The sequence below is a fragment of the Rhinatrema bivittatum genome, chromosome 15, assembly GCF_901001135.1.
Source record: "Rhinatrema bivittatum chromosome 15, aRhiBiv1.1, whole genome shotgun sequence".
In the NCBI taxonomy this organism is placed as follows: domain Eukaryota; kingdom Metazoa; phylum Chordata; class Amphibia; order Gymnophiona; family Rhinatrematidae; genus Rhinatrema; species Rhinatrema bivittatum.
Genome location: NC_042629.1, coordinates 37,894,726 through 37,966,814, shown reverse-complemented (window position 1 = coordinate 37,966,814; position 72,089 = coordinate 37,894,726). Strand labels below are relative to the sequence as shown.

The following is a 72,089-nucleotide window of genomic DNA, read 5'->3' as shown; positions in this document are numbered from 1 at the left end:
TGTCAGTTTCTAGCACTTTGACTGGCACCTACTGGGCATGCCCAGCATGGCACTAAACCTGCAGCCAGCAGGGGTCCCCCTTCAGTCTTGTTTAAAGCTACAGGAAGTGCCAAAAAATAAAATAATAAAATGAACCCAACACCGCGGGGTGGCGGGCAGGTTTCGTGAGGACTAACATCCTGCTGTCCTGTGAGAATGCCTGTTACAGGTAAGCAATATTTGCTTTCTCATAGGACAAGCAGGATGGTAGTCCTCACATATGGGTGAGTACCGAGCTGAGGATATCCAAGAAATGCACCAAATGTACCCAAGATGTGCAATAGGCACAAGGACTGGGGTGGAATTTGGTAGAGAGCATCCTGAACCCTAACGGGCAGGCGGAAGGGTGTTGGTACATCAAGTTGTAAAAAGGTTGCGCAAGACAGACTGGCCGAAGATGGAATCTTGTCCAAGCAATAATGGGCTGTAAAGGTATGGAGGGAACTCTAGGTAGCAGCACCAAGCATAGGTGTGCTACTGAAGACGCCATGGCCCTCACAATGTGCTTACACAGTCTTGAAGTAAGTGAATGCCTGCTTGTTGATAATAAAAGGATATGCAGTCCGCTAACCAGGAGGAGAGAGTCTGCTTACCCACAGGCTGCACCAATTTGATGGAATGGAAAGAGACAAACAATTGAGTGCTTTTCCTGTGGGCAGCTGTACGGTCTAGATAGAATGCTAGAGCCCGTTTACAATCAAGGGTATGCAGAGCCTGTTCTCCTGGATTGGAGTGGGGCCTGAGAAAGAAGGTAGGTAGTATAATGGGTTGATTAATGTGAAACTCCGATACTCTCTTAGGTAAGGACTTAAGGTGAGTGCGGAGTACTGCCCGGTCCTGCAGAAGTTTAGTGTAAGGTGAATAGGTAACTAAGACCTGTAACTCACTAACTCTGTGAGCAGATGTGATTGCCAAAAGAAAAATCACTTTCCATGTGAGATAGCGAAGAACACAAGATTGGAGAGGTTCGAATGGTGGTTTCATGAGCCGACCCAAAACCAGATTGAGGTCCCAAGAAGGGGCCGGAGGACACAGTGGAGGCTTGAGGTGAAGCAAGCCTTTCAGAAAACGTGTTACGAGGGGTTGTACCAAAATAGGAACGTCCGACGCCTTTATGGAAGGCAGCCACCGCACTGACATGCATTCTGATGGAGGAAGTTTTTAGACCTGATTCTGACAAGTGCCAGAGATAGTCTAGAAACTTTGTGGTGGAACAGGTAAAGGGATCAAGGGATTGAGAAAAACACCATGACTTAAACCTGTTCCATTTGTAGAGGTAAGTCTCTCTCGTGGAAGGCTTCCGTGAAGCAATCAGGACACGGGAAACTAGCTCCGAAAGGTTAAGTGTTTGAAGAATTAACCTTTCAACATCCAGGCCGCCAGGGACAAAGCTTGAAGAATCAGTGATCAGAAGCAGGTCCGTTCCCAAGGGAATCTGCATGTGAATGGAGAGATCCTGAAGTATTGGAATCCACACTTGGCGAGGCCAGTGAGGTGCTATCAGGATCATGCATCCTTTGTCCTGACATAACTTCACGAGAGTCTTTGATAGAAGTGGAAGTAGAGGGAATGTATATAGGAGATCGGTTGCCCATGAGAGGGAGAACGCATCTCTTGGCTGAGAGTGTTGGCTGCGAGTGAGAGAGCAAAACTTCTCTACTTTGCGGTTTTGAGGTGACGCAAAGAGGTGTATGCGAGGATAACCCCAAAGTTGGAATATTGAGTTCGCTACTGTGGGGTTGAGGGACCACTCGTGGGGATGGAAAGCACGATTTAGCTTGTCCGCCAACACATTGTCTACTCCCAGCAAGTAGGTGGCCCTGAGGTACATCGAATGGGAGAGGGACTCCGCCCATATCTGCGCAGCTTCCTGACATAGTAGGTAGGAGCCCGTCCCTCCCTGTTTGTTGATGTACCACATGGCCACCTGGTTGTCAGTCTGAATCAGGATGACCTGATTGGAAAGGCGATCTTAAAAGACCCCGAGAGCATATCTGATTGCTCGCAGCTCCAGGAAATTGATTTGGAGTTTGGCTTCCTCTGGAGACCAAGTTCCTTGTGTCTGCAAATCGGTGACATGGGCTCTCCAGCCAAGGTTGGAAGCATCGGTGGTGAGAATTATTTGAGAGTCTGGAGCCTGGAAGGGTAGGCCTTGGAGGAGATTGATCTGATTTTGCCACCAGGCTAAAGACTGACAAAGTGAGTCGGTGATGTGGACAGTGGTCGATAGAGGTTGGACGGACTGAGTCCATTGTGACCTCAGAGTCCACTGCATGACTCTCATGGCCAAGCGGGCCATTGGGGTAACCTGTACTGAGGACGTCATGTGTCCCAGCAGGATGAGGAAGTAGCGTGCAGTCGTGCGGTGCTGAGACTGTAGCTGGTGTGCAAGAGAGATGAGAGTGAGAGCTTGCTGTCGAGGCAGAAATGCCTTTGCCTGCAAAGTGTCCAAGTCTGCCCCTATGAATGATAAAGTTTTAGATGGGACTAAGCAGGATTTTTGCATAGTTGACGAGAAATCCTAGCGAAATCAGAGTATGTAAAGTAAGACGTAGGGACGACAGAGCAGCTTGCTGAGTGGGAGCCCTGATCAACCAATTGTCTAGACAGGGGTAGACATGAACACCTTGAGTCCTGAGGAAGGCTGCTACTAATTTTAAGAATCTGCAACTGGACAATTACCTTTGAGCTCAAAAACTTACTTTATTTCATATATATATTTGGCATTGCTTATATTTATTGATACGTTAAACAGTTAAACTGCTTATATAAAATATTATATTTCTTTATTTATTGCCAGTTAAACAATTATTACTTTATTTAGCACTATGTTAAATTGTCAACCAGTTAAATTGTCAACCAGTTATACTTTTTCATATGTTCCTCGGTTCCATGTAAAGCTCCGCCCTCTGTTGAGCAGTTCTTCGTTTTATGTAAACCGGATTGATTTGTAGTCCCTACAAGAACTTCGGAATATAAAAATTAAAAATAAATAAATAAATAAATACTACTACTAGGCACTTGGTGAAGACTCATGGTGCAGATGCCAGGCTGAATGGTAGCACTCGGTACTGATAGTGCTTGGGGCCTACCAGAAATCTCAGGAACCTGCAATGAGATGGAGTTATTGCAATGTGTGTGTACGCGTCTTGGAGATCGAGAGAGCAGAGCCAGTCTCCTTTTTGCTGAAGAGGAAGGAGGGAACCCAAGGTTACCATCTTGAAATGTTCTCGGTGGATGTACTTGTTGAGGGCACGTAGGTCCAGAATTGGATGAACGCCGCCTGATTTTTTGGGGATTAGAAAGAACCGGGAATAGAATCCTAGGCCTTGTTGGGAGTAGGGCACTGGCTCTATTGCTCTGGACTGGAGGAGGAGGGAGACCTCCTGATCCAGGAGTAGTGAGTGGTCGGATGTTCTCCACGTTGGCAGAGGTGGGGAGTCCGGTGGTATGGAGAGAAAGTTCAGGTGATAACTCTGAGAAATTTTGGCAAAGACCCATTGGTCTGAGGTGATTGTATGCCACCTGTTGTTGAAATGGCACAATCAACCTCCCACTGGTATCTGAGGCAGTGGAAACTGGCTGCTGCTCTCTATGCAGGAGCCAAAAGCCGGAAGCAGGGCCCGGCTGAGGAGCTGCTTGTGGCTTTTGTTTACGAGGTTGACGAGACTGGGCCTTTTGGAAAGGTCTCGTGGAATGAGTTCTAGTCAGTGGTGGATAGGACTTCTTTGGACGGTAGAATGACTTTTTAGTATCCTTCCTGAAAGGCTGTTTGGAGGAATACTCAGAGGGCATCAGAGAGAGCTGGCGAAGGGTTTCATGATGGTCCTTGAGTTCCACCACCGTCCGCTGAATCTGTTCGCCAAACAGATTGTCTCCTATGCAGGGCAGATCAGAAATAGCAGTTGCAGATAGCCTGGAAGCGGTATCGAAGATATCATAAGAGGATCTTATTTCATGCTTCCCTGCCTCGAAACCCTTGTGTACCAGAGTTTGAAGCTGTTCCTGGAATTACTGAGGCAGGGACTCTGCAAAGTCCTGTATCTGCTTGAATAAGACCCTGTTGTACTGGGTCATATACAGCTGGTAGGAGGCGATCTGAGAGATAAGCATTGATCCCTGGAAGACACGCCGGCCAATGGCATCCAGGAATTTCTGTTCCTTACCTGGGGGAAAGAAGAGTGGGGTTTTGATCTTTTTGCCCTCTTTTGGGCAGATTCTACAACCACAGACTGGTGATCCAGCTGAGGTTTCTGGAATCCTGGGGTTAACTGGACCAAAAAAGTGGTATCAGCTTTTCTGTTGACTGGAGCAACAGAACCAGGGTGTTCCCAGTTCTTTTTGAGGAGATCCAAAAGAACCTGGTGAATAGGGATGGAGGTTATTTCCTTGGGAGCATCCAGGAATTGTAACAGCTCCATCATTTGATGCCTATCATCTTGCTCAGTCTGTAATTGGAAGGGAACCAATTCAGACATTTCCTTCACAAAATTTATGAAGGACAAGTCCTCTGGAGGAGAACGCTTCCTACTTTCAGTAGGAGAAAGTGGCGATGGTAAATCATCGGTGTCTTGAGATGAATCGTCAGCCCAGGTGTCATAGGGATCAGCACCTGTCCCTGTAGGAACCTGAGAAGGACGGGACGATGGTATTCCTGAAGGTCCTGGTCTAGGATCTGAAGGCAGAGGGAAGTACTGGAGGCACCGGTGCAGGCATTGATGGATGGATCGGTGGCACCGATGGGCGCATCGGCATCAATGGTTGAGGCATCGGAAGGACTCCTGATGGAGGAATGCGGAATGGTGTTTCCCCTCCCGATGACAGGGTAAGCGGGGAAGGCACCGGAGCCATCGGTGACCCAGGATCCATCGGTGGAAAAGCAGCTATGAGCGCTTCCATCTTCGAGAGCAGCGGTGCCAATGCTGCCAGAATGGGATCGATGATCGGTTCCGCGACCGGCACCGATGGACCTTGGAGTCTGTGCATCGCCTTATCAATGGCCTCCTGAACCATCCGGTCCAGTTCTTCACGGAGACCTGGAGCAAGCAACCCCAGCTCTGGAAGGGAAGAAGGAGGCAGAGGCAAAGCCGGAGGGACCACCGTTAAAAGCGGAGTCGTGGCTCCCGATACCAGTCCGGGTGAGGGTTGCCTCAGTGACCCGGTCGCAGAAAGGGTCAGTGCCTTTTCTGGACGGAGTTTCTTCGATGGCAGCTCGGACAATGGCGAGGTCGAAGAGTTTCCTTCCTCGATGGTCCGAGACTTGCGGTATCGATGCCGATGTTTTTCTCTACGATCCCCTCAGTCCTGAGGGGGAGTAGAGGTAGTCGAAGGCCAAGAAGTCAACGCCAGATGGTCACCAGCCGGTGGCCGATACAGGCATGAAGGGGACGTGCCGGTTCAGATGACGTTGATGCAATAGACGGCATCGGAGTTTGAGAACGGAAGAGAAGTTCCATTTTCTCCATTCTGGCCTTGCGACCTTTTGGTGTCATTAAGGCACATTTGGTGCAAGTCAGGACATCATGCTCGCACCCGAGACACATTACACAGACTTTATGCGGATCTGTTATGGACATAGTGAGAGTATAGTCTGGGCACCAATGGAACCCAGACGCCATGGCCTTTGAAAAATTTAGCCATGGTACGCGAGGGCCAAACTCGACGGGAATCGACCGAAAAAAGTAAAAACTTATCGGAGTACCGCAGAGTCAAAAAATTCGAAGGAGGGACCCCTGTGGGGGAAATGTTTTTAGTAATTCTGTGAGGAAAATTCCTGTCAGGAATCTCTGTGGAGCTCCTTAACCTGTGTGGCTACTGCTGCACGGAAAAAAGAAGACTGAAGGGGGGACCCCTGCTGGCTGCAGGTTTAGTGCCATGCTGGGCATGCCCAGTAGGTACCAGTCAAAGTTCTAGAAACTTTGACAAAAGTGTTCCGTGACTGGGCTCCATCCTATGATGTCACCCATATGTGAGGACTACCATCCTGCTTGTCCTGTGAGAAACATTTACAATTAATAAAAGAAAAATTTTTTTTTCTCAATGCATAATTAAGCTCTGGAATTGTTGCCAGAGAATGTGGTGAAAGCTATTAGTGTAGTGGTGTTTAAAAAAGGTTTGGACAAGTTCCAGGAGGAAAAGTCCATTAACCGTTATTAAGGTGGAATTGCAGAAATCCACTGCTTATTCTTGGGATAAGCAGCTTGGAATCTATCTACCCCTTGGGAGCCTGCCAGGCACTTGTGATCTGTATTGGTCACTGTTGGAAACAGGATACTGGGCTTGATGGACTTTTGGTCTGACCTAGTATGGCAACTCTTATGTTCCTGCTCCATGTAAAGATCATGCCACACCAATATGACATCAATACTATCCTATCCGATCCATGCCGGTTTCATCAAATAAAGTATTCAGCCCATGCCAGCTTCATACAAATTGCATAATATAATATACATGCTATCTCAAACTAACATCATGCAAATATCCACAAAAAATGGTTCTCCATGCAATCCTCGAGGACTACCTCAGGATATTAGCAATGAAATTGCATAAGGTACATTTGCCTGCCCTGTCGTTACTGTGTGCAAATCTTATCTCATACACAATCATTGTGCATATTCTGGTTGGGTTATCCTCATGAATCAATTTGAGAATAGCCACAGTATATCAATGTCATGAAACTGTACCTACAGGTCAAGTCACTAAGGTACCCACTAAAACATTTTTTGGTGTGCATGCTAAAATTGTCCTTAGCAGACTTACTCAATAAGATAAAGAGATACAAAGCATGCACACAATGAAAGTACTATGCTAAAAGTTGTGTGAGGCTATTAACAAGTGTACACTGTACATTCTTTGATCCCTCTTGTTAATTGGTGCAGCAGCAGGAAAGGATCCTGTAGCAAGGACCTGCTCTCCAGATGATGCATTGTCCTTTTGCACTGAGGATATCTCCCGAAGGCCTACTGCCCAGGAGGGAAGGGTTAGGTCGGCTGTCATAGTTAGTGATTCGATTATTAGGAATGTAGATAGCTGGGTGGCTGGTGGGCGTGAGGATCGCCTGGTAACATGCCTACCTGGTGCGAAGGTGGCGGACCTCACGTGTCACCTAGATAGGATTTTAGACAGTGCTGGGGAGGAGCCAGCTGTCGTGGTACATGTGGGCACCAATGACATAGGAAAATGTGGGAGGGAGGTTCTGGAAGCCAAATTTAGGTTCTTAGGTAGAAAGCTTAAATCCAGAACCTCCAGGGTAGGCAGAGCTCCGGAGTCTCAATGCGTGGATGAGATGCTGGTGCAAGGAAGAGGGATTCAGTTTTGTTAGGAACTGGGGAACCTTTTGGGGAAGGGGGGGAGTCTCTTCCGAAGGGATGGGCTCCACCTTAACCAGGGTGGAACCAGACTGCTGGCGCTAACCTTTAAAAAGGAGATAGAGCAGCTTTTAAACTAGAACAAAGGGGAAAGCCAACAGTTGCTCAGCAGCGCATGGTTCGGAGAGAGGTATCTTCAAAGGATACTAATGATGCATTAGAATTAGGGCATCCCGACAGTGAGGTTCCAATAATTTGAAAAATAGTCCAAGTGCCTGTAACTAAAAACTCACCTGAGCTAAAAAATTCAAACTTATCCCTATCAATTAAAAAGCAGAATGAAAATACAAACAAAAAACAAACTTTGAAATGTTTGTATGCTAATGCCAGAAGTCTAAGTAGTAAGATAGGAGAATTAGAATGTATAGCAGTGAATGATGACAGACTTAATTGGCATCTCAGAGACATAGTGGAAAGAGGATAACCAATGGGACCAGTGCTATACCAGGGTACAAATTATATCGCAATGGCAGAGAGGAGCACCCGGGAGGAGGTGTGGCGCTTTATGTCCGGGATGGCATAGAGTCCAACAGGATAAACATCCTGCATGAGACTAAATACAAAATTGAATCTTTATGGGTAGAAATCCCTTGTGTGTCGGGGAAGACTATAGTGATAGGGGTATACTACCATCCACCTGGTCAAGATGGTGAGACGGACAGTGAAATGCTAAGAGAAATTAGGGAAGCTAACCAAATTGGTAGTGCAGTAATAATGGGAGACTTCAATTACCCCAGTATTGACTGGGTAAATGTATCATCGGGACACACTAGAGAGATAACGTTCCTGGATGGAATAAATGATAGCTTTATGGAGCAATTGGTTCTGGAACAGACGAGAGAGGGAGCAATTTTAGATCTAATTCTCAGTGGAGCACAGGACTTAGTGAGAGAGGTAATGGTGGTGGGGCCGCTTGGCAATAGTGATCATAATATGATCAAATTTGATTTAATGACTGGAAGAGGAACAGTGTGCAAATCCAAGGCTCTCGTGCTAAACTTTCAGAAGGGAAACTTTGATAAAATGAGAAAAGTTGTTAGAAAAAAAAACTGAAAAGAGTAGCTACAAAAGTAAAAAAATGTCCAAGAGGCGTGGTCATTGTTAAAAAATACCATTCTAGAAGCACAGTCTAGATGTATTCCACACATTAAGAAAGGTGGAAAGAAGGCAAAACGATTACCGGCATGGTTAAAAGGGGAGGTGAAAGAAGCTATTTTAGCCAAAAGATCTTCATTCAAAAACTGGAAGAAAATAGGATAAAGCATAAACGTTGGCAAGTTAAATGTAAGACATTGATAAGACAGGCTAAGAGAGAATTTGAAAAGTTGGCTGTAGAGGCAAAAACTCACAGTAAAAACTTTTTAAAATATATCCGAAGCAGAAAGCCTGTGAGGGAGTCAGTTGGACCGTTAGATGATCGAGGGGTTAAAGGGGCACTTAGAGAAGATAAGGCCATTGCAGAAAGATTAAATGATTTCTTTGCTTCGGTGTTTACGGAAGAGGATGTTGGGGAGGTACCCGTAATGGAGAAGGTTTTCATGGGTAATGATTCAGATGGACTGAATCAAATCACGGTGAACCTAGAAGATGTGGTAGGCCTGACTGACAAACTGAAGAGTAGTAAATCACCTGGACCGGATGGTATACACCCCAGAGTTCTGAAGGAACTAAAAAATGAAATTTCAGACCTATTAGTAAAAATTTGTAACCTATCATTAAAATCATCCATTGTACCTGAAGACTGGAGGATAGCAAATGTAACCCCAATATTTAAAAAGGGCTCCAGGGGCGATCCGGGAAACTACAGACCGGTTAGCCTGACTTCAGTGCCAGGAAAAATAGTGGAAAGTGTTCTAAACATCAAAATCACAGAACATATAGAAAGACATGGTTTAATGGAACAAAGTCAGCATGGCTTTACCCAGGGCAAGTCTTGCCTCACAAATCTGCTTCACTTTTTTGAAGGAGTTAATAAACATATGGATAAAGGTGAACCGGTAGATGTAGTATACTTGGATTTTCAGAAGGCGTTTGACAAAGTTCCTCATGAGAGGCTTCTAGGAAAAGTAAAAAGTCATGGGATAGGTGGCCATGTCCTTTCGTGGACTGCAAACTGGCTAAAAGACAGGAAACAGAGAGTAGGATTAAATGGACAATTTTCTCAGTGGAAGAGAGTGGACAGTGGAGTGCCTCAGTGATCTGTATTGGCACCCTTACTTTTCAATATATTTATAAATGATCTGGAAAGAAATACAACGAGTGAGAATCAAATTTGCAGATGACACAAAATTGTTCAGAGTAGTTAAATCACAAGCAGATTGTGATAAATTGCAGGAAGACCTTGTGAGCCTGGAAAATTGGGCATCCAAATGGCAGATGAAATTTAATGTGGATAAGTGCAAGGTGATGCATATAGGGAAAAACAACCCATGCTATAATTACACAATGTTGAGTTCCACATTAGGTGCTACAACCCAAGAAAGAGATCTAGGTGTCATAGTGGAGTGGATAACACATTGAAATCGTCGGTACAGTGTGCTGCGGCAGTCAAAAAAGCAAACAGAATGTTGGGAATTATTAGAAAGGGAATGGTGAATAAAATGGAAAATGTCATAATGCCTCTGTATCGCTCCATGGTGAGACTGCACCTTGAATACTGTGTACAATTCTGGTCGCCGCATCTCAAAAAAGATATAATTGCGATGGAGAAGGTACAGAGAAGGGCTACCAAAATGATAAGGGGAATGGAACAGCTCCCCTATGAGGAAAGACTAAAGAGGTTAAGACTTTTCAGCTTGGAGAAGAGACGGCTGAGGGGGGATATGATAGAGATGTTTAAAATTATGAGAGGTCTAGAACGGGTAGATGTGAATCTGTTATTTACTCTTTCGGATAGTAGAAAGACTAGGGGGCACTCCATGAAGTTAGCATGGGGCACATTTAAAACTAATCGGAGAAAGTTCTTTTTTACTCAAGGCACAATTAAACTCTGGAATTTGTTGCCAGAGGATGTGGTTAGTGCAGTTAGTATAGCGGTGTTTAAAAAAAGGATTGGATAAGTTCTTGGAGGAGAAGTCCATTACCTGCTATTAAGTTCACGTAGAGAATAGCCACTGCCATTAGCAATGGTAACATGGAATAGACTTAGTTTTTGGGTACTTGCCAGGTTCTTATGGCCTGGATTGGCCACTGTTGGAAACAGGATGCTGGGCTTGATGGACCCTTGGTCTGACCCAGTATAGCATTTTCTTATGTTCTTAATATGAAGGTTCCCTCCTATCATTCTCCTCTCACTTAAATGACATGAAAAGGTAGATCCTCCTGCTCCCAATCTCCTTGCTTCACAACACCCAAAGAGCTGACCCTCCAATTCTTCTCCCAACATCCAGAGCACTGGCCTTCATGCCCCCCCCCCCCCCCAATCTCTCCCCTAATACCTGGCATTCGAGGAGTAGAGGAAGTGGTGGAAGCCTGTTTTGAGGTATTAAGTGGGAGATTGGCTTCTGCCCTCTCCCAACAGAGCCTCCAGTAACCCTGATTCCCCCCCCCCCCCCAAGTCCAAAAAGTGTGCCTCTGGCATCTTCCTTTCCACCTCAGGGAGAAAATGAAGTTGCTAGAGACCCAACTCTTTTGGATATCAGGGGAAGGGTGGTACTGGAGGCCTTATTTTGGAAGTCGAGGGGTAGGAGGAAGAATCAATCTTTTGGATCTCAGGAGATGGAGGATGCATTTGGATGCCAGAGGGCTACCCTTTTGGACTCAAAATTTGGGGGCAAAACCCTGGGGACACAATCCTTGTATTAAATGTTAATGTGCTGGCTCACTACATTTAACACCTTCTCAGAGCTCATGCTAAATTTACCAGGGCCCAAAGGCCTTAGTAATTTATCATTTTATAATGAATAGAGTCATAATTAAGGAGCTCCTTATTGCCCTGTCTGCATATTTTACTTGTGTGTACTTACTTCATTATAGTGTGATTTCTCACAATAAATAATGAGTGATTAGCCCACTCTTTAGCATGCAAGCTATAGAGAAGACTTTAACATGATAGCTGATTTTATACAAATATGATTCACTGCACATATGCACTATACTATGGAAATGTCCAATGATTCTCTCTTTATATCTATCTGTACAGATAAACCTTGATATAAATAGAACCATACCAACCATATTAATACATGAAAAATATGCCATAGAGGAACATACCATAATGCACATCATACCAGATAAAATACATCAATAAAACAATCTTATTAAATAAATGGTAGACTTTAAAGAACAGAGACCTATAATACATTTCTTTCATGCTTCTGTGAAACCTCAGGATAGCTTATAGTTTTAAGAAATGAGATAGCCAGAGGCTGATTACCAGGTAATCGTAATCACAAGGGACCCAGTGAACTACAAGGTTAATTTGTGAATGGTCTGCAATTGAAAAGTGAAAAGGAAAATTCTGATTGGAATGGAAACTTGTAATTACTTGGATGCGGGCAGCAGGCAACTGCTGCTGTTTACCTGCAGTCCTAGGGGAAAGCTACCGATGGGAGAAAGGCAGCAAAATGCAAGTGCAGAATAAAACCAGTGGCACTGAATGGTGTAAGGAAGACCGGCAAGCAGGACAGGCCATCTCAATTGTTCCTAAAGCAATAGAGCTCAGCGTAGAATATGAGAAGGTGTATGCTTTAAAATGAAAGGAAAGGATGCATACCGGGCTCACCTAGAATAATTCCAAGTAAAATCAAGAGGAAGCCTGTTTAATGCATATGCTTGTTTCATATCCTATATATTTATTTTGTGGAAAACTTGAAACCACTCCATTCCAGTTACCTGCATTCCAGTGTTGCTCTTGCCATAAAAATATATTTATAATATAATGTAGGCTCTACAGAAAGGTGCATTTTATCCCTCCCTGGCCTTGTGCCTTCCTATTTCTCATCTGAAGATTTGTGTTATCGCATACTACAATCCTAATTAGTTTACATCATTATATGAATTTTCATGCATCACTTCAACTTCTTTTCACTTTCACCTACCTACTAGATGAGTTCAGTGTAGCAGGTTCCAGGGAGAGCTGTGGTCTGAAAAACTTAGAAGCATGGCGAGTGTCAGACTAGTCAATCTAAAATCATTGGTTCTTGATTTTTAACTCTAGTTTTCTCCCTTCACAAACACCTCGCAGAAAGGCCTCCTCGGACTCTCTGAGAGAGCTCAAGACGTCCATGCTACTCGCATAGCATCGCTCCCCCAACAGTCCGAACAAACAAGGAATCTAAGTTTGGGTCTCCAGTAAACCATGCGACATGAAAGCCAACTCCTAGTACAGAGAAGGGTGACCAAAATGATAAAGGGTATGGAACAGTTCCCCTACAAGGAAAGGCTAAAGAGGTTAGGGCTGTTCAGCTTGGAGAAGAGACGACTGAGGGGGAGGGGGGATAGGATAGAGGTGTTTAAAATCATGAGAGGTCTAGAATAGGTAAATGTGAATCAGTTATTTGCTCTTTAGGATAATAGGAGGACTAGGGGGCACTCCATGAAGTTAGCAAGAAGCACATTTAAAATGAATTGGAAATTCTTTCACTCAATGCATAATTAAGCTCTGGAATTTGTTGCCAGAGGATGTGGTTAGTGCAGCTGGGTTAAAAAAGGTTTGGATAAGTTCTTGGAGAAGTCCATTAACTGCTATCAAGTTGACTTAGGGAATGGCCTCTGCTATTACTGCCATCAGTAGCATGGGATCTACTTAGTGTTTGGGTAATTGCCAGGTTCGGTCTCTGTTGGAAACAGGATGCTGGGCTTGATAACCCTTGGTCTGACCCAGCATGGCAATTTCTTATGTTCTTATCAGACAGTTGGATGCACATCACTTGAAACCAAATGTGTGTTAGGTCCCACCACCTGGTTTGAAATGAGGAACGGTATAAGGGTCGTTTTTATTCTGCATGATTTTCACCAGGAAATTAAATGTCAAAAGAGAAGATAGATTCCTTTGCAAGAAGGAAAAGTGGCTGTTGAAGTGTAATTTGCAGCATGCATTGCTAATAGCACAGGCACTCAAGAAAATTACCATAACAAATTATCATTAAGATAATTTAAAAATAAAATGGAAGTGAATGAAATGTGCGCGCGTGTTCTTTGTTCCCTGCAGCACCTCTGATATGTTTATATTTTATTTGCAACAAGGTACGCGAGGAGGGAGGGGACGTCTCCTTCCATATCGTCAATTCCCTTATTTTGGGCCCTGGTTAATGGGACGGGGGGGGGGGGGGTGAGATTTTGGGCATGGATTAAAACAGTCTTCATTGAATGCAGTTCTCAAGTTTCTCAGCCCTTCATGGATTGTGCCTCCTAAGCTGTAGGGACCTATATCTTGCCAATGAGATCCTTACAATGGCAGCATCTCAAAATGGGAAGGGGCTGTTTTACACAGTTACTGATGACCCAGGCACAGTTCTTGTGTCAGTTGTCCTAGGGGCAGATACAGTAAATGTTCCCTTCAACAATGATTCTCTCTCTCTCTCTCATCCTGACTTAGGGGACAGCACACAGAGACTCTTCTCTGTATACAGAGAGATAAAGAATAGAAGAAAGGCATTGATAGCAATAATTAGCAGCACGGTAAAGAAACTTTACCAAAAAAAAAAAAAAAGCAATTGTTTCGGGGGGGGGGGGGGGGGGGCGGGTTATATTCTGTAACAATCTTCAGTCAAAATCTGATTCAAATATTTATGAAAACATGAAACTAGTTTCTTCAGAAAGGATTAACCCATTCAGTGAAACTTTAGCATGTTTTCCAGTTTCCACAAAAATTTTGAAAGTGTCCATACCTCTCTGGTTAGTATGTATATATGCTTCTGACAGACTGGGCATTAGATATAAGCCATATGAAGATCCAATTAATTAATAGTAGCAAAAGCTTTCCTTTTTAGACAAGTGTGAAAAGTGTTAAATAAAACAGTTAAGGTATTTGCTAGAATATTTGTTTTGATTTGGTACAGTTTTAACAAGAATGTGTGATTTGAACTATAGATACCCCATAAAGGCCTCCACTCAACCAGACCTATGCCACAGCTCGCCCTGTAAGGTAGCTGCAGTGGTGGGCTCTCCTGCTTGCTGTAGAGCAGGTAGCACCTGGGATCAGCCCAAGATTTTGTTTTAAAAGCTTGAAGTGAGAGGATTTGTTCTCTTCTGACTGACAGAGGCTGCCTATCATTTCAATACTGTGCAAAGAACTGTTTGGCTGTACTTTTCTATTTTTGTTTTGCCGTACGTGATTTTTACTACAGTAAAGTATTATTTTGTTTTAGAACACAACACTTAATCTGTGGAATTGCTTATTGTAAGAATATATGAGTGTGATCCCCTTGGGATTTACAACTTTGCTGTTCTCCATGGAAGAATCCTGATCCAGAGCTGCAGCCAGGTTTTACTGAACCTCTGTAGGATCTGAAGATGGTCCCTTGACTATTTCTGGGAGAGCCTGAGAAAAAGGTTACATTTTAGTACTTGAACATGGACCTGAAAGAGATCAAAAGGTTTTGTTCCAAATGTTGAATTTTACTGAAAAACTGCTACATTTTGAACTTCTGAGACTCTTAATGGAAACTCACATTTTGCCCTCTCATTGACATGAATGGGCCAAGATGGCCACCACATGTGCCCTAGGAGAAGGCCTAAAGAGAAGAAAACCTCTAGAAACTTGATAGGGGCTGCAGTTGATATCTACTGTAGATGGAGCAGGGAGGTCCTGCTGATTACCTGTCTCTGATGCAATGTGAACACAGCAGCGAGCTGGAAGGAAGCAACATGAACAGCCAGCAATTACAGAGGAAAGAGGTAAGCTGGGGCCCAGAGCTCATGCATGCACAAGTGGGGGATATTCTGAATGCCTTGCCTAGACTGGTGGAAGCTGGTGCTAGTAGTGATACACCTCTAGAAGCTGCAGAGAAGCCTGCCTGTGGAAGTTGCTTGTGAAACTGCTGATGTGACAGAGTTTCCCCTTGGGGAAGATGGTGCCTTTCCAGTGACATACTACCATGGGTACATGCATTTGAGTATGGCAGAAGGAGTTCCCATCATGCAGTGGGACCACAGAGGATGTCAGAACCACGCTTAGGCAGTTGAATTGGAGCCCTGCTGCATTTTCGGCTCGTGCCTTTTGTGCTACTTAAGCTATTCACACATGACTGTAAATGCAGCTTATCATATTTTGTTATATTGTCATGTATTTTCTTTGTGCTCTCTTGAATTTAAGTATTTGTTTGTTGTACCTCTCGGAGGTCTTTCGATCAGCGGGCTATAAATGTTTTTATAAATAAGAGTGTGGAGATTGATTCTTCTTCCACATATGATACTAAAATGACTGGTCATGAGGAGGTTCAGGTATTTACCTGTCCTGAGGCAGACTCTGTGGATTTTGCAGAGCTGTTCCAAGCATGGCATATGCAAACAGATGAGATCACAGCATTATTTATATACAGTCTCTATTCATGCTATGAATTCTTAGTCCTTAGTGTAAAGAGTTGGGGATGAGAAGGAGGCGCTGCCCATAATCGCTGAAACAAAACACTTCAGCCATTCTTGACTGCCTTTTTATTAATAGTTCCAGTTTAAGAAGGAAGAAGAGGCCCATGTCTCTTTCTGTGTTTCTGTTGCCTTGTTTCCAGGCTCCTGTGAGGAGTCCTGTGACCTGAAGTGCTGAAACTGTTTGACTTTTAGAACTGTTGTTGCTAGGGGGAACCAGATCCCTGCTCTTTGAAGTGAGCTTGAAGACCATAATATGAGGACTTAAGTTATTGGTGTTATATTGTGGAGGAGGGAATTTTTTTTTTGTCTGCTCTGAAGTGTGCTTGAAAATTTTGTGGAAAAAAATCCTTTTATAAAAATAAGGGTTTTTTTTGGGGGGGGGGGGGGGGGGGTTCTAAAAAAAACAAACCCGTGAGGTCCATATTCAGAGGCAGCTAGCCAAGATAACGTACAAGTTATCCAGCTAAATGCTGACTTGTGAATATTTTGGGCACTTAGCTGGACATTTCATTATTTGGCTAAAATTTGGCTGTATAACATTGGGGCATTTCTCGGAGGAGGTAGGTTAGCCAAATAAGTTTACCTGATAATTGATATTAGGAGTTAGCCAGATAGCATATCCAGATAACTGTGGTTACACTGTAAATCAGCCCTAAAGTTAAAGTTGTCTGGATATTTTAAAATAGCTGTCTATAGTCAATAGTGAGGATGCACTCCTGGAAATACCTCTAAAATTAAACTTATCTGGCTATCTCATTGATTATTTAAAAAAAAAAAGTATACAATTGCTCCCTCTACACTAATTGGAAACATCTATTCTGCCCCAGTGAGAAAGCTTTTCCTTCACATCTGGTATGTACTTTTCCATATTCTACCTGAACAACAGCCATTAAGCTTATTGTTCTTAAGTACTGGCAAATTGTGGCAGCACATCAAGCCTTTAATGAATTACCCATTTTTATTTTTAAGTAAGGTCGCAATTTGAAACATCATTTGACTGCTACTACATTTCAACATGTCATTAACAAGCACAGAACTCTGGCCAATGTTATGCATATTACTGAGTTTTTTTATTCATCTCTGAATGTACATTATAAACTTCCCCAATATTTTTATTCCAACACATGTCCATTTATATATGCTATTGTATGCCCTGTGGCAAAATCTATATTGGACAGATTAAGCGGATGATTAAGACCCACATACTTGAACACAAAAACTGTATTCATACAACATCAGGCTCAATTAAACACACATTTGATGACCTCAAGTGGTCAGGTGCACGTCAAATGGTCAGATAATATTTCTCAACTGTTCATATAACATGAGCAAAGAATTATTTTTGAATGGCACACTCTACACCCTGTAGCTCTTAATGGTGGGATTAAGTGAAACTCTCTTCTTTAACTATGGATTTATGGATCACCTATTCAACGATGGGGGTGAGAGACTGATGAGCATGGATTATTACCTCTTGGTTTAGGCAACATTATATATATTTCTCTTTATTGTGCTTCTCAAGCAAGTGTGGTATCTCATTCATTTTCCTATTGATTTACAAAAAACTCTTTCTAACAGTGGCTCTAGGCACTTGAGGCATTTCTTTCATTTTCTAAGGGACCCATAAAATCAGCAAATATAGACTTTATAGAAATTGTAGTTAATATCGGAATGGTAAAGTTTTTGCATTCACAGTTTTTACCTGCTACATTTTTGATAGTTTACTGAACTGAGGCTGACATTGAGTGACTACATTTGGTCAGTGGCATTTATACGATACGCTATAAAACTATATGTTATCAAAATGAGTAATTATCATCACAAGCATACATTTTTGGCCTATCATATAATGACCTTTTTTAATGGGTTATTTGTTGACTTACAGCTGCTTTTTCAGAGGAATAGATATCTCAATGATTAACAGAAATGTTTTTTTTTCCCCCTAGAGAATTATATCCACCTGAAGAAACTATTCAATTGGCAAAACAAGGAACCCTTGTATGAGCACCTTTTTATGTGGTTTAAAAGAGATTCTAACAAATGGGGCACTTTTTCAAGTGTGTTGGGGTATTTTTTCAAGCAGTCCATCAGCAGCTGTAATATATAGGGGGCCAGATATTCAAAGCACATTCAGCACTATTTAGCTGGATAAACAGGACTTATGCAGCCAAGTAGCAGCTGCTGAATAGACGCCTACATTCAGCGGCCAGCGCTTAGTTGTATAAGTCCCTTATATGGCTACAAGTAACATGCACAAGAAGTAGGTGTGTCCTTGGAGGATCAGAGGCGGAGCAAGTTAGCTGTATAACTTATATGGCTAACTACCGATATTCGGAGTTAGCCACATAAGTATACGTGTAAGTTTAGCCAGGTAGACTTATCCGGCTAAGTGTGTATATATACGCGTATATTCAGCGGCTTCGCCATACCGCTTGATATATTTCGTTACTTACCCGGATACGTTCCAAACTGCTAAGTTGCTTACATGGCCAGCTTTGAATATCTACCCCAGGGTATCTTTTTAATTGATTTATAAAATAGATGTAGGTATCTGTTTTATGCGACTTAGTTTTCTAACAAGACATTTTATGTTAAGTTTAATAGAGATTAGTTAAAATGTATCACAAAAATGTATTACATTACACATTCATAAAAGCATTCTTCAGAAAATAGTCCAAAAAGTGCAATGATGAGCTAAAAGACACTTAAATGTTTCCTGTCTACTGCAGTACTTAATTTGAACATGCCAATTCTTTCATTCATTTTTTTAATATTCTTTTTTTTTAATTTTCTTATCTGGCTAGAGCACCTTTTACTTTCTTTTATATTTGGACATTTCTGGTTGTTTACCTTCTTTCATTTTCTTCCTGTTAGTTAAGATTCAGTGCCAGAAGTGCAGTCATGCATTTGGAATGCAGAAATCCCAAAGGAATTGTATGTGATGGGAGTGAGAGACTGAGGAGCATGGATCTTGGGGTGATAGCTTCACTATCTTCAGGCACTATGTGACAAGATGATGACTAAGACCAGAGGGATGCTGGGCTGCGTAGAGAGAGAGAGTCATAACTAGCAGGAAACAGGAGGTGATAATGCCCCTGTACAGATCACAGGTGAGGCCTCACCTGCGGAACACTGTTCATTTCTGAAGGCTGTATCTCAAAAAGGATAGAGAGAACATAGAAGTAGCAAGAGCGAGGCAACCAAAATGGAACAGGTTCTGCTCCAAAACCATATGTTACAGGACATGAGACCTAAGTATGTATTACCCTAGAGGGAAGGGTGTGTGTGGGGGGGGGGGGGGGGGGGGGGGGGATAAGAAACCTTTATTAATGCAAAGTAAGCTGTAGAATTAGGTGTCATGATATGAAATTTGAGGGTGCTTAGAAATATCATGGAAATGTTTTCATGGAAAGGGTGGTGGATGCCTAGAATGCCGTCCTGGAGGAGGTGGTGAAAAAAATGGGGGATGGAATTCAAAAGGGTTTGGGTTAAGCACAAAGGATCCCTAGTGGTAAGAGGAAGGAAATAAAGCACTGGGGTAACCTACATGAAATAGCAATTTCAGCCCTGAACAAGAAGACACGCTGGTAACTTGCACAAAGTACCAGTTACAACCCTGAACACCTTGGTGGACAGACTGGATTGGTCATTTTGGTCTTTATCTGCCATCATTTACTATGTTACCATATCATCTGGAAGAGATTTGATTAGCCTTGCTGAACAGGGGGCCCAAAGTGCAAAACATTGTTCTGATCTGGTCTAACACCTTCTTGATCACAGAGAAATAGAAGTGAAGCTATCCAACATCTGATATGGGGGGGGGGGGGGGGGGGTTTCAGAACCCCTTGGACAGCCCTCCTCACTTTGTGACTTTTGAGAGCCCTGTGCTCTCATAGGCAGTCGTCTTTTCCATTAGCCCATTCCGCAAGCCATGATCTTGTCCTGAAAATGATTTGCTAGAGTCTCACTGACAGGGGTGCCCTCTGGACCTTTACTCTCAACCTTTGACTGACCCAGCAAAGCGTTAACTACTTTGAGTAACTCACCGGCATTCATACTTGCATTCTCAATCCGCTTTCTCCCCCCCCCCCCCCCAAACAACTTTTAGTTTTGGTAAAGATTTGCCGGAACCCACCATTGGGTTTTATCTTGAGTGCTCCTGGATTTCTGCCTTCACCTCTCCAACCATCTGATCACTCTTTTATGTTGTGTCTGAAGTAAACCAGAGGGAGCGCCGCCCTCAATCACCTCATTCGGTGAGCCCAGACAGGCCATTATAACTTGGTAACAATAACCTGGGCATATTGATTGGTAGAAACTAAGAATAAGTGCAGCAGCCAAGCAGGAATACCTAAAGGTGGGTAGGTACTAGCACGCATTAGATTAGGAATGGCAGCAGGTGACAAAAGCTTCGTCCTTTCACTGTATATGACCATCATACTAAACTTCCATGAAACTACACATTGTGGTGGCAAATTCATATTTCTAAACATTCATTACTGTTAACATTCCATCATCTTACCTTTCTCTGCATTTTCATCACTTAAACTGGCTTAGAATGTAAGTGGAATAGGCATAAGGGACTCTAAGTTTGTGTGTTATTTCCTGAGTCGGTAACGTGTCTTTTGTTCAATCAGACTTTAATATATTAAGGCCCTTTCTACATTTGTTTGGGACCTGATTATGCAATGTCATGACCTGAATTTTTACAGAGTGACTTGTTTTCCCCAGCTGGATACACACCCCCACAAAGCGCAAAGTTACAGCGATATAAGGAACGGGTGAAGACATGATTTGTTATTGGGTGAGACAGTTGCATAAAATCAAAATAACTTTTGGGACAGCAGTCTGCATTTCAGCAGAAGTTAATTTTCATTGATTTCATAGCACAATTAGCTTTGTGCCATCAGTATTCAGCAACATGCGCGCGACTGCAAGGCCGCAGCTGTGCCAACACTTCATCTCATCTTGGCATTTAGTGAATGCCAAATGCCACAGGAAAAAAAAAAAAAAAAAGTCATTGGACCTCATCATGTAATACCTTAGTTCTACCCCTAGCATCCATTCAGGACTAACCCTGTGGACATTCGAGAGTGTCTACCCAGCAATGCCCAGGCCCGCCTGCACATGTGTGCATGCCCGTAACACTGGCAACCTTCCACCTACCAACTGGGTTCCCACTTGCCTTTGGGCAAGTACTTTGCCCACATGCTAAGTCCTGGTAGTTTTTGGGGACACTGAGATCCCACATAACTTAAGGGTCACACAGTTTTTTAGAAATGAACCTAGAGACCAGATACAAAAGGTGGTGGGATTGTCAATCAATCAATCACAGGACAGAGCTATCTACAAAGTTTAACAACAAATGGTAAGGAAAGCAAAACAGAAAAAAAAAATTGTGATTTGCATGCAGCCCACAGGTAACAAAGATAAAGATTCATATAGTTATCACTAATTAGACAAGTTTCACTGTTCTTAGCCAGTGCTTGGAGATGTTTATTTATTCATTCATACAATTTATATTCCACAATCTCTCAAGTCCGATGTGGAATACATAACAAAATAATCTTACAATTTAGGATACATTCATAAAAACATACATAAAACACAGCATATTCAAAGACGTTTCAGGAAAGGCTCTCCTCAGAAGGATGTGCAGAGCTGGGATAGGGCCTTGACATATATCTAATTCCTCTGTATTCCCAACCAAAATTGCAATTTGTGTGAAATTCTGGGTTAGGTCATGCTGGAGCTGCTATTATACAATCATGTATAGCTCTAGGCACTTACTTCCAAACCAAGTACAATGTTGTAGCATTAGACCCTCTTGTGGAGATTGGGAAGTAGGCAATCCAAGCCTCATTTTGGGGAATATTAAGAAATTACTACTTACCTAATGATTTCCTTTTACTTAAAAAGAACAGGTGGATCCAAAACCAGTGGGTTATGCACCTCTACCAGCAGATGGCGATGGAGTAAAGCTGATGTCATGGTATATATACCCCTACAGTAGCATCAGCCCAACAGTAGTTTCTGCAAAATCCAACAGTGGACAAACTAACAAAAACTTGATGATTAACAGATAACCATTCCAGCACTCATCCAACAGGAAAACACAACTCAGACAAGGAGTGTAACAACAGCCTAGGGACTGGCCTAACACTTACCAGTAATCCGTGGAACATGCAGCTATGCAGGAGGACAAAAAGCACAAGCATCTGGCAGCTAAGGACCAGAAGGTGGATCCACCTGTCCTTAAAGAAAAGGAAATTATTAGGTAAGTAATTTCTCCTCTCTTAGCATTCGGACAGGTGGATCCAAAAACAGTGGGATGTACCAAAGCTACTCCCCAACAGGGCATGAGGCTGCCGCGGTCCAAACACCACCACACTCGCAAAGGTTGTGTCCTCCCGGGCCTGCACATCTAGGTGGTAATGCCTGGGAAAGATATGTAAGCAGGACCACATCACAGCTCAGCAAATGTTGACGGGAGACAGCAATCTAACCTCCGCCCATGACACTGCCTGGACTCTAGTGGAGTGAGCCCCAACATGACTAGGCAACGGCTGCTCGGCATCTACATATACAGCTGTGCCTACCTCCTTAATCCAGCTGTCTATCAAAGCTCACGACACCTGCTTGCCCTGTTTACTCCCCCTGTGGAGAACAGACAGGTGATACATCTTCCTGAGAGGTTTATAAACCTCCAAATATCTCAAGCTATAACAACAACAGGCGATATTCCTCCACATCTCTTTCCCTGTCCAGAGATGGCAGAGAAATTGATGGATTCAAGTGAAAATGAGAGACCAGTTTTGGCAAAAAATTAAGGAACAGTACACGGCTGTATCGCCCCTGGAGTCACCGTAGAAAGGGCTCTTGGCAAGGCAAGACCTGTAGTTTGGAAGCCCTACATGCCAAACAAATCGCCACAAGAAACACCATTTTCAAGGTCAGTAACCTCAAGGAAAGGCTATGCATTGGTCGAAAAGTGGGGCCCGCCAAAGAAGCCAACACTACATTTAGACTCTACAAAAGGTACAGACATCCACAAGGAAGGAAGAAGATGCTTCAATCCTTTTATGAAATGGGCCACATCTGGATGAGCCAACAAAAGGTCCACCATTCACTCGACCTCAAAAACAGGCAAAAGCCACCACCTGTACCTTTAATAAATTAAGGGCCAACCCTTTACTTAATCCATCCTGCAAAAATTCCAAAATGAGTGTGATCTTAGCCAAATGAGGAGGAACCCCTCAATCTTCACACCAAAACTCAAACACTCATTGAACCCACACATAGGCTAAGGAAGTGGAGAACTTTCTCGCTTGTAGCAAGGTGGTAATCACAGCAGCAGAATATCCCCGCTTCAACAACCAAGCCCTCTCGAGGGCCATACCGTAAGACAAAATTAAGTTGGATCTTCATGAAAAACAGGCCCCTACTGAAGCAAATTCCTGTGAGGCGGAAACAGGAGAGGAAAATCCACAAGTAGGTTGAAGAGACTGCCTGTCTCTTCTGCAGAGAGTTGCAAGGAGACATGAAAATGTCCCAAGGAATACTGCGAAACTCTAGCATGTAGCCATCTCTTTATCACCTCCAGTATCTACTGGTCTGACATGATCTTGACCCACCTCGGATTAAAAAAAAAAAAAAAAGAGAAAGAGAAAGAGAGAGAGGTGACCCCCTATCTCCTGATCCTGGGAGTGAGTCGGCACACCTTTATTTAGAGGCTGGGGGGGGGGGCTTCATTACCTGAACCTGTGCACCATCTGGATTGCCTGGGATGAAAGGACTGAGACCTACCCAAAAGGTCAAGACCTCTGAAAAGCCACTCCTCTGTAGGGTTGAAAATGTCTGAACCCCTTAGTACGACCTCTCATGCTGGAGGAGTGTAGCATCTGTTTCTTATCCTCTAGTAATCAAAGAACCTGGGACACACCCCACTTATTGGCCATTTTCTCCAGCTCGCTCCCAAACTAGAGCAAGCCTTTAAAGGGCAGCTTCATAAGGTTAGACTGTGAGATTATATTAGACGACCATTTTCTCAGCCAAATCGCAGCCCACATCTGCCAAAAAGACGGCTGCTGGTTCCATCACTGCCCTAGAATTCACATCAGAATCAACCTCCTGAGAGAGAAGTAAACAAGAGTGAGCCACCAGGAAACAAAAAGAAGCTATTTGCAAATTCGTCGCCATTGCTTCAAAAGCCTGCTTAAGGATAGCTTCAATTTTCCTATCCTGTGCATCCTTCAAAGCCACTCCCCATTCTACAGGGATAGTCGTCTGCTTGGTAACAGCACACACAAGTGCATCCACCTGCAGAAAGTGCAATTTCTCTCTTACAGCTGTATCCAGGGGGTACAGTCCTTCCAAATACCCTTGTAAGTGCGTTAAGTCCTCTACAGAATGCTTTATCTTCTTTTATCCTGAGCAATTAAAATCATTCCTTAATGCCAGAAGGGTAGTTATTACCCCAAGGAAGAATCACTAGTGGATCATTATGAAATGAATGCCTTAATTCACATTAATGCCTGATACTTGCATGCTGTTTTCCTTTTGTATTCTCTTTATTTTTCTGCCCCCTAAGTCATAGGTTTGTTTAAGGGGAATAGCAATAGTTTTGATGCTATGTTAATCTGCAATGATTTGTTTCTTTGTATAAGTTTACTGAATTGCTTTTCTGTGAGATTTATCTTGCTGTAAATTTTAAAATGATAAATATTTTTTTTAATTTATTTTTAACTCAACATAAAAATTACTCTGCAAAAACCTGTGCAAAAATAACAGCTTTAACTTGCTTCCACATTTTCAAAGACTTGTTCTTTACAAATGTCAAAAAGTAAGACATTCCATAAAATAAAACCTTGTATAAAGAAATTTTTTGCCCTACCCTTACATAAATCAGAGTACTATATGAAGATATTTCAAGCAACAATTGATATGATAAACAAAGAACATGCAGGTGTATACCAGGTAACTTTATCCACTAAACAATGATTATTAGAATAGATTACTATATGTATCAAAACTAACCACTTGAATAATGCTCTCTTTTCAGTTGGTAACCAATGAAGCTCCTTCATATAAAGGTTCAACACTAAAACTATTTTAACTGCAGCATTCTGTACTAACTGAAGTGCATGAATCAAATATATAGGCACGCCAACATAATGAATTGTAAAAATCCAGGTGAATAAGTATCAAAGATTGTAAATTCATCACATGGCAAAAAAGATTCCAGGTCTAACTGACTGAAGTTGATAAAAACTTTGTGCTACCTTTTCAACTTGAGCATGCAATGATAATACTTGATTCTACGTTACCTCAAGTTACAATTTTCTTCACATACCATTAAATCTGAATCAACTAATTTAATAGATACATTGAGATCTAAAATAGGTTTCCTGCCTAACCACAAAACAATGCATTTTTTTGTGCAGTTTAAAACCAATCCATTTCCAGAATCAATACCATTTTGAAAGGATGCCACAGGAAATAGCTCCTCTGATTCATTCGGAATATAGAACATCTGCTTAGATTTTGTATATTAATCCTTAAGAATTTAACAACCTTCCTAATGGAAACATAAAAATATTAAATACAGCAGATAATGCTGAGCCCTAAGGTACACAGAAGATTACATGCCAAGATGAACAATTTCCCTGTAAAATAAACTTGTTGCATATGATTCTGTAAATAAGAAAAATCATTCTAGCATCACTGCACATATACCACCACTACGTAGTCTATTCATCGATTTGGTATGGCTAATAGTATCAAAAGCTGAAGTGATATCCAATTGGATCAAAATCCCAGATTTTTTTTTTTTAGGTTTCAGGTTACAATAAACCTTATCAGCAATGTCTCTGTACCTCTTTCTAAAAAAAAAAAATGAAGCTGTAATAAAACTCACTTTTCCTAAAACTTAGATAAAGTACGCAAGTTTGAAATGGAGCAATAATTCATCATCATTCAGGATTTAGCTAAATCTTGTAACATTGGCTGTACAACTGTTCTTTTCAGTAAAATTGGGACAGCACCCTTTTCTAATGATAGATTAACAAACATAAAACATTCAGCAAATTAGGCAAGAGAATTTTTTTATAAATAAAAACGGGCATGGATCCTACATTTAGAAAGCAAGTCAACTAAACCTGTCCCACACCAGCACATCTGAACTTACACCCATATGTTTGCATGTATCACCACATTTTTCTTTAACTCCTCAATCTTCTCACTAAAATATTTAGCAAGGCTTTCACTGCTCGGTTGAACAATTCAACACGTTGGCTTTGTCGTCTTCACTATATTAATAATTCCAAGGGTTTTTTTCATAGAGATATTCATTAACAAAAAAATAATCCCTTCTTGTTTTAACTAACAATGCTTTATAAGATCGCAATATATCAAACTGATTTATTGACAGCATATGATTTTTACAGCATTTTTTCAGCTTTCCTTAGTTCCCTCCTCATTACACTTAAATTTTGATTAAACCAAGATGCGGAGTATTTACATCCTTTTTTTTTTTTTTTTTTTTTTTTTAACAATAACTTCTGGAGCAACACAATCCAAATTCTTGTTAAGAGACAGTTTCCACCATGAACCTGCTAGCTCAGGTATATCAAAACTAAAAAGGTTTCACAATATCAACCCATGCCTGTTTAAACAAATCTTGTGAACAAGCTGTTCCAAAATGTATTAACATGTTTATCAAACTTGTAATTATATAAATCTAATAATAAAAAAAGTGAAGATCAAACCAAAGCATAAAACATTCTGAGTATTAGAAATAACAGTATTAATCAGTAATCCCCTCATCAACCAATATCAGATCTAGAACAGGACCTGATCAATGAGAAGGCTTTGGACTAATTGATGTAACCCTAACACATCCATAGCCACAGAAAGACAATGCATGTTTGAACATCCCATACCATCATAATGTGTTAAAATCTTCAAGCAATATCAGGTTTTGATAATGAAATTGTTACACAGAGATTGCAACAGTAATGTATTTACATCTTCTACAGTTAACCCCACTGGCACACAGCCTAAACAAAACATCCAAAGCAACACCTTAATTGACATATCTTCAAAGCACAAATTATCTGAAGGCAATCTCAAAACTTGAAAATTTTCCTAAAAATCACCAAAAGCCGTACCACTAACTTACCCTCTCTAGATATTCCCTTATAAGTATACCCATAAGAGCATAACTGTTTATTCACAACCATATCAGTTTCCTTTTGCCATGATTCAGAAATGAATGCATCCACCTTAAATTGAAGGAGCAAATTAGAAATCTCCACATCTCTCTTATGTGCTGACCAAGCATTACTACATGCCACTTCAAATAATCATTCTGCAAGGTTACCATATTAGGATTTTTTAAAGATGAATATACTAAACATTTTTGACGAGTAACAGTGAATTTAAGCTTAGATACACCCTGTAGCTCCCCGACCTAGGACAGATATACAATTACTTTTATCAGTAAGCATATTCACATCAGAATTTAAAAATCCAAAACAACAAGCAATGAACTTAAAATAATCCAAATACAAACAAACATATACCAAACTGCAATCTCACTCATTGGCCCACAAAGGAGGAGAGCTCTTCGGGAGTGATCCTCTTGTGGGCCTCTCCTCTTATAATCGTGCAATGACGACCACTGATGACATCTGCTCAGGATCAGGACTTAGAGGAGCTGGCTCAGATCATGAAATCAGAGGTAAACAGCAACAGATAGCAGGCAGAAAGGTTCTGTTTTGATAAAGTGCACAGTGCAGGTGCCAGCTGGGATAGGCTAGTTAAAAAATTTTTTTTTTAAATGCTTGACCTTGATTGATCCTTCTCCTTCCTTGCCCCTTCCTACTCCTGCTCTGTTCTGTCTAGCTTCAATGGCTTGCTTTGAATAGAAAATGAAAACCCTGCAGTTTTGCTTGTCTCATAGACTTGAATGTAATCCAAAAATAAAGACAAACAAAAATGTTCCTAATTTTCAAGGGCATCATCCATTTGTGTAGTTAAAAATGAAGTGAGAATGTCCTATTTCAGATTACCCATTCATTTCAAATGAATGCACATCCCTGATAAACCCCTTCCTTAGGTTTTTACATAAGCTCTCTGCTCATAATCATGTAATTCATTATAAACTTACTTACAATATTCATGACCCTTATTATCTCTTTCCCACTATCCAGATTCATTTTGAATTGAGCAGAATATGTACACTGGGCATGTACTTGCTGTGATGTCAGCTTAATCTGAGGGCAAGAAGCTAAAAATACATGTTCATACTTCAATCACCATACTCATTCATTTAAATATGCTGAAAAACATTTTATGGCTTACCTGTATAGCAAGCAAAGGGCAATAGCATTCTTGAGAACCAGTGACAGAGTTCAAGAAGGCATGGAACAGGCAGAGAAGATTCCTGGATATGAAGAAATGAGAGGAAACCCAGAATCAATTGGAATCTATGACACTGTCAGGAATGGAACTCCGGTTCTTATCTGTCGTTAAATTCATTGTTTCTGTTTAATCACAAGCCAACAGAAAAAGGAAAATCTTTACTTAATAATTGCGCTCAGAGCCATGGGCAATTCAGGCACTCTCAAGCACTAAGAAATAAGGGCAATACAAAGAGAAAATGAGTAGCATATGGCACGGACCAAAACATCCTCAGTACAGGCTTAATTTAGAAATCAGCTGGATTTTATCAAACAAGCATTATCTTTATTAGTTTTGCTTATTAAACATAAGAGCTATCTGCATACACCTTTACCTACTGTAGATTGGATGAGCCAGGTGATTAAAGCTCATGAAAATCAGGATTCCATTTCTAGAGAGCGAGGTCACTCCAGTGGACCTTAGATCTCTGAGGAATGGCCCATTGCATCCAAGAATCAGGACCTCAAGTTAACCTATAGGCTTCATTAACTAATGACAAACAACAAACCATGTGCAGATAGTAGAGTAAGCCCCAGAAGGCAACTTTTCATCTCTGGGAAATGAAGGTCTTGCTTGAGTTTGCTCAATGTTTTCCACAGCTGTATGGGATGCACTCTCAAACACACTGACAATGCAAATCTGGTGTCATGTCCAGACTCCCGTCACTAGCTTTGGTGTAGCAAACAGAGGTACACAAACTCAAATGCAAGTGATAACGTGAGGTTACAAGCCATCCATGAGATAAGCCAGGATTAGGTGCCTTGCCAGAGGCACTTGGGTAGGAGCACCCCTCCAAAAGCCCCTCCCCCCACATGTATTGTGATGGGAGAGTCAAGCAAGAGGAATCACGAGAGAGAAAGCCTGTGTGAAACCTCCAGAGCAGAGAAAGTGTCAGGACAAGAAAGAGAACTCCTGGAGGGGTAATTTGCAAGCACAGGGAGAGTGGGAACTTCCAGACCTTTCATTACCCAGGTGGACCATTAGCCAGAGAGGGAGCCCAGATATATTTTCAGATGAGGAAAGTTTGCTGGAAGAAGGGGAGGGGCAGAAGCAGGATGAACTGCCAGGACCAGAGAAAAGGGCAGAGGAGATGGATGTGGACATTCTGCCAGAAGTGGAGGAAAGTGCAGACGGGGATGGACGTAGAGGACCAGTGGTGGAGTCCTCCCCCCAGAGAAGGTACAAGGATGGGAGCTGGAATGTAGAATTGCTGTGGGTGGATGTAGCTATAGCAGAAGAGCAAGCGGGAAATAGAATCCCAGTTGCGGGTTATGGAGGGTGGTTGCAGTAAGCCTTGGTTTCCGAAAACCAAGCCCACAAAACTTCAAATGGAGAGTGTACCTTTATGAAGGTGAGACTGTGCACTTTATAAAGGAAAAAAAAAAAAGACTACTCTGTTTTGTGAAGGGGTTAGTACTTTTATGAAAGAAGGACTAATGTTGATCATGTAAGAAAGACTGCTCTGATCATAGCACCTGGACTGTTAGGGTTGGGGACCTTTTTCTGGAACTGAATATGGAATTGATGACAATCCCTGAAGTTACTGAACAGTGATTCTGGGAGGAATGGGGTATCATTTGTGTGGTAAAGACCATCAGTTCCCAGAATACTACAGAACCCCATTCCCACAAGTTAAAGAACTCCCTCTTCGGTCCTGAGTTTATCTCAAAGATGTGATACTGTGGAAAGAATAAGGTCAATTTGGGGAAAAAGACTTTGGGAAAAACCAAGGACATGAGAAGACTGTCCCTATAAGGCAAACCAGTGATAGTCTTCATTTCCTGAAGGCCCAAACTTGTAACACTGTTGGAAGGAACAGGGACACTTAAGGCTATGGTGGAAAAATTTGAAGCCAATCCATGGAAAGTGACAAAATATATACACACACACCTGGAGGAGATGCTCATTTAACACAGCTTTGCTGAAGAGATTATCCAGAAACTCTTTCATTCTGGAAAGACACTAATGTTACAAAATCAATGTATAGCTCTGTCATAACAATCATTTAGAGACTCACATTAAAGTTACAGGCAGATCTGCAAGGTGTAGGCCATATGTAATTATTGTGAAACATATGGTAATGTGCAGAGCATCAAAGAAGTCATGTTGTACGTAGATAATCTGACAGGAAAGAACTAAGCTATTATGCATATATGTTCAGTGATCTTGTATTATTCTTCCACCAAAGTAAAATTATTCACAAAAATCAATCAAAACATCATTTTGAAAAATACATTTAAAGACTGCTCATACAAAATAGTACTAAATGATGGGGGGTGCCTCGATGTAATACTCAAAACCACCTCATCATATTAAAGTCAATATCTCCACTTCCTTATATATTTATTTCTTTTTATATTGCACATAAAAAGCTTAACTTGCAGAGCTGCAGCATCCCTACTTTGATGACAGAATTCTCTATTGCGGCTCTGCAAGTTAAGCTTTTCATGTGAAAATATAAAGAAAAAATATGTAAAGAAGTGGACACATTGACTTTTATATGATGAGGGCTTTCAGGATTACATTGAGGCACCGATTCATCTTTTATTCATGAATGGTAGCCAGTTATGAAAAAAATACCCCTCATCATTTAGTACTATTTTGTATGAGCAGTGTTTAAATTCACTTTTCAAAGTGATGTTTTGATTGGTTATATATTCAACTTTGTCATAATCAAGGCTAGCATGTATAGATAGCTAACGGTGCCCTTTTGTCAGTAGAAATACACCTATAGAGCCACCACAACAAAGAAAACCAGTCCCCACTTCCATTGCCCTTATTCTTCTCTAGGGAACAACAGACTGAGCTGTAGGGGAGGTGACCACCATAGAAAGAACAGATCCGCTGTGAAAAATACATATGAAACTGGATAAAGGCACGTTTGATTCATGATTATCCTGTAATTGGAAAAAACCACCTGCATACATAATAAGAGTATTGTGCATTATTAGATATATTCTGGAAAGCTAAGTCATAAGTTGTATCATTACTTTCTAGATCACACTGACGTCCAAGTCAGTGACCCAGTTAAGATTGTTTCACAGTAGTGTGAGGCCACTGAAGCGATAAGTGTGGTTGATTAAAGGATTCCTATGATCTTCCATCACTTTTATTACTCCCTTTCTCTACCTGGGATTTGCTGGAACGCCACTACTTCATCCACAGCCTTCAAAAGCCCTTTGCTCCCTGGGCAAGTAAGGAGGGTGTTTCAGATGCAGATCACTGCACAGCACTATCATGCTGGAAGAGGAGGAGAGAAATGAAGCATCCGTAGGTCACAGGTCAGAGAGGACACCTCCTTTGCTCAAATCAGAATCTTCTCTTTCTGTGTATCTAGAGTCTTGTAATGCATTTAGTCCTTGAGAGTAATGTGAAGCAATTTAGGGACTTTGCGAAAAGGGAATGAGGAACATCACCAGAACCAACAAGGTGAACTTTGCTCTAATCATGAGCCACACCAAGCTACTGTTATTTGAGAGATACATTTGCCCGTCTTAAGGAAAATGCGTGATAAATATTTTTTCCATTGATTAACCATTACACGTAGGGGTGACGTCATCCAGCAGCACTGAACAGACCTTTCTTAGCTAGCAGAGCTTTTGCACTACTGAACACTTGCGACAATTCCTGCTTGGATGTTGCCTCGTGAGCCCCCACAGTCTTTTTTCATCCAAGCACCAGTATGGATGTGAACCTCTTTTTTTTTCAGTGAAAACCTTAACTTTTTTCTTTAAAATTTGCCTTGCTACCTCAGCAGCCCTAAGATAGCACTTTTTAATTTATTTAACTCTTTTCTATACCATCCTTCATGGTTAGAACCATATCATAATGCTACCTGAGGTGGGGGGGGAGGAGATTAAGAACATTTTGTTCCTCATCGTGTCTGGTAAAAAGAAACCCACTGTGAGTGGGTTCATGGACTATTTGTGGTAGAAGAATGCCCATTACAGTGACGACCATGAGGCAGCCTTGCAAATGTCTAGTAATGGCACCCTCCAAAGGTGAGCAATGGAGGTAGCCACTGCTCAGACCTGATGTGCCTTTACCTTGCTAGGAAGTGATGCTGAACGCTTAGAATAGCAGAACTGGATGCACTGGGAAATCCAGCTAGAGATGGTCCTCTTCGCCACTGGCAGTCCAGATGAATTAGGATTAAAGGCGACAAAAAGCTGTGATGACATCTGTTCCACATCCGTTCTCTGTTTGTAATACGCTAATGCTATTTTGCAGTCTACAGCATGCAACAAGTGCTCTCTACCATTTCTATGTGGTTTCGGGAAGAACATTGGTAGAGCTATATAGTCTGGTTGAGGTGGAACGCGAAAACCACCTTGGGCAAGGAGGAGGGGTGGGTTTGAAGGGTCATCTTGTCATGGTTGAACTACAGATAAGGAGGGTAGTATACCAACACCTGCAATTCACTGACTCTCCTGGCAGAAGTCAGGGCAACCAGAAACACCATCTTCCAGGTTAAATATTTTACTTGACAACTGTCCAGTGGTTTGAATGGTAGAAGCATGAGCTGTTCTAATACCAGATTCAGATCCCATGGTACTGGAGGTCTGAGGTGTAGGAGGCCTTTCATGAAACGAGAGACCAGCAGGTGATTTGACACTGGAAGGCTGTTGTGCAGCTGGTGGTAAGCCATAATCACACTGACATGGACTTGTACTGAGGCCGTTGCAATCCCGACTGGTAAAGCGTGTGGAAGTAATCCAGTAGGGTTTCAGGTGAACAGGAGAATGGGTCGACCTGATGGATCCAGCACTAGGTGGACCAGTGTTTCCACTTGAGCTGAATTCTTCCTTGTGGAGGCCTTGCACAAGGATATCAGGACATTTTGGACTGCCGTCAACACCCCTTATTCACTCAGTATTATCTTTTCAACCTCCAGGCTGTAAGATGAAGAGAGAGTTGCATGGGGTGTAGAAGCGAGCCCCCTTCTCCCTAGTGAAATGGGAGGAGATAAGTGTACCAAGGGTGGCGAGGTCATGCTGGAGCTATTAGAATTAGGTCGGCGACATCCTCCACTTCTGGATGGTGCAGCATAGGAGCAGATTTAGATGGTAAGCGTAGAGGAGGCCCTTCATCCAAGGAATGAGGAAGGCATACTGTGCAGAACTCAGTTGATTCAGAAATACGGAGTAGAATCTGCGTACCTTTCTGTTGTACACTGTCACAAACAGGTCCATGGTCGGGATACCCCAATGGCAAAAATGGTGTCCTCCACTCGCTGGTTAAGTGACCACTTGTGTGGATGGAATATCCTGCTGAGACGGTTCACTTTTTTGTTCACTATCCTGGAGAGAGAAGTGGCTTGAAACGTGTCTGAATGTCAGACTGCCCAATCCAGCATGCATAATCGCCTCTTTGCACAGCCTCCATGAACCAGACCCTCCTTCCTTGTTATGTAGAACATGGCCATCTGGTTGCCCATGTGAATCATGACCCTCCTGCCCCAAACCTGGTTGACAAAAGGTTAGAAGAGCATTTCACACCGCTCGCAGCTCCAGGAGGTTTGAGGTTGCTCCATCGCTGACCATAAGCCTTGCATTTGAAGTTGGCCCAGGTGGACTCCCCATCCCTTGCATGAAGTGTCCGTGGTGAGGATTACCTCACGTGTCTGTTTCCAGTCACAGCCACCAGGCTGTATCCCTGCTCATGGTCTGGGTGAGGCGAACCATGTCCAATAAGGACTGACAGTACTGTGTCAGTGCTTTTACCTTGGGGTCCCAGTAAGGAAGCTCTCTTCCATTTTTTGGGGCGCTCCATGTTTGGTCCCGGAGAGGAGTGGGTTTCCAATGGCAGGGCATAGGATTCGTCATGTCCCTCTCTGAGCCTCGCTCTCTTCTAAGCCCGCTGGGCCGGGGGGGGGGGGGGGGAACGGACATGTGACCGCAGTCACAGCATGCTGATTGGTCATGGTCCGGGCCAAGGCAGATGTAACAATAGTTGTGGCAGTCTGTGATAGACATCACCTTATTTGAAGCCAGGTGGTTTCAGCCCCATGGTAGCACTGAAAAGTGCTGGGTTTTTTTTGTTTTTATTAAGAAAGAACTCAGAGAGGCATCAGGAGAAGAAAACTCCACATGTGTTTGGAGACATGAAAAAAAACAGACTGAGGGGGAATAAGGGCACTAGATCGCGCAGGAAGATGTGCGTAACCACACACAGAGCAAAGCTCTGTAACTGCTAGGAGAAGCTCCGCCTAGAGGCTGGAGGAGGACATCCCCAGACAGCATGGCTAATTCAGCCCTGCTATCAATGGGAAACTCAAGTTTCTAACCTGGAAAGTAATATTCCAGGCAGCAGTAACATCAGTCAAAAGAGTCAGCGAGCTTCAGGTTTTAGTTCATTATCCACCTTATATACAATTCTTCCATAATAGGGTGGTGCTCCACACCCACCCAAAGTTTCTACCAAAGGTAGTATCAGCTTTTCATATTAAATCAAGCCATTATGTTACCTATGTTCTTCCCAAGGCCACATGAACATGAAGGTGAGAAAGTCCTTCATACCTTAAACTGTAAAAGGGCCTGGGCTTACTATTTATTTATTTTGTCTTTCTATACCGATATTCGATTTGAGATATCATACCGGTTTATATACAACAGGATGTCTCAAGGCAAGCCTTTTGGTGACATGATACAGTATAACAGATTAACAGAGAAAATTATACAGAGAACTTGCTTTACATAATAACTATCTTAACCGAAAACATGTTCTGAATTTAACTTACTATGTACAAAGGCAGGGGAGGGGACACAAGGAGCAGGGGATTAGTTGTCTGCATACAAGAAATACAAAAGATCCCAAAGGAAGGAGCACAAAGAAGAATATTTGTATCAACTGAGGGAGACAAAGAAATTAATCAAGTTGGCAAAAAGTCAAGCAGAAGAGAGGATTGCCAAGGAGATAAAATATGGTGACAAAACATTTTTCAGATACATCAGCGAAAAGAGAAAGGTCCAAAGTGGTATAGTGAAATTGAAAGGTGGAAATGATCAATGTGTGGAGGGAGACGAAGAAATGGCAGAAATATTAAACGAATACTTCAGCTCTGTGTTCACTAAAGAAGACCCTGGAGAAGGACCATCTCTACACAACAAGAACCTGGAGGGAAGCGGAACAGAGGAAAATCCATTTACAGTAGATAATGTATGGGAAGAGCTAAAGAATCTGAAAGTGGACAAAGCCATGGGGCCTGATGGGATTCATCCAAGGATATTGAGGGAGCTCAGAGATGTGCTGGCGGGACCGCTGTGCGACCTGTTCAATAGATCCCTAGAAACGGGAGTGGTGCCGAGTGATTGGAGAAGAGCGGTGGTGGTCCCGCTTCACAAGAGTGGGAACAGAGAGGAGGCTGGTAACTACAGACCGGTTAGCCTCACTTCAGTGGTGGGAAAAGTAATGGAGTCACTGTTGAAAGAGAGAATAGTGAACTATCTACAGTCCGGAGAATTGATGGACCAGAGGCAGCATGGATTCACCAGAGGAAGATCCTGTCAGACAAATCTGATTGACTTTTTTGACTGGGTAACCAAGGAATTGGATAGAGGAAGAGCGCTCGATATCATATACTTGGATTTCAGCAAAGCTTTTGATACGGTTCCGCACAGGAGACTGGTGAATAAAACGAGAAGCTTGGGAGTGAGTGCCGAGGTGGTGACCTGGATTGCAAATTGGTTGACGGACAGAAGACAATGTGTGATGGTAAATGGAACCTTCTCTGAAGAGAGAGCGGTTTTAAGTGGTGTACCGCAAGGATCGGTGTTGGGACCGGTCCTGTTCAATATCTTTGTGAGCGACATTGCGGACGGGATAGAAGGTAAGGTTTGTCTTTTTGCGGATGACACTAAGATCTGCAACAGAGTGGACACGCCGGAAGGAGTGGAGAGAATGAGACGGGATCTAAGGAAACTGGAAGAGTGGTCGAAGATATGGCAGCTGAGATTCAATGCCAAGAAGTGCAAAGTCATGCATATGGGGAGTGGAAATCCAAATGAACTGTATTCAATGGGGGGGGAAAGGCTGATGTGCACGGAGCAGGAGAGGGACCTTGGGGTGATGGTGTCTAATGATCTGAAGTCGGCGAAACAATGCGACAAGGCGATAGCTAAAGCCAGAAGAATGCTGGGCTGCATAGAGAGAGGAATATCGAGTAAGAAAAGGGAAGTGATTATTCCCTTGTACAGGTCCTTGGTGAGGCCTCACCTGGAGTACTGTGTTCAGTTCTGGAGACCGTACCTTCAAAAAGACAAAGACAAGATGGAGGCGGTACAGAGAAGGGCGACCAGGAAGGTGGAGGATCTTCATCGGATGACGTACGAGGAGAGATTGAAGAATCTAAATATGTACACCCTGGAGGAAAGGAGGAGCAGAGGTGATATGATACAGACTTTCAGATACTTGAAAGGTGTTAATGATCAAAAGACAACGACAAACCTTTTCCTAAGGAAAAAAATCAGCAGAACCAGGGGTCACGATTTGAAGCTCCAGGGAGGAAGATTCAGAACCAATGTCAGGAAGTATTTCTTCACGGAGAGGGTGGTGGATGCCTGGAATGCCCTTCCGGAGGATGTGGTGAAGACCAGAACTGTGAAGGACTTCAAAGGGGCGTGGGATAAACACTGTGGATCCATAAAGTCAAGAGGCTGCCAATGAAGAGTGGGTGACTCGCCAGAATGATGGCTACTGCCTGGAGTCAATACCCTTATTAAATAAACATACACAGGCTTGACTCCAACATCGCTCTAAGCTTCAACAGCAAGAGGAAATGTGGAAAAAAGGATTCACACTCACAAAGAGGGGAGTAGCTGGCTTGTTACGGCGGTTACTACCCCAAATCAAATAAGCCTGATACTTCACTTTCAATGCATATACAGCATAGTTCTCTGATTCAACGGCAGGGGAGAAGAAAAGAGGGTTCGCACTCACAAAGCGGGGAGTAGCTGGCTTGTTACGGCGGTTACTACCCCAAACCAAATGGGCCTGATACTTCACTTTCGATGCACATCCAGCATGGCTCTCTGCTTCAACGGCATGGGAGAAGACTTATACGTCACGCATATCCAGCATAGCTCCCTGCTTCAACGGCAGGGGAGAAGAAAAAACAACCAATAAGGGCTAATAACATAGTCTGGGTAAAACAAATAAGCATGGGTGCAGCTTGCTTATTGCGGCGGCTACTACCCCAAACTAATCAAGCTAGATATTTCACTTGGATGCAGCTCCATCACTGCTCTCTACATTAAAGGTGGGGATGGAAGGGAAATAGAACCAAGAGCTAAGAGAAACAGATAAGTATGAGAGAAAATATGTGTGAAGCTTGCTGGGCAGACTAGATGGGCCATTTGGTCTTCTTCTGCCGTCATTTCTATGTTTCTATGTTTCTATAACACTAGAAGCTCACCATTTGGAATGCGGATGCTGGATGTTAAGTTTGCTGCACACAGGATGGCCCCACACATGGCTGCACTTACCCCAAGGCCAGAAGGCTTTACTACAGCGGGACACCACTGAGCAACATGACGCGGCAAGATGCCACCCGAATTGCCTCCTCTGGACCTTCCCCCCTAGGTGTACGTGTGCCCAAAATCAGTGCTCTTACAGGAGCTGTAGCAGGAAAAGCCTGCGGTGACCTTGGATGACATCAGGACTCTGAGGTAACAAGGGGAACATCAGGAAGGCCCTTTTTTTTTTTTTTTTTTAGGACAAACAGATCCCTTCATCTTGCATTCATCAGCCTTCAGCCTGCTTTAGTCCTCAGCCTCCCTTCATCTTCAGCCACAGCCTGTTTTCAGTTTCATTTTAGCTCAGCCTGCCCTTCGTCTTTATCCATAGTTAGACTTCTGGACCTTCTTTCAGTCTGGCCCATGCAAGGTCTTGTTTGCCCACTTTGCCTTTGAAGTTGTGTCATGGCAAGAGGGGCGCAAGCTTACATCACTCGTACACTCTGGATCAGCATAAACTCTGAGTGATTCAAAGCGAGTTTATTATGATGCAGCTACTGTTTAATAGATAACAGACATATGCCAATTAGCTTGCAGGTGTCTGACCAGGTTGTAAGGACACAATAAATTTGATGTTTGCAAAAATGTATCCATATGTAAGAGTAGCCAACAGTTTGCAAATGGGTGCAAAATAAATATTAAAAAGCATTAATGACAACATGGAGCTCTGAGGTACTCCTGTATGTACAGTCTGCCATGAAGTTTTTTTTTGCCATCAAACCAAATTTGTAGTGATTGGTTGGATAGGTAAAATGTAAACCATTTCAACATAGTGTCAGCTAGGCCAGATTATTTCAAAATGAAACAAGATATTAATGATCTGTGATATCAAAGACTGAGGTGATATCAGTGAAACTCTCTGTTTCAAGGCCTCTTCTTAGTTTGATCAATTTATTCATCTATTAGGATCCTAACAAACTAGGCACAGCAGTAGCCAAACATACATCATCCAACTTGCGAGAAGTCTGCATTTTGCACTGCTATAGACTAGCAAACCGACAAATTACCGACACCATTAAGGCTCATCAAGTTAGAGCCATGGCTGCATCAGTAGCTCATCTATGAACCATCCCACTTGAAGACATCTGCAAAGCTGCAACAGGTCACTAGTACACACATCTTTGTGTCCCATTACTGTATGGGCAATTTTTCAAAAAGTGATAGTAAATTCGTACAAGCTGTTTTGTGTAGCCTGCTCACAGAGAGGTCTACTTTCTACAGTGCAGTTTGGATTGCTTATTCAGTCAATGCTTTGCTGCAACATTCAACTTGGGACTCCCCACATGTAATGGCTAATTCAGCCCTGCTTATTGATAGAAAAAGCAAGTTTGTTTACCATAAATGATGTTTTCTCTAGATATCAGGATGAATTGGCCATACTAAATATGCACCCGCCTCCCTGGAGTGTTGACTACCTAGCTAGAATTAGCTCTAAAATTGACTGAAGGGGGTCAGTAAACAATGCCCAAGTGGGAATTCCCACACATACTCAGTAAAGAAAAAGCTCTAGTAGCTAAGAGAAAGAGGTCCATTTGGTGCTGTCAGATGATGTCACCTCACATGTAATGGCTAATTCATCCTATCATCTATGGAAAGCACCTTTTATGGTAAGCAAACTTACTTTCACTTTAATGGTAAAATTTGGCAGCAACTTTTGACAAAACAAAATAGCAACATGCAGTCTTCCTGCAACCTCAAATTTGCATGCAGTCAGCATCAGAGCGCATCATTCTATTGGACTCTTGTCTAGTCAGGCACAGAGCACCATGATGCAGTAAACCCTGGCTTTGAAATCTGCTGTCTGATGGGGATGGCAGGTGGAGGGTCGTTTGTGGAGGCTGATGTACTAGAGCCCTGGAAGGAGGGGAGAGATGGCTGTCATTAGTGTGACAGCCCCTGCCAGTCATGGAGTTGCTTAAGCATTCCAGTCTGGGAAGGAGAGGCTAGAGTTGTCTAAACAATAAGGGGGAAAAGGCAGGAAAAGAATTCCTATTTGTGTGGGGTAGTTTAAACATTTTTTGTGGCAATCAGTTCTATTAAATGTTTAATGGTAGCTTTTTCCTTTTAATATGCTATTTATATTAGTGCTATACAGAAATATTTAACCCAGTATCCTATAACATGAAACTATATACAATGAATAAAGACCTGTTATATATAGATGAGAATTGAGTGTACCTTCATACGATGCAAACCTGTGAGGTTCTGCTATCGTGTCTATGAGCCTTAACACTGGCTTCTAATCATTAGGTACCTCAATGGTGGTTGAATTATGTTAATGTCCACTGGGTTTGTATGCTCTTCAAACCTTAACTTGAAATATATTGCCAGAAACACTGGCTTTAACGCCACTTATCTCATGTTTGCTCAGGTAGTCAGTCTTGTGCCGCCGACACCGGGGTGTTTCGGAGCAAAGCTCCTTCTTCAAGGGCAGTACTTTGTCAAGAGCGACTGCTAGCACACTGTGGTAATCTACATAACATAAAAACACTCCATTATATTCATCCTTATGTTATTGACAATTGTCACTTAACTTGGTCACAATAGCAATGGGTAATACATACTTGTGAACGCGGCTGTTTCAATTGTGTGGACTTGGCGTTAGTAGTGCTGTCATTGATACTCCGCTGTGGAATGCATGAAAAAACTGCAATTAAAGCTGAAATATTCTTTAAAATTGTTACTTGCCAGTGCAACCCGCTGTCCAGGAGTTGTAGAAACGGCTATGTTGGCGTATGAAGAGACTGGAACTTACTGTATTTTTGACGGCTGTACTGAGCGGCTCCTTTTACTAACGCGGGAGTCGGCTGTAATGTCGCCATATTTAAAGGGATTCCTCCGAATCAGAATGGTGACGTATGGGGCAGTACTGCTGACGTCACTACAATTGTTTCATTATTGCGATGGTTGAGTGAATTTTAAATCATCGTGAGCCACTTCTTGCTAGAACCTCCTTAATGAGAGATAAAGCTTCTACCTGAGGTATATAATGCCTCTATGTCCAGGGTGACTAGAAGACTATCCTTGGTGACGGATTGTAATCGAGCTAATTTTGATAGCATGTCCAAGGTGTCTTGCACGTATGATTTGGCTAGACAATAAAAATAAAAATAAAAAGGACCAAAAAAATCAAGAATCGCGCAAACCAAGGAAAGTAGCATTCTCAGGTACAGAAGATTCCACAAGTGGATCAGAAGAACAAGACCGTGGGGAACAGACCACTTTTTTAGAGAAGGGAAGACAAAAACACAAACCATCCCACACACAGGGCAAGAGAAACAAAGCTCCTCCAGCGCAAGAAGACGACGTACAGTGGCACAAACCCTTCACCAGGTCACAGACGCTACAGAATCAGCAGTAGTCAATTTATCTAGTTATAGTCTTTCCCAAGAGGAGCAATCTGTACTTAACCGCGGTCTATCATTTGTTCCCACATAACTACACGATCCTTTTGAGTGCCGTATATCATTATACAGATTCTTTCGTTCCTTAATGATTAAACACTATTTTCAGGACATACCCATGCAAATTCCAGATGCTTCAATTTTCAAAAACAAATCAAGGTGGATCCCTCCAGGTCCCATCAATGAACAAATAAAAGCATACCAAACACTGGTCCTTCGGGACATAGCCAAGTTAGAAAGGACTAAAACACACACCTTTTATAATATTTCTAGAGGAGAACGCTTAGCAATGACAACCCTGGCCACAAATTCTTCCATCATCATAAAACCTGCCGATAAGGGAGGAGCAATAGTCATACTCAACACCTCTGACTATAAGTCAGAAATATTACGGCAACTGCAAGACAAAAAATTTTATCAACCGTTGGATATTGATCCCACAATGATGTTGCAAGATAGGATACAACAACTCCTTGAGGAAGCCCAACAGAATGGGTATCTAACTACAAGAGAATATAATTTTCTGCGAGTCCAACATCCAAGGACCCCGGTAATATATGGGGGTCCCCAAGATTCACAAAACCCTCACGAAACCACCTCATCGTCCAATTATCTCAGCCAATGGCTCTATACTGGAACCATTGGCAAAATTCATAGATTATTTCCTGAGACCGGAAGTGCCACTAGCCAAATCATACGTGCAAGACACCTCGGACATGCTATCAAAATTAGCTCGATTACAATCCGTCACCGAGGATAGTCTTCTAGTCACCCTGGACATAGAGGCATTATATACCAATATACCTCAGGTAGAAGCTTTATCTCTCATTAAGGAGGTTCTAGCAAGAAGAACACGACCACACAGAATCCCATCACAATTTCTATATAAATTATCAGAAATTATTCTTTTACACAATTATTTTTCATTCGAGCAGAGGTATTTTTTGCAAGTTCACGGGGTGGCAATGGGGTCGCCAGTGGCTCCGGATCTGGCAAATCTATTTGTGGCAAAATTCGAAGAGGCTACAGTCTACCCTTCCAGTCACTTCAGTCATGTAATACAATGGACTAGATATATCGATGACATCTTCTTCGTGTGGACACAAACTGAAGCAACTCTACTTCAGTTTCATCAATGGTTAAACCAAGCACATCCCAATTTAAAATTTACAATTACATACGATAAAAACACTATATCCTATCTGGACATCAAAATCATTAAGAAAGGATCCACTCTGCAAACCACCCTATATAGAAAACCGACAGATAGAAACAAACAATCTACTTCGCTTCGACAGCCACCATCCTAGGAGATTCAAGGAAGGATTGCCTGTAGGACAATTCTTCAGGATACGAAGATTATGTTCTGAAGAAGATGAGTTCCATAAACAGGCACATGTTCTGTCTACACGTTTTTCAACAAGAGGTTACCCCAAACAGGTAATTAAACATGCTTACAAAAGGGCAGTATATTCCAATAGACAAGCACTTCTGCAATACAAGAATAAACCAGACATCACAGACATAATTTGCGTTCTTCCACACACTCAATTGACCACACAGATCAGAAATGTGCTTAAAAAATACTGGCATGTCTTCAGTCCCTACCCAGTGTTTAGCCATGCTCCCATGTTTGCATACTCTAGAGGCCGCAATATACGTCAACATGTTATCAGAGCAGCACTTCCAGAATCAGCCAATCCTGTTACCACAGGGCAAACCACCTGTGGCAAATGCATTTTCTGCCCTCAAGCCCATCAGGGCATTAGTTGGACCCATCCAAATACAGGATATGTAGTCAAACTAAACAGTGATGTCAATTGCAACACAGATCATGTTGTTTACACATTACAGTGCCCCTGTCCTAAAGTCTATATAGGTAGAATGAAAAGAAAAATAAAGATTCGTCTCACAGAGCATAAAAGCAGAATCAATAATCAGGATTTCAAAGCCCCCATGGTGCAACACTGCGTAGACCACGGACACAAATTCAGTGACTTGAAGTGGTCGGTTCTTGAGCAGGTACGCTCATCATGGCGAGGAGGTGATCATGTCAGCATCCTGAATAGAAAGGAGAATGAATGGATTCATCGTCTAAACACTTTGGAACCCGACGGGCTCAATGACAAAATAGAGTGGCTCACGATGATTTAAAATTCACTCAACCATCGCAATAATGAAACAATTGTAGTGACGTCAGCAGTACCGCCCCATACGTCACCATTCTGATTCGGAGGAATCCCTTTAAATATGGAGACATTACAGCCGACTCCCGCGTTAGTAAAAGGAGCCGCTCAGTACAGCCGTCAAAAATACAGTAAGTTCCAGTCTCTTCATACGCCAACATAGCCGTTTCTACAACTCCTGGACAGCGGGTTGCACTGGCAAGTAACAATTTTAAAGAATATTTCAGCTTTAATTGCAGTTTTTTCATGCATTCCACAGCGGAGTATCAATGACAGCACTACTAACGCCAAGTCCACACAATTGAAACAGCCACGTTCACAAGTATGTATTACCCATTGCTATTGTGACCAAGTTAAGTGACAATTGTCAATACCATAAGGATGAATATAATGGAGTGTTTTTATGTTATGTAGATTACCACAGTGTGCTAGCAGTCGCTCTTGACAAAGTACTGCCCTTGAAGAAGGAGCTTTGCTCCGAAACACCCCGGTGTCGGCGGCACAAGACTGACTACCTGAGCAAACATGAGATAAGTGGCGTTAAAGCCAGTGTTTCTGGCAATATATTTCAAGTTAAGGTTTGAAGAGCATGCAAACCCCGTGGTCATTAACATAATTCAACCACCATTGAGGTACCTAATGATTAGAAGCCAGTGTTAAGGCTCATAGACAAGATAGCAGAACCTCACAGGTTTGCATCGTATGAAGGTACACTCAATTCTCATCTATATATAACAGGTCTTTATTCAATTTATATTAGTGCTGCATAATAAGACAAAGAAATCACTGTTCTTAATAAAAGCCATGACTAGGATGACACATTCTAGAATAGAGTCCCGCTGACTATGTTCTCATTATTGATACTGACGAAGAACTTCTTCTTCCTGATGGGTGACACCAGATGTAATTAAGGACACAGATAGCACATGCGGATACATGGGTAACTCCAAAGCAGCCCAAAGCCCACAAAATGTATTTCAATGCATTTGTTTAAACTGTCATATATTTGGTATTATCTGAAATAAATGACTTTGATCTTTTAACCAGTCCTCTGTCATTAAAGGCTTCTTTTATGGGATATACTTCTTAATTATATTTAAGGATGTATAGTTATGCATATAAGGAGGAAGAGTAATGCAAACTTGCTTCCATGAAGCTATTCCTATTATGTTCTTAAATCTACAAATCTAGTTTAACCACAGAAATGTATGTGCAAGAATCTGAAATATAGTGTTCATATAGCTTAACTAAAGTTGAAAGCAAGAGGATGCCCTTCAGTTCTGTTGATACTTATAATAGGGGAAGCCCTGGTGTCCCAAAGACAGTTTTTTGCTCTAAAGCAGTAGTCCTCAGCCCTGGTGCTCATGTCCCCCAGGCAGGTCTGGTTGAGCAGTTAATTAATCAAAATAAGCAAATTAACCTACTTCATAGACCACTGTGTACATAGATCTCATGACCATTAGTCGTGGTAGCGCTGAATAGGACCTGATTAGAGGGAGACGAGGGGGGAGATACTAGGAGCAGAGTTAAGAACGTTTTCCCAAGGGATGCTTAATCTGGAAATAGAAGAGGAATTGGGCTACCACTAGTCTTAAGGGGTATTAAGGGTGGGCACAGTTTGCCCATGGCAGTATACCCAGACTCAGACCTTAGAATAAAGTAACTAGTAATCATCGTCCTCAGTTGGCTTAAATATAGCCTTTAGGTCTTGTTATAGGATAATTGGAAAATAATGAATCTAAAAAGTCCTATTTCAGTAAAGGTATTACAGTGTATAAAAGGTGAATGTTTCTGGGTTTTATATATACAGTCGTGTCCAAATTAGAACAATCATAGGCATTTTTCTAGAACTTGCCAAATAATGGACCTCCCTTTTAGTGTTTGTTCTTTAAACTGTCTTTTATCATGCTTTTTTTTCTCTCTCACCTTCCTTTATTTTTCTGACTAAAAAAAAAAAAGTACCTTTCTTCGGAGACTTTTTCCCTCCTTTTAAACTATCACCTCTTTCCTTTTTGCAACACAGACAGAACAGAGCTTTGACAGCACTCCTGGTCTCTGCCTGCCAGGAGGGTCTTTCAAGGACTAGCGAGTTAAAGAATGGAAAATGAAAGCGATCCTTATACTGTGGACAATAGATGACATGGAAAAAGGCGAGAATATCCGGCAATTAATGAGGGGAATGAAGCACCAGCTGTGTGGGCAAGAGACTAGAATGATGGATCAGTAATAGCAAAATGCAGCTAGAAAAAAAAAAGCTGTTAGCAAGAGAACAAAATAATGCAGAGAAGAATGAGAGAGAGACGGGAGAAGGAAAGACAGCAAGGGATTGAGAGAGAACAACCTAGAGGTCTCCTGCTTCAGCACCAAGGACAGAGACACTCTCAACCGCAACTAAGTGACCGGGATTCATACCAGTCAGATCCTGGCAGAGACGTTCAGAGCGCTGTGAGGCACACACAGCAGCTACTTCTCTCGTTAACATGCCTAATTATCCCTGGACCACTTTTGTCTGTCCTGGAAGGACAAAGATTTGCTTCTTTGCCATGTTTTTGGACCTAGATGATGGAGTCAAGTGGTGAGGTGTCAAGGGTAACCTTCATATATTTACCATAAATGTGAAGGTAAGTCTAGAATGTATTGTGTAACTGAATAGCTTTGTCAATATGCTTTAAACCTGCCTTTTTGCACGGGTCTATGGGTTCTGGCACTGCTAAGCAACTGAACATATCCTAAACAAGTGAAAAGGAAATAGTGTGTTACTCGTGCTTCTATACGATATTCCCCCCTTATCACTCTTTTCCTCTTTCTTTTATGACTCCTTATTCCTGTGCTATCTTCTCCCTCTTCAGCCCTTGACTTTTTCTAGCCCCTTTTCCCCCAATATTTCTTCTGTACTTTATTTAGCTGTCTCCATTTTTATGCCTTTTCTTTCATTCTGTTTTTTTCCCCCACTTTCACTGCTCCTTGTCTGTTTCATCAGAGTCTGCAAATTTGGAATAGTATAGTCCTATTTCCTTAAAGTTAGTAGTATGATTTTTGTCTCCAAATTACATTATTTCAGTGGATGCCATGTAATTTTCTATAACTTTAGAAAAATGTGTACCTATCTAAAATCTGCACATATGGAGAACTTATGTATAGCTGTACTTACACAATAAAATGTTGAATGCAATTAATTTCCATTCTGTTTTGGAATATATCATGGAGGCGAATTTGAATTTATAAATAAAACATTGACTGCAATTAGCTTAGAATACTCCCAACAATCATGTCAGATATTTTAGTTACTGAGTAACTCACCATTTACTGGAATTGATTTGGGATCACAGACCTCTGTTTAGCTACTTTAGAGCTGAAGTGCATGTATATATAACAAAAAAACCTCAAGCATATTAGTTGATACTGGAACCCTAGAATCTTGACAATGTGTGCACTTGTGCGAGATGGTCTACTGGCATGGTGTTTCAGATCCATTGCAGATATATTTTTGTGCAGTGGGGCAAGAGGAATGGCTATGACCCCAAGTGACAGAAGAGGGCACCTGAAGGGTTCAGGCAGCAGGAGGTTTTCCTTCCAATCCTCAGCCAACTGAGGAACTTTGCTTTCCCATTGCAGTCATTGGAGGAGGTGTGTTTTCTGGGAGGGAGGGATCAAATATATTTAAAAGACCCTGAAATGTGCAAACATCTGAAATGTATTGAAGTAATAGATCTCTTAAGTCAGGAACCCCCTTCTCCCACCCATAATATAGGTTATGTTTTGCCAGTATGTTACCCTCATGCCCTGCATTGCTTCTGAAATTTTTCTCTCCAGGAATGTGCACTCATCGTTCTCTTTGGGTCCTGTGCATTACCACAGCAACATATCTGAGTTTGCTGGCCCTGAGCTTGGGTACCACAGTTTGAAAATAAAAGTACCTTTAATGCGTACTTTCTTGAATCATTAGGCTCTGGCTTAAAACAAATATCATTTACAGATGAACAGTTCCATAAATGTGCCTGAAATAGGAAATTCTAAACTGCATAAATTCAATAAAGATTCTTTCAAAAAGCAAGCATGGTTAATGGATCTCCTAGCCTGGCAAAAAAAAAAAAAAAAGTGGTAGTTGCCAGCAAATTCTGGTACAAAAGTACTCTCAAATTGTGTTTCTGAAACACAAATTGCCAAGTCTGAAAGACTAGACATGATGAGAGCAATGTCTGCCCTCTAGGGCAGGAATTGGCCACAATTTCTTGACAGCTGATTTGTAGCATAAAGTGATAGGGTCATGTAGTTATAAGGATCAGTCCTCTAATATACGTGTTCCATTAAAAAATTAACTCTGTAAATGAAAACAGAAGTAGAGCTGATGAGTTAGCTGCACTAGATTTCTCAAGGCAATTTTGCCCAAAGCACCCTATAAATAAGTAAATTCATAATGAAGAGATGAAATAAATTCATGAACAATGTTGATCACATGCAAAAAAGCCAGGAAGGAAGCCGGTAAGGATATATTGTAGAGGAAAGAGTCCTTCAAAAATACTGCAGTCATATCTGTTGAGAACTAACAAGACTGATATTTGCAGAGTTCAAGAAAAAAAGATGACATCAGTAAATTGCAATGTTATAAGGGATGGATCCATTGGAGAGTTTGGGCCCATAGATGTAGGCATGCATATGACAGTATAACTTGAAATGAGTAGTGCTTGGTAGATGTGCCCCCTTTAGTTTTTTTGTTTTGGTTTTTTATGTTGATTTATTGACTTGTAATTTCACCCTTCATCAATGGTATCAGGAAGGACTTTGAATCATCTTTCAAAACTTGGGCTGGAGAACTTGTCTCCCCAAACTAACTGGGTCATTCATTATTGTGCTATGTGCTGGTATCACATGTGGTATTATTAAAATTAGGGGGAAGGGGGGGGAGAGGAATGTGAGCGGGGTTTTGGCGGAGTTGTCTCCCAGCAGCGCTGTGGGCGGTGATGATGAATCTAGGGGTAAGCAAGATAATGGATCGTAAAACCACAGTAATGCACGGCACATTTGAAGCACACAAACTTACATATTGTAAAGTGCCTCAGAATCTGATCTCTCATTTCTTTACAGCCAGAGGATCAATAAAATCACTACTTATTGATTATATTCATAAATTCTCAGAAACTGAAGACAAGAAAAATATTCACAGTGTTGGTTTTGATTAAAATCAGATTGATTGCTAATACTTGCTCAAGTTCTAGATTGGATTTATTAGCATTGGTAGGGCCATACATTAAGTTCTGTTTCCTTTATATAGGTGAACAGGATTGAAATGCAGCATCAGGAATGTTTTCCTAGGGTGGGTGGAAGTTTAGATGCAGAAATGTATTAGTGAATACATTGGAATATTGCATTGGCATCAGTTCTGGTAGTTCATCCCGACTAGGGAATTATTATAAAAGTGATGACAGAAAGTGGCATTTTCATCAACCTGTTAAATTGTCTTGCAGCTGAATTTTCCACACAAAGGATAGTCTTGAAAATAGATTTTCATGGGCAAAACATATTTTACCCACAGAAATCTGCTTTTGGAAAATTGTCCACCCTGGATGTGGGTAAAAATGTATTGCACAACTACCATTTTTATATATATATATATATATATATATATATATATATATATATATATATATATTTAAATTTGCATACTTGGAGCATGTCTAGATTGTGTGCTAGTTTCACTTCCCAGACTGGGAATTCCTCCCCAGTAGTTTAAGCTGGGAAAACCAGGTGGGAAACCAGGTGCATGTTTCCTATAAATTAAGTTTCTCTTGAATTTTCTGATATTAGTAAATGAGTCAGTATTGCCCACAGCTAAATCTGAACTATCATAGTGTAAGCAAGTATCCTATTGAGATAACATAATAGTGTGGAGTTGTTTTGCTTTGATTTATACAATATACTTTCAGGTCTCACCCAATGAAGCAGAATTGCAAGAACCACTTGATATGAAGTTGGTGGCATGTCGCTGGATTTTCCTACACATTCAAAACATAAGATGAGGTCATTGGTATAAAAAACAGTTTCTTTCCTTATTTTGGGCAGGAGGGGGAAGGTTGATGTGGTTTTATTAATATTTTGAGAACTGAAAATCATTTCAACAGCAGCTGAACAGGAACAACAAATGATAATGGGTTTTGAAAGCAGGAAGACAAGAGTCCATGTTCAGTTGTGCACTTTCAGTAGTTGTTGCCATTTGTCTGTTTTACAGGTGTCCCTGCCTTTCCAGTTCTACAAATGGCATTGCTGAGTGGAGTGGGCACCTACCTCAATGTTAGCACCACCACCCTTCCACCTGGACAAGACAACTCAACAGTGCAAGACTTGCCGCATCCTCACAGTTACTATGCTCTCTTCTACTGCATTCTCATTTTTGCCATTATATTTGGCAATGTGCTAGTCTGTCTGGCAGTGCTCCGAGAGAGGTCCTTGCAAACCACGACCAACTACTTGGTGGTAAGCCTGGCAGTGGCAGACTTGCTTGTCGCCACGCTGGTGATGCCTTGGGTAGTTTACCTAGAGGTGAGCATTTTGTTTAAGTCTATTCCAGCATATGCGATTGTACATGTGCCTTATTGGTGCTTAAGTTGTCTCTCAGGTATAATACAGTCAATATCCCATCTCCCTAGGTCAGAAGTACCAGATTTTACTTTAACTTTCCCATTAAAAGTCTAGATTCAAGAAAAGATTCTGGAATTCTGCTAGACAGATCTAGTCTCCATTCTGTCTACAAGGCTAGCTATACCCATGCATATAGCCTACCATAGAACCAGCACCTTTACAGAAACCAGCACATAGGGTGCCATTTCTGCCCTTAGTACAAACATGGCTGCTTGAAGAACTGTAGGGGGCAGTGCTGGAGACCTGGGTTCACTCCCCAGGTCAGGTCTTCTGCTAATTGGGCCAGCCAGGGCCGGGGATGCCACAGAGGTGCATTAACAGCCCCCAAGCAGGAGGGAGTCTCAATCATGCAGTGATGATGCCTGGTGGCTGGATGTAGAGTTCTAAAAGGAGCCACAGTCTTGGGCCCCCTAGCCAAGGACTATCACTATGATGGATGGGCAGATTTTGTGGAGGGGGGGGGGTACATAAAATAAGGGAGTCCCCTCTCCCTTCTCTGAGTAGCTGTGAATGAAGGCTCTTGGCAGAACTGGAAGTCCAAAAGGAGCAGGAGGCAACTGCTGGGCCAAAAAGAAAAAGCTGCAAGGAAACTGAGGAAGAAAAATCAAGAAACCTTAAATTGAACATTTCTGATTGATAAAGGGTTTGCATTACAATGCACCATGAAAACAGCTGAACTATTGCCCAGTGTAAATGAGCTTCAATGGAAGCAAAGTATGTAAAAGCATTCTTATAGTAAGGAAGCATAGAAAGTGATGTCATCTTATAATTTTCCTGACACTGGAATGATTTGCAGTGCATTTCTCTTGGTGGAAGTAATGCAGAAGAGGACATTGCATTATTCTATTCTACAGGGACATTTCACTGTGCTGAGCTATGCTATACATTGTTCAAGCAGACACTTCATTTATAATTGGAGGTTTTTTCTTTTTAATTTGGCATGTAGTGTTGTACAAAGAGCTTAATGGATAAGTTATCTTGGAGCAGCAGTCCATTTGAGAGTCTCCACAACACAGATTCAAAAAGTACAAATCTGTAGCGGTCTCTTCAGTGTCGGGGGAATTGCCGGGATCGATACACAGGCTCCCACAGTGGACATGGCTCCATTATGGATGTTTGCGCTATAAGACCTGGAGCCGGCCTGTCGTCCTCACTGTTCTGCAGGCAGTGCCCGCTTCCCGATATGATCTCTATTTTCATATCAGTAAAGAAAGCTACTTATAGAAATAAAAGTACTGTATTTCACACCACTTTCTAAGAATGATACAGAAGGAAGACAGTATTTCACTAACTCGAAAGCAGGTATCCAATCTTCCCGTAAAAAGGTCAGACTTTGTTACGGTTATTCTCCTCATCGGAGATTAAGGTAATTAGAAATAAATGTGTTTGTTGACTGGGAATGGTGGAGTAAGACAAATGCCTCATTTCCAACTGCATCCCAGAGACATGGGGGAGATAAAGTGACTTGCCTAAGCGCACAGAGAATCAGCAGCAGAGGGGAAGTCTTGAAGATGGGTTGCAGGACTCCTACTAACTCCTAGTTCACTGTTCTAACTAGTGGACCATGCCACTTCCCTAAACTATCCAGGATTTTTATGAAAAAACCCCACATCATAGTATATTTTTATGTGATATTAAAAACAAAGCAATACACATTGCAAGAGGGAAAAGGCACAAGTGGACTTACTGTGTCTATACAGTATGGGAAGGGAGGAAAACTGAATCTTTTCATCTCCAAAGTTTTTATGTGACAGTGGAAGAAAAGGAAATTCATTATGACATGAGACAGATGTCAATGCAGACATAATTTGCTTGCCCAGAAGTTGCTGAACTATGCTTTTCTTTCTCTACTGTTTCCGGCTGCCACATCTGCATCCCTTCAAGGTAGGCCACATGGGGTGTTGGGAAGTGTGATTTATGCCTTTCTAAATCTCCTGCCTTCTTGCAACTTGTTTAAAGTAAGAGGGGTATAAATAACTCATAATTGCTGCGTCTCCAATGTGCATCGTATCTTTGGACACGTAGGTGGTGCCTCTTCATAGCAAACCCTTTTCTAATGAACAGATCCTTGGAAACACAGATGAGGGGCGACTCTGAATAACTAAAGCCGACCCAGAGGGCCAGAAGATGAAGCCTCAAAGAATACTGCAGAAGGTCTGCTGGTGTAAAGACACCAAAGCTAACACTAGCTGTGCCCTTGCCACTGATGATTCGAAAACATGCATCAGTCCATTGTACCATGATCCTGAAACCTCCCACATGTTGGTTGCTTTCTGAATGCTCTGAACATCATGACTCAAAATATTTTCTTCTCAGCATGCTTCAGTGGGATGGATTTTTTAAAGAATGTTATTTCTTCTTGTACACTGACAAGCGATCTGGTTCTCCAAGAAGTTGTTACAAAGATGATCGTCAGTGCAAGGATCTTGTAGCCAGTACCTGACTCAGTGATTCACTAGCAGTCCCCATCACGCCGTGTACACAGATGGTGCACACAGCAAACAAGACCCACAAATGAAGCCTGAAGGAAAAAAAAATACATGTTTACCTTTATCTTATTGTTTACAGTAAACATGCCAAGGGAAAATGTTCTGCATTGTAGTTTGGTTGGTTTTTTTTAGCAAATGGGATTTATGGATGTGTGGGGGTTTTTTTTTGTAAATTTATAGCTCAAAACTGAAAGTTCTGGGAGGAAACCATTTGCTGTCATAAAATTGTACTCTTATCTTCTGCTCTGCCTCTCACCATTTGAACACATTTTTATGCCAATCTCTCTTTTTTCTCCAATAATCAATCTTTTTTTTCCTAACATGTTGAGGAGGTCGCTGTACTAATCTCGTAAATCCTGGTGTGAGAATGTGTGTGTATTGGTATACATGCATTTTTTTTTCCCTATCCATCAAAGATTGGGCCTGTCAGATTGGCTTATCAGTGTCCTTCCAGCAGCAGCAGCAGCATTTCTAGCCTTCTCACAAAAAGGAATGGGGCCATCATCATGACTAGCTGCACTCTCCAGCAGCAGCATTTCTAGCCTCCCCACAAAAAGGAATGGGGCCATTATCATGACTAGCTGCACTCTCCAGCAGCAGCATTTCTAGCCTCCCCACAAAAAGGAATGGGGCCATCATCATGACTAGCTGCACTCTCCAGCAGCAGGGTCCTCTGAGGCAGTAGTAGATGGGCAGCACCACCACATGAAGCAGTCCTGGATGGGGCTGATTTATCCATCACTGAGTTACCGGGGGGGGGATTTGATTTTCAGAACAAGTGTTTACTCGCAGGACTAGCTAAACCTGAGCTGGACCTAGCCTGGCAGCCCAGAGATCTTTGTCCTGTACTGCCAAGCAGGAAGACAGGAATCCTTTGATTATCCAGGGGGGGGGATAGGAGTGCTGACTCTTTTTCGTTCTTTTTTGGGGGGTAGAATAAATACAGATTTTTAATTGATTACTGGTAATTATTGCCCAGGTGACCGGAGGGATCTGGACCTTTAGCCGCACGTACTGTGACATTTTTGTGATGCTGGACGTCATGATGTGTACTGCCAGCATTCTGAACCTCTGCGCCATCAGCATCGACAGGTAGGGACCACTCAAGCCTGGGTCGCGTCACTGCTCTGGGAGAAAAGGGAAGCGGGCAAGATGCTGGTGTTAGCACTGCAGTGGGCACTATTCTCTATACAGTGCAGGCCACTTTCTGGCTATCCATGCAAGGGATATTGAGAGAGCATATTCACTAAGAAACAAACCAGGAGTGCAAGGAAGCCCTGGTCCGTACAAAAAGATATTCAATGAAGGTCTCTTCTAGCAAGCTCATGAAAATAATTCATTATAATCAAGAGAGAGCATTTTATTCACCAATCTGTACCAGAGGGCCTGAGAATTCGTATTTTTAAAGTTGGGGAGCAGGGGGTGTCTGAAATTCCCTCTTGACACCTACCATAAAAACCTGAGGTACAACTAGGTACATATTGTGCGATTACTTCCTCCATTTTTATGAATTGTAAATTGTGATTTTACATATTTTTATGAGACAAAAAAAAACAACAAAAAAAAATTTAAAGCAAAAGGCATTCAACACTGCTAAACCTGCCCTAAACCTGTTTCTTTTCTCCTGCATAGCTTTGGGGTTTTTTTTGTGCAGTAACTATAGGAAGTCCCAATATCCTTTGTTGGGAACTTCAAACCAGTACATGTGTGCCAGTGCATCATCCCACGCCCAGGGATGCAGATATTTTATAACTTCCACACGTGTATGTGCGTATGTTATAAAATAGCCTGGCTCTGTGCACATGTGCCAAATTTTAAGAGGGCGCACTCGCATCAGTGTGCAAATCCCGCTTCTACCGCGAAAATTGGAGGACTTTAAAAAAGGGTCGCATGCCGATGCTATTTCCCACTTTACCAGTTCATCCCCCAGTTTGCCCAGAAGAGACAGGTCCTCCAAACTCCTCCCACTTCAATAGCCTTCATCCCCCATCAGTTAGCCCCAACCTTTAAAACCCCGCAGATCTGCCTATTTATGTTTATTTTTGAACTGCACGTCATCCATAGCAAAAGTAAAATTATGCGGCAGGGGGCCTCTGCGTGTGCTGGATTTGCATAAGTATTTACGTGCACATCTCAGGTTCATGCCCAAGCCCAGATCACACCCTGCTCATTTTTGAAAAAAAAGTTTCTAGATGTGAGCGCGCTAAGGGAGATACGTGCGCATCTCGCTGGCTTTTAAAATCCGCTCTGCACCCACGAGCCCAATTTATTTGCGCATCCTCTAATTAATGTGCATGTCCAGCTTTTAAAATTCTCTTTTAAGCATTTTTCCCCATAGACAAGCTTTAGTGCACCAGGCCCCAAGATGTGGGTGTCATGTTAGGGTCACTTAGATATGTAGAAATATCATTATCTGCATTAAACTGCTCATTTTGCCTTGGTCTGGTGATGGGAGTATAGATGTGGAAATCTAGCAAAGAAATACATTGTTAGCTCAATTTAAAAAACCAAAAATAAAACCTTCAGTACCTAATGAAAGAATGAAATCCTAAAATCTTTCTGGGTGTATAGCCTCGAGTACTGTGGAAGCTGCTGTGTGATTAGGAACAGAAATCATGTACAATATTTTACATTAGTGCAGGTGGGTGGGAGACCAGGACTGATGGACTGCAGATGGTGCTGGGAGCACTGGGCACATCTTCGAGGGGGATATAGACTGAGCCATCAGAGATGGAGTATGTAAACAGTTGTGATGGCGAAACCGAACGACAGTATATAAAATTCGACAAATAAATAAATATGCTGATATAAAACTGTTAGAAGTATACACAAAATTTTTTTTTTGGGGGGGGTGATAAAAAAAATAAAAGCAAAATTATTAAACAAAATGAAACAAAATTAAGAGAAAACTAATCTCCCCCCAAAAAACCCAAACAAAAAGAAACATTCTACCAAAACCATACAATACAATAAAAAAAACACAACCCCCCCCCTCCCCCCCGACAATCCTGGGCCTTCCCCATCCTCCACATAAGCAGTAACCGCATAACAAGCCAAATGGAGCAGAAGCAACCCCCAATCCTGGTTTCAAACTGGCCCCGTCTGGCCCTGAGGCTGACACTGTTTAGTTAAACAGCCCCTACAGGACACTAAGCTATCTAGGAGGCATCAGGGTTTGCAGTTCACATGTAAGAGAATTGCTGTGTAATAGAGCAGACAGCAGTGCAATGCTTAGTTCATTTGCTAGGGACTGCCTAGCCTACTGGAATTCACTTGATGTTCCACCATTGATTAACGATCGAATTGTTGCTAATATACTGAACCAGAAAACCTTATTCCTATTCCTCCAGGCAGCGGATTATATAGTTTTACTCCATCTGAGACTTGCAGACCACCTGTGGCTTCTCACTGTGGTTCCTTTATACCACAGCATGTTTGAAACACAGAAAACAACAGAGTCAGTAATTAGCATTTTAAGACTTAAAATAAAAACGGCACTGAAAGGGAAGTGACTTGGGGAGTGATGAAGTCTAAGAATACCTGCTATATAGCCACTCTCTCAATTTTATGTCCTCTTCTCAAAATCATTGCACTGTCCCTTTCTTGACTGTTAATGCTGTGCTTTCCTTGTTTGCCACCTTTTCGTTTATCTTACCCCCTCCCAGGTACATGGCAGTGGTGATGCCGGTCCAGTACAACACCGGGCAGAGCTCCTGTCAACGGGTCTCCCTCATGATTGTGGTGGTTTGGGTGCTGGCGTTCGTCATCTCTTGCCCGCTTCTCTTTGGCTTCAACACCACAGGTAAGATCGCCACAGCTGGCGAAATCGGATGTAATAAATGTTGCAGAACACGTGCCAGCTTGGACCTTGGAGAGGAATAAAAATGCGAGAGTCCAGTTTTCTCTGCTGACTCGAGGGACAGGACATGCACCCCCCATCTTCACCTCCTCCACGGCATTCAGCTTCTTGTGCTGTTCCCTTGCATTCAACCCCCTCGATTCTCCAAACCTTCTCCTTTTTTGTTAGTTCCCAAGCATTCATCCATTCCTTCACCACAAATCATTCTGGGTCGGAATGAAGCTATGGGTGGCCTCCTCTTCCCCTCTGCTGTTAGCTGAATCCCAAGTCCTGGGAGCAGAGTGATCTGCTGGACCTGGGAGAGAGAGTGTTCACTCCACCTCACCCCCCTTCAGTCAGAAGAGCAGAGAAGAACACTACTCCTGGCAGCAGGGGGCGTGGACAGGATGAGGAGAGCAGGAAGCTTACTGGCTCTTGGTTGCTGTCCTGCCAGCCCCAGCTTCACCCCCTTCCCTCCTGTCCTCCAATGCTTCTAGTTGCAGGCAGGAGGGGAGGGGCTGAGCATAGAGAAAAGCCTCTGCTTCCTGCTCCAGTCCCTCTCTCCAATTTCTACTGCAATCAATAGCACTGCAAGGACAGGAGAGAAGGGGCTGGAGAAGGAAGCCAAATGTATCTTCTCCCTGCTCTATTGTGTGTGCTCCCTGCTTCAGCCTCCCTCTCCTGTCATCTGCAGTGGTGCTCAGTTGCCATGGGGAACAAGAGAGTATAATCCACAGGTTAGCCACCCCTGCTCTACTATATATAATAAAGATTATGGGATTCCCTATAAAACAGAGGTGTAATATCTGGCCAGTTTCTCTGGCACAACTCACCCATGGTTGACCTGCACTGAGAGAAGGTCCAGGGCCCTGCGTGACTGCCCCAGAACAGAAATGCCATTAGGATATAGGATCACCAGCTGCTTTTTTTTTTTTTTTTTGTTTCTCTCTCACTTTGCCCATTGGTATCAAATACAGAAAGCAAATGTTCATGGTGGCATTATTTTCAGTTAGAATATGTTCCCCTTTTCAATTAAATGTCCCTCAAGGACATCTTTACGGCCATTAAGTGCATAATTCAGGTTGCTGAAATCAGTAAGTCCAATGCAACTGGCTCATGGAGAACAGTGGACAAGATGTTGTACAATGCAAAAGCTTCAACAAGAACCTAATGCAAAGAGGACAGAGAATAAAGCGCAAGACTTGCTCGTTGTTTGAAAAATGCTTCTAGTTTTATTTTAGATGTAACCCCCATCCCAGGAGGCAGGCTGCGCTCAGATGGGGCTATAAAAGTATTTAAGTCTTTTCAGAGCTGGGACCTCACAATAAGCTCTCTCAATGTTTCTCTTTCCCAGGGCCTAGATCCTTTTTCCCCACAGGGAGTGGGAGATCTTTCAGGGCCCTGATTGATAACGATGGCTTGGATGTACCTTCCTCTTTACCCGTGGGAAGTGGTATCTCCTCGTCTCAATCTGGATGCAGTAATTAGTCCAAAAAAAAAAACCAAAAACAAACAAAAAAAAACCAACACACGCATGCCAGAGTCAGTGTCCAAATAAATCTTTACCGATTGGCAACACATTTGTAGAATGACAGCAACAAGAAAATCCTCTGCGCCATAATGTCTTGTGTGTTTTCCTTACAGTCTTTCCCTTCTACCTGTGCATGAATCTCTGAACCAGGGCAAGGGAAACGTCCACCCTCCAGGGCTGGGACAAGTGGAGCTCCCAAGTGGGTAAGGCTTCCTTTACCTGGGTGGAAAACCCTGTCCTTTGCACAGAGAAATAAATTCCCTCTCTCCCCAGGGAGTGAAACACCAGCTGGGTGTCCTCCTTGATCTTTGTTGAGCACTTGCTCACAGTTAGTAAGCAATCTTCAGTTAAGTCTCTGGTTCCTCTGATCTCTTTTTTTCTCTCTCTTGGATCCCAAATGGGAAGGATCCTCTGGATACAGGCAGCTCTCCCTGCTCCAATGCAGGAAGGAAGGGGCAGCCAAAAAATCATCCTCCTGGATCTCAAATGCAAGTCATTTTCCTTTCAATAAATCTTAACACCGGGGTTCCTCCTTGCAGCATGTCACTACTTCCTCCGTCCTTGTCAAGGGTATGGAAGGGCAGGTCTTCCTTAACCTGAGCAGCCCCAGACACAGGGTTCCCCATGCCCTGAATCCAGGTGGTACCCAGGATCTCACAAGGCTCCTACCACGAAAATTGTAAAACCCAAAAAAACAACCCAGAGGAAAAATCCCTACCAGTCAGTGAGTGAACTGGAAGAGGAAAACCCTCATAACATAAGACTTGCCAGACCAAAGGTCAATAAAGCCTGGTGTTCTGTTTTCAACAGTGGCCAAGCCAAGTCACAAATACCTGACAATATCCCAAGGGGTAGACAGATTCCAAGCTACTTATCGCAAGAATAAGCAGTGGATTTATGCAATTCTACCTTAATAATGGTTAATGGACTTTTCCTCCAGGAACTTGTCCAAACCTTTTTTAAGCACAGCTACACTAATAGCTTTCACCACATCCTCTGGCAACGAATTCCAGAGCTTAATTATGAGTTGAGTAAAAAAAATATTTTCTCTTATTAGTTTTAAACGTATTACCCAGTAACTTCATTGTATGTCTCCTGGTCTGTGTTCTTTTCAAAAAAAAAAAAAAGAGTAAACTGATTAGTGTTTACTCATAGAAACATAGAAATGACGGCAGAAGAAGACCGAATGGCCCATCCAGTCTGCCCAGCAAGCTTCACACATTTTTTCTCTCATACTTATCTGTTTCTCTTAGCTCTTTGTTCTATTCCCCTTCCACCCCCACCATTAATGTAGAGAGCAGTGATGGAGCTGCATCCAAGTGAAATATCTAGCTTGATTGGTTAGGGGTAGTAACCGCCGCAATAAGCAAGCTACACCCATGCTTATTTGTTTTACCTAGACTATGTTGTACAGCCCTTGTTGGTTGTTTTTTCTTCTCCCCTGCCGTTGAAGCAGGGAGCTATGCTGGATATGCGTGAAGTATCAGGTTTTTTTTTCTCCCCTGCCGTTGAAGCAGAGAGCCATGCTGGATATGCATTGAAGTGAAGTATCAGGCACATTTGGTTTGGGGTAGTAACCGCCGTAACAAGCCAGCTACTCCTCGCTTTGTGATTGCGAATCCTTTTTTTCTTCACCCCTGTCGTTGAAGCTATGCAGGATATGCGTGAAGCAGGGGGTTTTTTTTGTTTTTTTTCCCCTGCAGTTGAAGCAGAGAGCTATGCTGGAAATGCGTGATGTATCAGTCTTTCTCCCATGCCGTTGAAACAGAGAGCCATACTGGATATGCATGGAAAGTGAAGTATCAGGCACATTTGGTTTGGGGTAGTAACCGCCGTAACAAGCCAGCTACTCCCCGCTTTGTGAGTGCGAACCCTTTTTTTCTACTCCCTTGCCGTTGAAGCAGAGAGCTCTGCTGTATATGCATTGAAAGTGAAGTATCAGGCATATTTGGTTTGGGGTAGTAACCGCCGTAACAAGCCAGCTACTCCCCTCTTTGTGAGTGCAAATCCTTTTTTCCATTTCCTCTTGTTGTTGAAGCTTAGAGCGATGTTGGAGTCACAGTAAGCATGTGTATGTTTATTGAATAAGGGTATTGTGTCCAGGCAGTAGGCATCATTCTGGCGAGTCACCCACTCTTCATTGGCGGCCTCTTGACTTTATGGATCCACAGTGTTTATCCCACGCCCCTTTGAAGTATTTCACAGTTCTGGTCTTCACCACTTCCTCCGGAAGGGCATTCCAGGCATCCACCACCCTCTCCGTGAAGAAATACTTCCTGACATTGGTTCTGAATCTTCCTCCCTGGAGCCTCAAATCGTGACCCCTGGTTCTGCTGATTTTTTTCCTATGGAAAAGGTTTGTCGTTTTTGGATCATTAAAACCTTTCAAGTATCTGAAAGTCTGTATCATATCACCTCTGCTCCTCCTTTCCTCCAGGGTGTACATATTTAGATTCTTCAATCTCTCCTCGTACGTCATCCGATGAAGATCCTCCACCTTCCTGGTCGCCCTTCTCTGTACCGCTTCCATCTTGTCTTTGCCTTTTTGTAGATACGGTCTCCAGAACTGAACACAGTACTCCAGGTGAGGCCTCACCAAGGACCTGTACAAGGGAATAATCACTTCCCTTTTCTTACTCGATATTCCTCTCTCTATGCAGCCCAACATTCTTCTGGCTTTTGCTATCGCCTTGTCGCATTGTTGTTTCGCTGTCTTCACATCATTAGACACTATCACCCCAAGGTCCCTCTCCTGCTCCGTGCACATCAGCCTTTCCCCCCCCCCCCCCCCCCCCCCCATCGAATACAGTTCATTCGGATTTCCACTCCCCATATGCATGACTTTGCACTTCTTGGCATTGAATCTCAGCTGCCATATCTTCGACCACTCTTCCAGTTTCCTTAGATCCCGTCTCATTCTCTCCACTCCTTCCGGCGTGTCCACTCTGTTGCAGATCTTAGTGTCATCCGCAAAAAGACAAACCTTACCTTCTATCCCGTCCGCAATGTCGCTCACAAAGATATTGAACAGGACCGGTCCCAACACCGATCCTTGCGGTACACCATTTAAAATCGCTCTCTCTTCAGAGAAGGTTCCATTTACCATCACACATTGTCTTCTGTCCGTCAACCAATTTGCAATCCAGGTCACCACCTCGGCACTCACTCCCAAGCTTCTCGTTTTATTCACCAGTCTCCTGTGTGGAACCGTATCAAAAGCTTTGCTGAAATCCAAGTATATGATATCAAGCGCTCTTCCTCGATCCAATTCCTTGGTTACCCAGTCAAAAAAGTCAATCAGATTTGTCTGACAGGATCTTCCCCTGGTGAATCCATGCTGCCTCTGGTCCATCAATTCTCCAGACTGTAGATAGTTCACTATTCTCTCTTTCAGCAGTGACTCCATTACTTTTCCCACCTCCGAAGTGAGGCTAACCGGTCTGTAGTTGCCAGCCTCCTCCCTGTTCCCACTCTTGTGAAGCGGGACCACCACCGCTCTTCTCCCATCACTCGGCACCACTCCCATTTCTAGGGATCTATTGAACAGGTCACACAGCGGACCTGCCAGAACATCTCTGAGCTCCCTCAATATCCTTGGATGAATCCCATCAGGCCCCATGGCTTTGTCCACTTTCAGGTTCTTTAGTTCTTCCCACACATTTTCTACTGTAAAAGGATTTTCATCTATTCCACTTCCCTCCAGTTTCTTGTTGTGTAGAGATGGTCCTTCTCCAGGGTCTTCTTTAGTGAAGACAGAGCTGAAGTATTCGTTTAATATTTCTGCCAATTCTTCCTCTCTCTCCACACATTGATCATTACCACCTTTCAATTTCACTATACCACTTTGGACCTTTCTCTTTTCGCTGATGTATCTGAAAAATGTTTTGTCACCATATTTTATCTCCTTGGCAATCCTCTCTTCTGCTTGACTCTTTGCCAACTTGATTAATTTCTTTGTCTCCCTCAGTTGATACAAATATTCTTCTTTGTGCTCCTCATTATTTTATAGATCTCTATCATATCTCCCCTCAGCCATCTTTTCTCCAAGCTGAAGAGTCCTAACCTCTTTAGCCTTTCTTCATAAGGAAGTTGTTCCATCCCTTTATCATTTTGCTCGCCCTTCCCTGTACCTTTTCTAATTCTGCTGTATCTTTCTTGAGATATGACGACCAGAACTGCACACAATGCTCAAAGATGAGGTCACACCATGGTGCGATACAGAGGAATTATGATCTTCTCTGTTTTATTCTCCATTCCTTTCCTAATAATTCCTAGCATTCTATTTGATTTCTTGGCTGCTGCTACACACTGAGCAGAAGATTTCAACATATTTTCAATGAATGCTCTTAGATCCTTTTCCTGAGTAGTGACTCTTCCCAACCCTGATCAGGATCCCCAGGCAGGTTGGGCCTGGTTCCTATAACTGGGCCTGAAAAATCAACACAGGAAAAAACACCTCACTACCTCCTAACTGCTAGTAAACCATAAGGGACTGCCTCTTGACTCTGGAGAGAGCTGCTTAAAAAAAAAAAAAAAAGTCTCAGAGACAGCCATTCCAAATCCCTCAAAAAAGTGAGGGACTGTATTTGAATGGTAACCTCCCCCATTCACTAACCTAACCTGCACTAGCTAACCAAGAATGCTTCCAGGCCTTAGAGTCAGTTATATAAACTTTGGGAAGAATTAAGATGGGACATCAACATTAGTCCACCTTCAGTCCAATAGGAATGCCATTATAAATCACCATTTCAGTACTTCATCCTTCCCACACTACCCCATCGCATTCCCCGACCATAATGGAGGATTCAAAATCAAATTCCTGGAGTGCAGAAGTACTGGAATTGCAAAAGAGGTTAACACTAATTGGGGGCTGGCCCATGACAACAATACACAGTACCATGCAAGATCACTGGGTTCTGCTCTTCAGCCTCTCTTTGGAATTGCTAGGGTTGAGGATGCCATGCTGTCAATGTTTACAGCTCCTTAAGGGGGAAGGAGTTTCAATCATTGCACACCAACACCACCAGCAAGTGCACGGTCTGTGTATCAAGTTCAGGAAGGAGCCGTGGTCTGTGGGCCCTGGTCAAGTGCTATCATCCTGTCTGGACAGAGAGTTATAAAATGATAAAAATCCCCAGGTAACTGTGAATGAAGGCTTATGGTACCATAGCCTAGCACAAGCCAATTCCAGTTGAGGTGAAAGTCCAAAACAAACAGGAGGAAACGAACCAGCCAAAGCTCCCTCCACCATCACCATCGTTGTGTGAACACTTGAAGCAATTAGTTACATATGTTGCTGTGTTTTGAAATCAAGGTTGCAATAGGAAGGTGTCCAAAGGGTGTCAGTGTGAACATTTGTGTAGAGTATTGTGTGCTACTGCTGCTTTTGATACAAATATTATGAAGGGGGAAAGAAGAAATGAAAGAATGAATGGGCTGGGTATCTGTACAGGGGGTGGAGTAGTCAGTGTCCTCCTTCCTCTTCTGAGAAGCTAGCACCTGAATTCTAGACCATCTGTACCTCAATAAGAATGCAGTGTTTGCTGGTCCATAGAGATCTTAACACCAGTGGAGAACAAAGGGATCCTCTAAGTTATGTACTTCCCTCCTCTTCTTTCCACAGGAGATCCCAGTATCTGCTCTATATCCAACCGAACTTGTCATCTACTCTTCCTTGGTGTCCTTTTACCTGCCTTTATGGTCACGCTGCTGGTTTATGTCCGTATATATATTGTGCTGCGGCGGAGGACAAGACGCATCATCGGTGCCCGACAAAGCAACGAGAGCACGAGACAAGGTCACAGTCAAGTGACACGTGTAAGAATTCTTAAAGAGAAAGCCAAAAAATGCATGAATGGGCAGAATAGGCGACAGAGGGAGGGGAGGACTGCTTTAGGGACAGAAATTGCATAACTTTGACTGCATGGGGCACAGCAGATTCACTTCAAAGAATGGCCTGAGCATCATGGCTACTAACTTAGGGGACAACTTTCATAGGTGGAAATGGGGTCTTTGAAAATGGTTCTCTTAGGTCTCCCTGAGGCAGGCTTTCATTTCTAGTTCACCTCCCAAATGTATTCTGCAGGACAGCAAGGAGCTGATTGCAGTGGCATGGAAGTGAACACATGGAGCTAGGTTTAGGATGAGTAAGCAGCTCCATATCAGAAGGGACAGGCCGAGCCAGTCCTGGTTTTATTTTCTTACTTACAAAATGGGAAATACCCACCCATAGATTCAAAGGGAATAAAGCCAGGATTAGTTCACTGTGGTTCACTTTAATTACCTAATAATGCTTGTGAAGTTTAGAAACAAAATGTAAAAAAGAAACCTTGCAGTGAAAATTATAATATATCAAATCAAAAGTAAATTTAACATAATGCCTGATCAATAATATAAAAGATGAATGACCTTCATAGACAAGATGCTGACTGCACATACATCCTGTGACTAAGCATCTATGTAATCATCGGTGTAATTTCCAAATTAATTTTACAAGAATTTTGATATTACAGATGTGTCCTAATGTACTTACTGTATCTGGAGGTAATATTCATAGTAGAAAAGGTATAGCTCAATCCATCACTGGCTCAGTGTTTTGAAATGTCAGTCTGCGTCAGGGTTCAAGGAACAAGCACTCTACCATGGCATCTTCCAGTTGGTGTGCAGATGTGATGAGCTAGACGCCGCCATGTTAAGTGTGCTCATTCCCTGAGCCCTGACGCAGAGTGAGAGTTTGAAACACCGAGCCAGTGTTGTGTCTAAGTTCACCCACACCAAGTGCTGCCCTTCTCGGGGCAGGTGTAACTTTGCATGCTTACCTGGGCACTCAGCCAAGAATTTTCAAAGCATACTTATGCACATAAGTTTGCTTTGAAAATCTGGGGGTTAAGTCTTACGCGTGAAGGAGCTTGCAGACGCTACCCCACTGCAAACATTATAAATTTCCAAGGGGAATTCCCAGAGAGTTTTCCTTTGAGAATGAGCTTGCAGGCCCACAGGAATAATGTAGCCCATGGACCTGCAACTGCAAAGGGGCTGGAAGAGTCTTTCCAATGTATAATCTCAGACTTAAGATGTATGCAGATGTACCTTTGAAAATCTGTGCACCCAGGCTTTAAGTTTAAAGAGATGAAAAATGAAGTTTCATCTTTGCCCCTATTTAGGTGAGAAAGGCACAACTTATATTTGTAGAGAGGGGCGCAAAGAACGTTTTAGGCTTTGTGTCTGTGGAAAGGATTGCCAACAGAAAAAAAAAAAGAGCTCTGCCAAAGTTTATTTGCAATGGAGAATCATGGGAACATTTATTTTGATGAAATAGGAGAAACGTTGGAAATCCAACTTTTTTCCTATGCATGTAACCAATCGCCCTTTTTTTTTCCTATATTAACAAAAAAAGAAAACCAACAAACTACAGAACCAGTGAATTTCACTATTTTCTCACCCCTCGCACAGAAATTCACCCTTTAGTCTGTGGAAAATATTTTCATGAATGTGTCAAGTATGCGAAATATTTGCAAGAAATATTTGCAAAACCGAAAAGGTCACTTTTTGGACAGCCCGAGAAATGAATGATTTGGGTTGCAGTTAGAAACTTTTTTTCCCCCCCCCGAAGGTAACTATCTAAACCAACCTTCCTCACTCCTCCTCTGCCTGCTGCTCTTGTTTTCACTATCACTCCTTTTTTCTCCATCCATCTCTTCTCTCTCCACCTTTTCAGTCCTCTCCTCTTCCCTCCCTTTATTCATCTCCCTTCTTTTCCTCCACCGCCTCATTTTTCTTTTCTCACTTTGCTACCCCAGGAAACATGTCTCCAGCTGGCCCCCTTCAAACATTTCTCAATACAGAATAGAGTTTCCTTCCTCACCTGCTAAAGGAAGACGTGCCGAGTCTTTACAAACTTAGAGTAGGCGGGTAGGTAATTCTTGTGGTATTTTTTTTTTTTTTACTAAGGAGATCCCTAACATATATTAGAGGTCTTTGATTTTGTTTTGTGTTATGGCAGTTTCTCCAACACAGGAAGCATTTCACTCTGGTCCAGGTGAATGATAAAAACAATCCTGTTACAGTAAAACTATCATGATTTGCATGGATAATCATTTAACTATTCAATCGGTGTTTCATTGTCTTAAGTAAAAAAGGAAAGGAACACTTTACTCATAAGTGTCATGATGAAGTAGAATATCAAGTGCTTTAATACGTGGGTGTGTTATTTATTCCATGCAAAATCTTTCAGAGAAAGACTAGTAAAAATATATTTGTCTGCAAAAATGAATTTCCTATTACACTCTAAAAGGATTCCACTTTCTATCCACTGGTGAATGGTGTGGACATGGGCACTGAGCGATGTGTTCTTCTGGAAGTACTGCTGGTCATTGTTTGCTTCAGGGGACCCACATGGTTTTGGACTGTGGGATATTACAAAACATTGTTTTCCCATTTATTAGTAGTTGGCACCTGACACTGTAAATTTCAGTAAAAAGATGATCCCAATGAGTCAGCTTCTGGAATGAATTACCACCCCTTTTAAAATTAAATCTGAGGGATTTTTATGCAAGTCTTTCAAACCAGAAAATTTACTTTATACCTTCTCTAATGTATATCAAAGAAAATGTCTAAAGCACTTTTTGCTTTTTTTTTTTAAATATTTTCCTGGTTGTCTTTTCCTTACCATGAATCAAACCTGTGCTTACATCACACATTTCCACCTCAGCCTAATGAATTTTGCACTGGCCCGTTACAATCCAAACCACAGCTGCAAACAAACAATTATCTAAGACATAAAATTGTAATATTAAGTATTATACAGACTTCCTGCTCAGATCTGAGTCTCTCTAGCACAGGGCTGCCTCTCCCAAGTGTACTTCAACTTTGCCTAAGCGGGCATGACCCAGCATCATACAGGTCTCATCCAATGCCAATCCATAGCCTACCACTAAGACACCAGCACTAAATTTTCATCTTGACCAGGGGGCTGTAAATCGTTACGTCTGCAGCAGTCTCAGTCTCTGTTACCACAAAGAGTAGAAAACGGGTTTGTTGAGCTCAGGTGTTCTGAATGTGTGGGACTTACACAATGAGAGTGAATAAACGCAAAACCATTCTCCTCATTTGCAGTTCCTTTTAGCTCCCATATCTTATCCGTGACCCCAGCCATGAACTAGTTGACAAAGGAATCCCTTACCCAGAATGAGCTTAATGACCACTGGCCTACTCATCTGGATTTCTTTGTTTTCCTTTTCAGAAACACAGTGTTAAAGTTTTGCCCAATCGTCAAGAGTCTCTCTCATCCCATCTGAACTCTTCCCATAGGGGACCCTCCCGCAAAAAGCAGCTTCTCTCTCAAGTCGACCTGCAGAATTACTGTAGTTTGTGTCATGGCTCATTTGCAAGGGCCGAATGTGATCAGGAGGAGGAGGAGGAGGAAGAGCAGGATGAAGAAGTGGCTGTAAGAAGGGAATCACAGAGCCATGTGCCCAAGATGGGCTTGGAGGTGTGCAAGCTCGCTAATGGCAAGACTATGACCTCCTTAAAACAAATGCCCAAACGCAGAAGCATACAGTTGAGGGAGAGAAAAGCCACTCAGATGCTGGCTATCGTCCTTGGTAAGTAAGTACTATCATCAAGCGGCTGGGCAGACTGAATGGGTCATTCTGGTCTTTTTCTGCTGTCACTTGCTATATTATTATTATGTTTCTGTGCTGTGCAATCGGCATTAAAGTGATTGCATTACCAAACTGGGAATTATAATTGAAGCAGCTTTTATTTAGCGACCAAGCCAGGATTTGGGGGGTTTTCTCTCTAATTTCCTTCATGTAAGCGATCTCACTGTGCTGCACTGGTCTGCAAGGTATTTATAATGTTAATCTTGCTCCACTTTCACCTTATTCGCTGACGACAATTGAAATTCCTTTTTTTTTTTTAAACCAGGATTTCCATTTTTTATTTTCTGGCAACAAATGTCAAACGGATTTTTTCACGTCACTGCTGTAAACGTTTTGCTCTTAAAAAATATTGTTGAAAACAACAATTCTAGCCATTGAACAACTGAAGGCCAACAATAGCTCACTTCCTGTGATGCCACAGACAAAAAGGCCTGTATCAATGAAGGGAAAAAAAAAAAATTCACTTAGTACATCAGATCCAGAATGTGCAAATACAATCTAGATTCAAAGAATGAGAAACGGAATCTGCCATTCCAGCAGTTCCCACGTTTCTAATGGAGATCCATTCCTGATCTCAGAGTAAAATGACTTCAGAATTAGATGGGGGGTTTTTTTCCATGGCTTTAATCTAAAAGTGACACACGGAATATTTGTATTTATGCCCTGCTGTCTTGTTGACCGTTCTCTAGTGAAGAGTTTTTCTAATTGAATGGGTCCGACGTACTAGCGGCTCTCTCCCATTTTAGGTCTACTGGAAAGCTGCTTTGTACATAGGGCTGTAAGGGCCACTAATAATACTTCATTTCGGGGACCACGGCATCTGGCACTAACTGTAGGGTAGATTTAGCTTCTGACATACCTCTGTGGGTGACAAAGAATAGCCAAAAAGCACCAAGCCGGTTACCCATAAACACTCAGGGCTGTTATGTACTATTTTCCCCCTAGCCATACATTGGGAGATAGACCAAATTGTACGTCTGGACCAATGTGTCTACTGTTTTTAAAAGACCTGCCTGCACTACAGGAGCCTCGTAGCCTCTAAATCCTATTATTCCAGCAGTTTACTAACATTACTGCAAAGAACACATCTGTGATATTAGAATAAATGTACCTTAACGCAAATTTAAATTAATTTTATGTTCCCAGTTTGATTACCTAATCAAGCCTGAATAGACCATTAGCTAAACTTACATCAGGTTTATGCCATGGAGGTGGACTCAGATTGCTCACATTAAGGATCTGCTGTTATTTTCTCTGTTAACAAAGCGACTGCTATTACATTGCATAATAGTCTGATGCAAGGAAAACTTATCTCTCAAGAATCCATTGCCAAGCCGAGCAACTCAAGACACCCTATGAATTTTAGTGGGCGCATACTTATTATGTAGAGCACGTTTCCTGAAGTCATTAATGTAGAAAACAAAAATGTTCAAAAGCACAGGTGGTTTTTTTCTATTTCCTCTTGCCCTGTGGTTGATGTTAAACATTGGGTCTAGCATGATTGAAGCCCTGTGCTGATGCAAATTCTCTCATGTAGACTCGGGGGTAATTTTCTAAAGGATTAATGTGCATGAACACATGGTAAATCGCCTTTTGAAAATCTACAGTGTCACGTAGGGAAAACGCGATTTCAATTAAACTCTTCCATACTTATGGTAGATATTCCGGGGGTGGAATTGGAGGAGGGAAAGCACATACGTGCATACATTAGATTATCAAAAAAGTGTGCGTGGAAACGCGCCCGCGGAAAGTTATAGTGGCTTGGGAACAGCCATGGGCGTGTATGTCCACGTCCTGGGAAATTTTTCAAAGCAGACGTATGCACATAAATCCACTTTTAAATTCTGGATAAAGTCTACGAGTAAAAATGTACCTGCAGACTTGAGCTCTGTACGCGCTGCTGAAAAATATTCTCCTGTGAACCCCCCCCCCCCCCAAAAAAAAAACAAACAAACATTGCCATGTGGTACATGTGTGGCTTGCTAACATTTTCTTTCTAAGAGCAGCATGGGTTGTTGCATATGTTTAGTCTATAATTTCATTTCTCTGGAGGATGTCCCAGAAGCTTCATGTTTTTTAACCTGTAATTCCAGTTTCTTAAAGAACAGCAGGACGAGATGTCCATGTCTACAAAACCAGACCCAACCCAGCTGGTGGTACATTAGAGAGGCCTAACCAGCATCGGCCAGCTTGACCCCTGGGAGCACAGTCCTGACACCTGCCAGAGGGATAGCCCTGGACCAGGAATAAAATATATGTGCAGCCCGTTGGTCTAGGACTACTGGGAAAACTGCAAAGGAATTAATGAAAAACTGCCTGTAATTAGTTTTATCAGCAGCTAACAAGCAAGTATAGGGCTTAGAGCAGTGTTTCATTTCCCTGAGGAAACATTCCTACTTTTCCCTTTTAACCCAAGGAAATCAGAGCGTGGAAGGAGTATTGGCAGAGAAGACCTCTCCAATTGCCAATTAGACTCAGGTCTGCGGTGTTGCAGCGCCAACCCATGTGGGTTCCCATGGTCAAAGCCCTCTTTGCAGAATGCCCAGTCAGAAATTCGTCAGGGTAAAAACAGCAGGGGAGTGTCCTCTGTCCCCTCCATGACCTGAGCGGGTAGTTGGTTTTAACATAGGAATGTTCATTTCCTATTGATAAAAATAGCAAAGGTCATTCATTTTTTTTTCCAGATATTTTAAACAGCTCCTTCAGAGTTCCCATAAAGCCCTCAGAGTAACAGTGTAAGAAGGAATCTAATACATTACCTGATATTCATTGAAATTGATTGATCCGTATTAGTTATGATAGCACAAGTAACGGCTCACACACTTATAATACATAATTTTGATAACACTACTCGATGCTCGCAGCGCTGTACAATGTTGATAAGTATTGAGATATGATAAGTCCATACCACAAATAGCTTACAGTCTAAGTGTATGAACTAAATGGTTTGTACTGAGGTAATGTGCAACACTGTTCTTTTTTTTGTCTTTTTTCCCCCCGGGGTTGGCATGCGTTTCCCCCACATCAGGTGTCTTTCTAATCTGCTGGCTACCCTTCTTCCTAACCCACATCTTGAACACTCACTGCAAGGCTTGCCGGGTGCCCCCACAGCTCTACAGCGCCGCCACGTGGCTGGGGTACGTCAACAGCGCCCTCAACCCTGTGATCTACACTACCTTCAACACAGAGTTTCACAAAGCCTTTCTGAAGATCCTAAGCTGCTGACGCCAGATGGGTCACGGGGAGAAGAGGCTACAATGCTTATGGAAACTGAAAGCTGGAAGGGGGGAGGGCTGCTGCAGGACCCCAGTAATGTGCTCTCTTGTCATCTAGTTATCTTGCAGGCAGGATAGAAGCAGCATTAGAGTGTAATCTGGGTGCTCCATCTCGTATAATATTCATGCCCCACTCCACATTGGAACATTCATTCAAGCTGAAGTTCTTCCTTGCACCCACCTCAATGATCAACCTCTTGATCAGAACAAAAAAAAAACCAAACTAAGACAGAATAATTTTATGTGCAAATTTGTACTGCTGCTGTAATTAAATTTCAGATGCATAATGCGAGTAAATGAGGACAAACCTACTGAATGCTGGAACACAATAAAAGATTAAAGCTCTTAATGCCCGGTGCTGTGTTTCCCTGCTAGCAGGAGTACAGGGAGTGGAGGACTTAAGATACCCTATACTGGGTTTCTTTGTAAGTAGGAGCATAAAGGAAGGATCCCCTATACTGGGTTTCACTTTAGGTAGTGGGATGCTATGTGCTGGGAATCACAGTAAGCATTAGGATTTTTAGATGACTCATGTTAGGGTTATAGCTAAACCAGAGCCTATTTTGGACTACTACATCTACAGGCTTGTAATTTTAATTTCCCTTTAAAACAAGAAAATAATTGGAGAGCAATTTGTCTGAGCACATTTTTCCTTAAAAAAAAAACCAAAAAACTATGTTTGTAAAGCATGTTATAAGTTTCTTTAAGACTGATCCCACCACCCATGGGCCTGGCTGACCTTATTGGAGATGGGAGCAGGTGCCCATCAAAGCTTGGGGGGGGGGGGGGTATCCATGCTGCCACAGTGGCTTGTATTTTCCCCCCATTTCTGACATCCCTTCCCATTCCTTTGGGGTGTTTGTGGTGCAGTTCCTACCGCAACCCATGCATGGAGACATCTGCACCAGGCTAGAAGATAACATTGCCTCCCCTCCCCAGTATTAAAGCTCAGGCCTCCCACCCCCCCTCTTCATCTCTGGGCTGATAATGGGGCCAGTGGGGCTGAGTCACCCCAGGCCCTGCACCTGCCTAGAGGTGCATTGTCCAATTTGAACCTAAAGTAACATTGTCTATGACCTTTGTAAATAAAATGCTCTTGATTGCAACACACACATTGCAATTTTAGAGACTAATTTATGAGGCTCATATTGGGGGGAGT

At 42.4% G+C, this 72,089-nt stretch overlaps 1 protein-coding gene across 1 annotated transcript; it reads left to right on the top strand.

The window, feature by feature from the left end:
• The first annotated feature begins 27,605 nt into the window (after positions 1 to 27,605).
• DRD3 (dopamine receptor D3) lies at positions 27,606 to 70,880 on the top strand. The gene is given in 9 exon segments (XM_029578034.1): positions 27,606 to 27,675; positions 49,726 to 50,036; positions 53,604 to 53,716; positions 56,290 to 56,426; positions 63,617 to 63,644; positions 63,646 to 63,689; positions 63,692 to 63,801; positions 67,322 to 67,595; positions 70,684 to 70,880. Coding segments are annotated over 9 exon segments (1,284 nt in total).
• The last annotated feature ends 1,209 nt before the right edge of the window (positions 70,881 to 72,089 follow it).